Here is a 72,089-nt window from a genome sequence, read left to right as displayed (position 1 = left end):
CCTCGAAATCAGATCTTAAGTACTGAATGTACTACAGAAATCAGAAACATTCTTTATTCAAATCAAACGTTTACAGAGTTTGCAACTGAATACAACTTAAGAATGAAATCAAAACAACTCAGGATGATCTCCACGCATCCTGTCCTCAAGCTCCCAAGTAGCTTCCTCAGTGCCTCGGCGCTGCCACTGAACTAAAACCAAAGGAATGACTTTGTTCCGTAAAATCTTATCCTTATAATCCAGGATACGAATAGGTTTCTCAACATAGGTCAAATATTTGTTCACCTGAACCTCAGACCGCTGCAGAATATGAGATTCATCCGACACATACCGTCGCAACAGAGATACGTGGAACACGTCGTGAATACTGGAAAGATGCGGTGGCAAAGCTAGTCGATAAGCCAAATCGCCAATGCTCTCCAAGATCTCAAATGGACCGATAAACCTGGGAGATAACTTGCCCTTAAGGCCGAATCTGAGAATCTTGCGGAAAGGTGACACTCTCAGAAATACTTTCTCCCCGACATCGAACTGCAAAGGCCTACGCTTGGTGTTAGCATAGCTGGCCAGACGATCCTGTGCAGTCTTAATCCGTTTCTTGATCTGATCAACAATGTCTATCGTGAAAGAGTGGGTGCCCGGTTAGCCAACTTGTGGCTAAAGGCTTTTGTGACTCTATGTATAAACAATCTTTTGTTTAATATAATTTACACTTTTATAATGGCATTGACTTTATCTTTTTTCATAATGTTATATTATGATATACTATTGTTGTTTTGATAAAGACCTTGAATATACTATAGTGTATGTAAGATGTGGTAGCACATGGGGATGGCTATCATGAAACACATCTTATAGTCACTGTATATTCTAAACAGTTCCTAGTCAATTGAGCCGTCCGCTAATAAGGATAAGGACCGCTCGAGATTGAGACTAGCATTTGCGATGCCGAGTACCACGTTTCATTGGTATGGAACATAGAGATGTTCAAAGCATGCAAATGGATATTCATATGATGAATGATCGAACTACCCTATTCGGACATTCCAAGTGGTTATCACTTATCGAGTGGATAAAGTCCGCGGTTTTGGTTGTACACCATTAGTTCTTATTACTTGAAACATCATTGAGACTCTATATGCTAGTATTGTACTTTGACTCGTTTACCGACTCTATTGGGGTCATCAGGTGTCGGGATTGGGTACACTTACGACACATATAGGAGTCGATGCTTTGTTGTCAAGGATTCACCACATACTTGCGAGTGTGGATATCCTATGCGATCTGAGGAGATATTAGTGTGACGAATCTCTGGCCAGAGTACATGATGTGTTTTAGGTTACTTGGCGTTCCTAGTAACACATGCGATGTCACTAATAGATCTTCAAGATGTTATGCATAGTTATCGAATCTCGAACGACTCTCGATATATCAATGGTTGTTGATTCGATCGGGATATATGGATGAAGGGACCGTACTGTACGCTAACCAAAATCTACTGGTTCTTGCAGGCACTATCAGTAATACCTAGGGAATCATGGGGCGATGTTGCTAGGCGCTCTTACCATGATTCGATGGGTAAGTCGGAAATTGTTGTTCCGAGTCACAAGGAGTTGTGAGCCCACGGCTAGCTGTATTCCTGAACCATTGAGGGTTACACAAGTAATGGATTACTAAAACCCCGTAGAGATAGTTAAATTTAAAGAGTTAAATTTAATGAAAGAGAAGTTGGACTTCTTAACTAAAAGGGAGTAGAATTTCCTAAAATGACATAGGGATGGGCATTTTTGAAAATTACTGAATTCGGATTCAGAAAAATTATCTTGACTTTAAAAGGTGCAGAAATGGTTTCTGTGCACATTGGTGAAATCGGTTTATCAATCAGAGTCATGATGAATCTTATATTAATTTCTATAACAACGGGCTTGGCTTGTTGGGCTTAAGTTATGGATTGTGGGCCCTAAGGAGTTAGAGTCCTAATACAATTATAACTTAATCTAGTCTAGAAATTATCTATAAATACATGTGTAGTGTTCGAAAATTGACACAATTAATTCTAGCAATTTTCGAAATTCACAAAAAATAATTCAAGGGGATTTTCGAAAATCCTCTGTCCCTTTTTGGAGAAAATTCGACTTGTGATTTTTGTGAAAAATTACAAATCGAATTAACAGATCATATCTGTTTATTCTCTACGTAAAACTTCTGATTGATTTCTAGTGCAGTCAATCAGAGGGTTTCTGTTTTTCATTCGTGGACCTAATTTCGGAGTTAGATCGTGACTGTCATCGGTTTCCGGGATTTACAAGAAGAGCAGATTAAATTCTGTTGGAGTCCACGATCAAGCCTTTGCTTGACGAGGTAAAAATTTAACTGTGATTTTATTTTTACTTGAACAAATTTAATCGTAAAAGTTTTGATACCCATATATGGAATCGTTCCATATAATAAAATAAAATTTTTAAACTTCCGCTGCACCGGGTATCAATTCTTAATTGATTTGAACACAGTTTTCCAACAGTGGTATCAGAGACAGGTTGCTCAGATCAAACGATTAAATTAATCGATTGTACAAAATTTTTAAGCCTCGGTTTTTGAAACAAAACGAAAATTTTAAATTGAATATTAATGGGCAAACGCTGCCTAGGGCAGCGATTGGCAGCGACGGGCTGCCCTGCCCGGGATTGTCCCGGGCAGCCCGGAAAAATTATTTTTTAATTTTTAATTAAAATTTTAATTTTTTTTGAAATTCTAGTTTTTGATCCGATCGAAAATTGTTTTTGATTGGTTCACGAGGCATCGGATCGAATTGTTCGAGTCCGAAAATTTTAAAATTGATTTTTGGATAAATTTGAATTTTTGGAAAATTTATAAATTTTATCCGTTAAATTAAATTTTATAAAATTAATTATTTTGGTACAATTGATGATAAGATATGATTTTATGGATGGATAAGATAAAATATGATTTTATCTTTTAAATTATGATGTCTTTGCATGTTTATCCAATTATTTAATTATTGAATTAATTAATGGATAAAGGATGATCGATTGCCATGACCAATGTTTTAGGTGTATGTTAGGTGATTTACATTTGTCTTATTGTTGTTGGTGTTTATTTATGGGCTTGATTTATAGCCCAAATATGATTGTCATATGTAATAAAAGTGGGCCTGGTTTATTGCCCGTTCCTACCCCTAAAATTGTATCCCCTATTTGTCATCGAAATTTATTGTAAATTTATTAAACTTAGTGGGAGACAAAGATTTGAAGAAATGGTGGGCCCAGTAGACAATGAAGACCGAAGAAATGTAAATTGGAAGCTCAATGTAATAGGATTGCATTGCATACTTGCATATCACCTAGGATTGGACTTAGACTCGTGATTGGCAACCACGGGTCGATTAGTTAATGGGATCGATCATCCTTAAATAATATATGATATTATTGATGTATGCATGTTTAGACAAAATTGTATGAATCCCGCAAGCATACATAAATTGCATGATGAGACAAATTTTCAAAAAATTAAAAATCCCTCATTTTAAATATGATTTAAAATTGATATCAAGATTAATAAAAAGGGAATTTAAATATTGTTTAAATATTTCTACCTTCCATCAACGATCAATGTATGAGATGCTACCCGCGGATACGGTCCGGCTCATATTATTGGGGGGGCCCGTTCGTCGGAAAGCTGTACATTGGATCGACACATGTTGTAAGTTGGATGGAACTCCCATGGGATTGGCTCATATTATTGGGGATCCACATGGCGACCGTCCATCACAACTTAATATTGATGGGTTATCTTGACATGTCACAATAAACGGCGTCATATTATTGGGCCCTTATTGGACATGAGGTAAAAACATGGGGGTTACTTTGGAAGTAATTGGGCTCTACCTTTTAAAAATTATGGTTGGCTGATATTATTCGTGATCATGATTTGTCAATTGGACTCCATGTTCTCACTAAGGAAAACAGTTTCCCGTTTTCACTAGAGGGTAGTGAAATCGTTAAAATAGTGGGAGTGTAATTCATAAAATTAAAATTCGCCATATTTTATGTCTTAGTAAATTAATTAAACAATCATTGATTATTGTCTGTTTCCTTTTCAGTATACTATTACAATGACTTCTCGCAATCCACTGTTTTCAATTCTCGAACAAATCAAATTGACTGGCGCAAACTATACGGAATGGTTCCGTAAGTTGAAAATTATTCTTACTTCGGAAAAAGCTTTCTACGTGTTAGAGAAGCCGCCTCCGAAGGAAGCCCCGGCTAATACAAGTTCGGAGAGTTGGCCAAACTTGATTTATGGTGGGACTATGATATCAAGGCCAAATGCTACATGCAGGCTTCGATGTCTGATGAGCTTCAAAGGAGATTTGAGGATACCGTGAATGCTGCTGACATTCACAAGAACCTCAAGGAACTCTTTGGAGCTCAGTCAAGGTCGGAGAGGTATGCCACCTCAGAGAGCTCATGACGAGCCGCATGCGAGATGAGACTTTGGTCCGTGAGCATGGGGTGCGCATGATTGGGCTCATTGAAAAGTTGGTAACACTCGACTTGACTTTGGAGCATGAACTTAGCGCGGACTTGTTGCTTCTATCACTTCCTTCATCGTTTGACGGTTTTGTGATGAACTTCAATATGAACAAGATAGAGGCCACCCTTGAAGAGATGGTCAATATGCTTGTCACATATGAAGCCACACTAAAGAAGGATAAACCGGTACTCTTGGTTGGCTCCTCTTCTAACTCTAAGAAAGGACCAAGTGGAAAGGGTAAGAAACGTTCTGCCCTGCCCAAGAAGATTGTACCAAATAAGAAGGGAAAGGCCAAGGCTTCAATTGGGATAAAAGATGAAAACGTTTGCCATTACTGCAAGAAACCCGGTCATTGGAAACGTAACTGCAAGGAATACCTCGAACAGTTGCGAACTGCAAAGGGTATGTTTTACATTGAAATAAATGTTTCGCTTAATACTTCTTCTTGGGTATTGGATACCGGATGTGGATCTCACATTTGCAATGATTTGCAGATGATGACAAGAAGTCGTAAGCTAAGGATGGGTGAGACCCAGCTAAGGCTTGGGAATGGTTCTAGAGTCGAAGACAAAGCTATAGGAAACATTTATTTAGTTTTGCAGAACAATTTTAAGTTATTTTTGAGAGATGTTTTATATGTTCCGGATTTGGTCAAAAACATTATATCTATTTCTATGCTTGATAGAGATGGTTTTTCTTGCAATTTTGTGAATGAGATTTGCAATATTTACAAGAATGAATGTTTGATTGGAAATGGACAACTTGAAAACGATCTATATAGCTTAAAATTAAAAGACGTTCCAATTAATTATGTTGATAAACCTGTAACAACAATTAAAAGGAAAAACGATAGTCAAAACCCGGCAAACCTTTGGCATGCTAGGCTAGGTCATATTTCCTCAAGGAGGATGAACAAGCTAGTGGGAGAGAGCATGTTTGATATGTCTGATATTAACTCTCTACCTACTTGTGAGTCCTGCCTAAAGGGAAAAATGACTAAATCTCCTTTCAAAGGGAAACCTGAGCGTAGTCAAAATCTGTTGGATTTGATCCATACAGATGTTTGCGGTCCATTTAGGATTGGTATTAAATGTGGCAACACCTACTTCATTACCTTTACTGATGATCATTCTAGGTATGGGTATTTATATTTAATGAAATATAAGTCTAAAGCATTTGAAAGGTTCAAAGAATTCAAGGTTGAAGTAGAAAACAAACTAGGTAAAAGTATTAAGGCACTTCGATCGGATCGAGGTGGAGAATACTTAAGTACCGAGTTTTTGGACTATCTAAAAGAGAATGGGATTCTCTCTCAGTGGACTCCTCCTATGACACCTCAGCTTAATGGTGTTTCGGAGCGTCACAATCGAACTTTGTTGGACATGGTTCGATCCATGATGAGCTTCACTGAGCTCCCACCTTCGTTTTGGGGCTACGCGCTTGAAACGGCGGTATTGTTGTTAAACAACGTCCACACTAAAGCAGTAAATAAAATACCATACGAGTTATGGAATGGCAAAGCTCCTAAGTATTCGTACTTGAGGATTTAGGGATGTTCTGCTTACGTGAAGCAGACAGTGGGAGATAAGTGATTGATTCTCGAGTCCCTAAAATCACATACTGCATGTTTATTTGTTGGTGTGAACTTGATTGACTTATTTGTTTACACTTGCATTCATATTGAGCCTTATATTCGATTCGTTTTGAAATTAGATGATTTATGCAGCTATATTGAAGTGACTTTGGATTTCGAGTTTTTCCAAGTGCTAGAATACTTCTTATAGTTGCTCTGAAGTCTAGGAGTTGAGTTGTGGGACGTCCACCCCGAATGGGAGTGTCTGTGGTTGTTCGTAATGATTTGACTCCGGGATCCCACCCGAATACCGACTGATATTTTGATTATCTGAGTTGATAATCCCAAATTTTGAAGTCATGCATACATCCACCCTCTTTTAATTTATTGATGATCGATACTTTTCAATATGATGTGTTTAATTGATATTGTATGCCTATATCTTTTACTTAGAAATTATATTTCTAACCGGGTTATCCGGCTGTTGTTTTTGTTTGTATGTGTACTTGACAACAGGAGGATCAGGAGCCAGACCGAGTCGTCTGGGTTAGCTCGGGGTGAGAATGATAGAAGTGAGACACCGTGTGTCGTAGGGTTGTGTCTTTTGGACTTGTATTATTTTGAATAGTCGAACGAACCCTATCGTCGAACTTGTTATTGTATTTTGGGCAGGACTTAGATATTGTATGTTCTAATTATTGATATGTATGTGTTCTTGAGTTTAGAATTGATTGGAATTGCTTTTGGATGATTTTTCCAGGTTCCTGCACCCGTTCTGTCCATTTGGCCTGCGCGCGAGCAAGGTTTGATGTCGCGCGCGCGCGGTGTGCCTGGAGGGGCTCGGGAATTTTTGCCCCCCCACCCCGCGCGCGAGCATCCCGCGAGGCCTCTGGCCTCTTTGCCTGCGCGCAAGCGAGGCATTTTCAAAAAAAAAAAATTGATTCGTTTTCCTTGGATCTTTGTGTTTTATTGTAGTTAATTATTCGAGATTAGAAGATTAGAAACGGGGTTTCACATTAAGTGGTATCGGAGCGATAAGATTCTTGAAATTGAACTAGAGTGAGCGGGGTAGATCGAGTCCGCATGAATTGAATTCTCGCATGTGATTGATTTATTTAAATGATTATTTTAAATACGTGCGAGCATGCTTTATTGATTCTTGAATTAATTTATTTACATGATTTGTGGTTTAATTTATAAAGCATGAATTACGTGAGATATATCTGCCTTGTGCTATTATCTGTTCTCGTATATCATTGAGATTCATGAGTACTCAGAGCAGAGTTTTGGACATCGAGGTTATGAGATTGAGATTGAGTTTGAGATATTGTGTCCTAACCCTTTGCTATCAGATGGCACCTCGACGATCTGTACGAAGGAATCAAGCACCTTTGGTACCTCCTTCTACTGAGAATTCGCATCCAGTAGTAACTCCTCCGAATGATCAGGGTAGTACTGGAGTGGATCAGTTTGATGCAACCGCGACCCCTATGGAGACTATATTGAAGAGATTTCGATCGTTTCGACCGCCTACCTTGACGGGTACCAAGAACTCTGTTGACTGTGAAAGTTGGCTAGAGGACATTGACCAACTCTTTGATTCCCTCGACTATACCGATGACCTCAGAATCAGGTTAGTCATTCACCAGCTACAGGGTGTTGCTAAGAATTGGTGGACTACAACCAAGAGAGCTAATGAGAATCGAGGCACCGTTGTCACTTGGAGTTTATTCAAGACTGAGTTCTACAAGCGATTCTTTTCTGTGTCATACCGAAAGGAAAAGGGTGCCGAATTTGCAAATTTGAAGCAAGGGAACTTGAACATCGAGGATTATGTGAGCAAGTTTGACAATCTCTTGAGGTTCGCACCTCACATCGCAGAACACGAGGAAAACAAAGCCGATCATTTCATCAACGGCTTGAATCCCGAGATTTTCACTTTGGTCAATACCGGGAGACCCAACAACTTCGCAGATGCTATGGATCAGGCTAAGGGAGCCGAAGCTGGACTTTTGATGCAGCGAGGAAATCAGATAGCTCCTCAGCAGCAGTATAGATCTTTTCAGAATCAGCCTGTTCAGTTTCAACCTCAGCAGTCCCAGTATCAGTACCAACCTTCTCAGCAGTCGAATTAGTCTCAGAGGGTTGAGGGAGGTAACAATGGCAAAAACAGGCGAGATCAATATCAACCGAAAGGGAAGCAATTTAAGAAGTCTGGGAGCAGTTCATCGAGTTCCAGTGGCTCTAAACAGTTCAGTTCTGGACAGAATTCAGGGTTTTCAGGAGCATCGTGCAGTAAGTGTGGAGGCCTTCACCCCAGTGATCAGTGTCGAGGCGTGTTTGGTAGTTGCAATATCTGCCAGCAGCCGGGTCACTTTGCTAGAGTCTGTCCTCAGCGAGGATCCGATAGTGCTCAGAGCGGCAGTTCTTCTCGACCGCCAGCTCAGCCCGAGAGATCAGCTTCGGCAGTCCATTCTTTTCAGCCCCAGCAGCAGTCTCGTCAGGGAGGTAATCAGAATCAAAACCAACATCCTCGACAACAGGCAAGGGTGTTTGCTTTGACAGAGAATCAGGCCAATGCAGCTCCGAATGATGTGATTTCAGGTAACTGTTCGATTTTTGGTTATCTTGCGTATGTTTTGATTGATACGGGTGCTTCTCACTGTTTTATTTCTGAAAGATTTGTCGTGATGCATGATTTAATTGTTGAGCCATTATCTGATGTCGTTTCTATCACTTCACCTTTGGGTGGGGAAACTTTTTCGGTGAGATTGGTCCGTAATTGTGTGTTAGAATCTGAAGGGAATTCGATTGTGATTAACTGCATTGTACTTGGATTATCTGATTTTGACTGTATCGTCGGGATTGATGCTCTGACCAAGTATAGGGCGACAATAGATTGCTTTCAGAAAATGGTTTAATTCAGACCTAAGATGGCAGATGATTGGAAGTTTTTTGGTAAGGGTTCTCGATCCAAAATTCCTTTGATTTCTATGTTATCCATGTCTCGTTTGCTTCAGAGAGGGGCAGAGGGATTCTTGATTTTTGTAGTGGATGTTCAGAGGTCTAGCCCTGAGTTGACAGAGATACCAGTGGTTAGCGAGTTTCCTGATGTATTTCCAGACAAAATTCCTGGTTTTCCGCCTATTCGAAAGATCGAATTCAACATTGAACTTGCACCAGGTACTCAGCCTATTTCAAAAGCGCCTTACCGAATGGCTCCGTTAGAATTGAAAGATTTTAAGGAGCAGTTAGAAGATTTTATTTTCAAGGGATACATCCGACCTAGCGTATCGCCTTGGGGTGCTCCAGTGCTCTTCTTGAGGAAGAAAGACGGTTCTATGTGACTCTGCATCGACTATCGCCAGTTGAATCAAGCGACGGTCAAAAACAAGTATCCTCTACCTAGAATTGATGACCTTTTTGATCAACTGCTGGGTTCTTCAGTGTATTCGAAGATAGATCTGAGATCAGGGTATCATCAGCTGAGAGTTCGCGATGAGGATGTGCCTAAGACAGCCTTCAGAACCAGATACGGGCATTTCGAGTTTATAGTCATGCCGTTCGGTTTGACCAATGCTCCAGCAGTTTTTATGGATCTGATGAATTGTATCTTTCAGCGGTATCTAGATGAGTTCGTCATTATCTTCATTGACGATATTCTAATCTATTCGAAGAACCGTTCTGACCATGCAGAGCATCTGAGGATTGTATTACAGATTTTGCGAGCCGAACAGTTGTATGCTAAGCTATCAAAGTGCGAGTTCTGGTTGGACCGAGTTGTCTTTCTAGGCCACATAATATCGGGAGATGTAATTGCTATGGACCCCAGTAAGATCGAGACATTCATGAATTGGCCGAGATCGACATCAGTGCCAGAGATCCAAAGCTTTATGGGTTTAGCAGGGTATTATCGCCGATTTATCGAGGGTTTCTCTTCCATTGAAAAGCCGATTACCCAGTTGACCCAGAAGAATGCACCATTTGTTTGGTCCGAGGAGTGCGAGGCCAGTTTCATTGAACTGAAGAAGAGGTTGACCAGCGCACCGATCTTGTCTATTCCATCAGGTACGGGAGGTTTTTTCGTTTACTGCGATGCTTCTCACCGTGGTCTTGGATGCATTCTTATGTAGAGGAAGCATGTCATAGCTTATGCTTCGAGGCAGCTAAAGCCACACGAGACTCGTTATCCGATCCATGATCTTGAGCTTGCTGCAATCATTTTTGCTTTGAAGACCTGGCGCCATTACCTTATTGGTGAGTCGTTTGAGATATTTTCTGACCACAAGAGCCTGAAATACTTGTTTTTCCAGTCCGAGCTGAACATGAGACAGAGGAGATGGATGGATTTGCTTAAGGACTTCGACTGTGAGATCAAGTATTATCCTGGTAAGTCGAATGCAGCAGCAGACGCTCTTAGCCGGAAACTTTGTTCCTTATCTCTTACTACGATTGGTGTCTCTCAGTTGATTGAAGACTGTTGTACTTCTAGTTTGGAGTTTGAGACTGATAGGAGATCCATCAGAGTTTTGCGATTCAGGCCAAACCAGAGTTGTTTCAGTTGATTAGAGAGGCTCAGAGATCTGATCCGAGCAGTCAGAGTTCGATAGTGAGGGTCAGATCAGGTCACCAGTCAGAGTTTCAGGTCAGGTATGATGTTTTATTCGTGAATAGCCGTATTGTTATGCCCGATGTTTTTGAGTTGAGACAGCGTATTCTTTGAGAGGCGCATTGCAGTCGGTTCAGTGTTCATCCCGGGGGCCGGAAAATGTATAACGACTTGAAGACTCAGTTCTGGTGGAAGCAGTTGAAAGGAGATGTCACGAGGTTTGTGTCCCGTTTTCTGAATTGTCAACAGGTGAAAGCCGAGAGGAAGAAACCAGGTGGATTATTGCACAGTTTGCCAGTTCCGGAATAGAAGTGGGATCACATCTCTATGGATTTCGTCACGAAGCTACCGCGTTCAGTCAGAGGTTATGATGCGATTTGGGTAGTGATTGACCGGTTGATGAAATCTGCTTGTTTCATTCCATACCGAATGACATATCGTCACGATCAGATGGCCGAGTTGTATGTCAGAGAGGTTGTGAGATTGCACGGCGTGCTGAATTTGATAGTATCAGACAGAGATCCAACATTCACTTCTCACTTTTAGCACAGTTTGCAGGAGGCATTGGGTACTCGTTTGCACTTGAGCACAACGTATCACCCTCAGACCGATGGTCAGTCCGAGCGTACGATCCAGACTTTGGAAGATATGCTTCGTGCAGCAGTGCTTGATTTTGGATCAGGTTGGCAGGATTCCTTGCCTCTAGTGGAGTTTTCGTACAATAATAGCTTCCGAGCAAGTATTGGGATGACACCTTTTGAAGCTTTGTACGAGAAAAAGTGCAGATCTCCGTTGTTTTGGGATGAGATTTCAGAATCACCTGAGTTGGGTCCAGATATGATTCGCGATATGGCAGAGCATGTGAAGTTGATTCGAATCAGAATGAAGACAGCCCAAGATCGACAGACCAAGTATGCGAACATCAGACGCAGACTATTGTGTTTTGATCAGGGAGACCGAGTATTTCTGAAGATTTCTCTGTTCCAAGGTACTTTTAGATTCGGGAAAAGAGGGAAGCTGTTGACGAGATTCATTGGTCTGTATGAGATTTTGGAAAAGATAGGCGATTTTGCCTATAGGATTGCTCTTCCTCCGTCTCTTTCAGGCATCCATAATGTGTTTCACGTTTCGATGTTGTGGAAATATCATCCGGATCCGTCACATGTTCTTCATCCAGATGAGGCCGAACTCGATGAGACTCTGAGTTACTTCGAGAGACCGATTCAGATTCTTGACAGGAAAGAGAAGCAGCTCAGAAACAAGTCAATTTCGTTAGTGAAGATTCAATGGAGTCGTCACGAAGTTGAAAAAGCAACTTGGGAGACCGAATCTGATATGAGGCAACAATTTCCAGAGTTATTCGATTGATGTGAGTTTTTCTTCAGTATGATTCTTTCTTGTTTCAGTTGTGATCTGTCAGATTTCGAGGACGAAATAGAATCATAGAGGGGGAGAATTGTAATGCCATGATTTCATTCTAATTGAGTTTAATTGAGATAACCAGAGTTTTCAGAAATTGAGGGCCGTTTTGATATTTATCAGGGTCTATTTTGCAAATTTTGGAAATTTCAGGGACTAAAATGCAAATGTGGAATTTATTATATTATCTTCTTGGTTGACTTAGTCTCAACCACTCCTTCTTCCTCCCCCAACCTCTCACGTCGATAGAGAGAGAGAGACCGAGACACCATGGCTTTCATTTCAAGCTTTTCTTCCGTCTGATTCGCACGATCCGACCGTCAGATTTTCATTTCGAGTTGAGATTCACGATCACCGCAACGAGGGAGTCGTTTTGACGTAAGTTTTGCTACGATCCATGAAATTTGATTTTTTTTGGGTTTTCAGAATTTGATAATTTTCGAATATGATGTTCTTGAGCTAGCATAGACCGTGTATTCGAAGTCGGTTTGGAAAAAGATCGAAGTTTGGATTTTATATGATTTTTGAGGCATAATTTCAAAAATGGTTTTTGGAATTATGGTTTGATTTTGGTTGTTTTGTTGGTTTAGAAGATGGTTTGAGTTGTATTGTTGATGATTGTTGATTGGAGATTTTTGGTTTGACCGTTTATAACCGTTATGCCGTCGAAATCGAGTTTTGGCGGGTGTATTGTTTCGGTTAATTTCCGGGTTTGTTTGAATTAGTAGATTGATATCGAATTCGTATGTTCAACATTTTCATATTTGGGTTGAAGATTCGGGTTTGGAACGAACTTGGGAGTTTGAACCGATTCGAGAATTGAAGACGGTATAGTATTGAACTTCTTGTATTGATTCGTGTTGATTCGATTCGATATTGATTTGAGTTCGTTGTCATTTTAAGATTTGAATCCTCGACGAACTTGAAAGGTAAAAGACGACATTGAATTGAATGGGGTTGAATACTCGAGTTCGATTGATTCTCAAGTCCCTAAAATCACATACTGCATGTTTATTTGTTGGTGTGAACTTGATTGACTTATTTGTTTACACTTGCATTCATATTGAGCCGAATATTCGATTCGTTTTGAAATTAGACGATTTAGGGAGCTATATTGAAGTGACTTTGGATTTCGAGTTTTTCCAAGTGCTAGAATACTTCTTATAGTTGCTCTAAAGTCTAGGAGTTGAGTTGTGCGACGTCCACCCCGAATAGGAGTGTCGGTGGTTGTTCGTAATGACTTGACTCCGGGATCCCACCCGAATACCGACTGATATTTCGATTATCTGATTTGATAATCCCAAATTTTAAATTCATGCATACATCCACCCTCTTTTGATTTATTGATGATAGATATTTTCAATATGAGGTGTTTAATTGATATTTTATGCCTGTATCTTTTACTTAGAAATTATATTTCTAACCGGGTTATCCGGCTGTTGTTTTTGTTTGTATGTGTACATGACAACAGGAGGATCAGGAGCCGGACCGAGTCATCTGGGTTAGCTTGGGGTGAGAATGATAGAAGTGAGACACCGTGTGTCGTAGGGTTGTGTCTTTTGGACTTGTATTATTTTGAATAGTCGAACGAACCCTATCGTCAAATTTGTTATTGTATTTTGGGCAGGACTTAGAATATTGTATGTTCTAATTATTGATATGTATGTGTTCTTGAGTTTAGAATTGATTAGAATTGCTTTTGGATGATTTTTCCAGGTTCCTGCACCCGTTCTGTCCATTTGGCCTGCACGCGAGCTAGGCTTGACCTCGCGCGTGCGCGGTGTGCCTGGAGGGGCTCGGGAATTTTTGCCCGCGCGCGCGCGAGCACTTCCCTCGCGCGGGCGTGAGCATCCCGCGAGGCCTCTGGCCTCTTTGCCTGCGCGCGCGTTAGGCGATAGCGCGCGTGGGCGCGAGGCATTTTTTTTTAAAAAAAAAAAATTTGATTCGTTTTTCTCGGCTCTTTGTGTTCGATTGTAGTTAATTATTCGAGATTAGAAGATTAGAAACGGGGTCTCACATATTATAGTTGGGGAGGTGCAGTTTTGGCGTTCCTATATTGTGAGTTATGCAATGTCACACGTATAAGAAAAGCTATAATAGCTGGACCTCTATATATCTTGCAGGTATAAAATATTTTGATTATCTAATATCACATTTTAATAATTTTCTAATTTTATTTGTTATTAATGACAGATATGGGCATGGAGCAGGATTAAATTTGTCAACCCTAATCTGAATGACTTATCTCTAAACGTGCCTCAAAATGAAGTCGATGAAAATATTTCATTTGCTCCTTATGGTGCACGGTAATATTTAAAAATTATTATCATTGTATAAATTACAACTTCATTTTCTCATAATTTTAATAATATTTTTTTATTGCAGGTGGTTAAATGTGTTTAGTTACACTCATTCACCAACACACACTGTTAGAATTATAAGAGATTACTTTGATCGTATGACTGATGAAGATGTGTGTTATTGGATTATTGAAACTTTACAACAATTAAAGTAATTTATATTTATTAATTAAAATTGATTTTTATTTTCATTATGTAGTTTAACTGGATAGTTTACAACAAAAATAATGCAAATGTTAAAGAGATCATTAGTGCATATGATAATAGAATCTGGCGATGTGTTTGTACACTGATTTGTTTTGAAATTGTGGAGATGCATCATCCTGACCGGGTGTTGAGGCAGTTCAAAATGCGTCAATCTATTCCAAGGCTTTCAATTGACAACGATAAGCTACACAACATCAGTAGAATCGGTCATCGCAACACATATTTGAGATAACATCATAAAAATGCTATTATTATTTGGAATAAAAAATTGAATAATGTTGCTCGAGGCAAACGACATGGAAGATCTATCCAGTTTGATGATGATTATTATCCATGGTTTGAGCGCATTACTGTACGGATTATATCGCCTACAGTAACTGGGCTTGGTTTCAAGCCATATCAGCACAATTTAGATGTTGGCGTAAAAAAATAATATTTCACAAAATTTTAGTGTGCCATCTCCTGATTCGCATCAGTCATCATTGGGGTTTGTTCCTCCTCGGCCATCTGGTGGGTTGGAAAATGCGGGGCCATGAGGCAAATTTGAAAATGTCCGACCTTCCGGTGGGTTGTATGTTGCAGGACCATCTGGTAGGTTCTACAATACGGGGTCATCCGATGAATTTGAAAATACCGGACCATCGGTGGATTGTATACTGCAGGACCATCTAGTGGGTTGTACAATACCGGACCATCCGGTGGTTTGTACAGTGTAGGACCATCTGGTTCATATGTTGATGTCGGTTATCAAACTCTATTTTGGGAAAATATCCAAAGTTTTACAGATCTTTTTAATGCTAACTGGCAGCAACCTGGTCAACGCAATACTCTGGCTCCTGAAAGAAATGTTCTTTCACCTGTAATATTTCCTGGTTATTCAGATGAGCAACAAGAGAGGAGTGAAGAAATTGTTGATGCTCCGGTAGTGCGTAGAGGACAACGTAGATATAGGCCACCTGCTTGTGGAACCGGTGGTCATTTTTATAACTGTAATTGTCATGAACAATCATGATATACATTGTTGTTTTGTAATTTGATAGAAATATTAATTTTTCAGTTTAGAGTTAATGTATTTGTTTATTGACATTTAAAGATATGTTATCTATTAGTTCATGCAATTGATTAGTAATAAATATTATAAAAAATACATAAATGCATTCAAACCAATATCAAATACATATCTTATTCAAATGCATACATTATTTAACCAAAATTACCAAACACATATGTTATTTAGAAACATTTTTTTATTCTACACTTTTCGTCACGCCTTCGCATACCACGTTCTTCCGATGTTCCTGAAATACAAAATATATATAAAAAATAAATTTAATGTAAAATATATTTCATAAAAAAATATGAAAGCGACAAATTAGATTTCCCAAAATTTCTACCTGTTCGTTCTTCGTTGTTGTCTCTCTCTTGCTACCGGTCTGTCCATCTCGTTTCTCAGTCGCTGTATCCCTACCTGCTCTTATTCTTTCACGTCTAACCGGGTTGTGTTGCAACTCAAAGGTAGGCCGATCCCAATATCGTTCATCTGTAAGAGGTTCAAATCTTTCTTCATATATTGCGAGGTACTCCGATATATTGTACCATGGATGCACAAGTGTTGTGGGATCTAACAAGTGTCATTTAGCGGTGCAAATAGCATGAGAACACGGAATGCCAAAAATTGTCCATTTACCACATGAATAATCAGTAGTTGATATTCTCACCACTTGTATGTGTTGGCCACGACTTGGTCTTCCTCCGGTCACAACCTGAGCAGTTTGCAATCGTACATCATATTTGATAACACGATGTTCACCATATTTTATTGCCCATTCCTCATATTTTCGACATGCATAATCCGACCACAGTTGATTGTCTTGAACCATACGTTGAACTTTTTTCACACGTTCAATGAAGTACCGAACGCAACTCAGAAGGGTCAAGTGTACTATTGCAGATATAGGCAGTCTACGAGCTCCCTTTAACACACTGTTTAAGCACTCGGACATGTGGGTCGTCATCACTCCACGACGCCAACCTCCGTCATGGGCCATACTCCATTTTTCCTTCGATATTCCAGCCAAATATCTGTGTGCCAAAATGTTTTTGTTCTTGATTGCCTCCATTGTTGCATCAAATTTATAAATATGATGTTGTCTCCTTGCTTCCCAGCATAAATATTTCAAATGCATGTCTTTGAACTTGGCATTAAAATTTGAGCACACGTGCCTAAAAAAAACGATGCACACCTTGTGGAGGTTTGAAATAGGGTAGATCTTCAACCGCTTGCACAATTTCCTTATGTCTATCAAAAATTAGGCACACAACATTTTCACCACATATAACATGTCGGCCAACATTCTCCAAAAACCATTTCCAGGGATCAGCTGTTTCTTCATCCACAATTGCGAAAGCCAGTGGTAGCACTTGATTGTTTGCATCCAGAGTGACATCGATCAACATTTTATGTTTGTACTTTGTGTACAATGTGTACCGTCGACACTAATGATTTTTTGACAATGTCGAAATCCATCAGTACACGGCTTGAACACCCAAAAATAATAGTTCAACGTTTTTATTTCTTCATTGTTTTTGAGATGCTTCCAGTCGACAATTGTTTCAGGATTGTATTTGCAAAGAGCACTCATATATTTTAGTAGTAATTGCACAGAGCTCTCCCAGGTTCCATAAACAATTTCCACTGCGAGTTTCAAACTCTTTCATGCCTTCGTATACGAGATTTGATATTCATATTTATCTTTCACACTCTCTATTATATATTTAATCTCGTACGAAGGATCACATCGTACAATGCCCAATAGCGTATTTGCAACCATATCGCTATTCAAGTTGTGATGGTCTATGCCGACGTTGGTAGATATACCTGTATGAGGCCCACCATATTTGGTTATTTTTCAATAACCTGATTTCTCTTTGAAAGAAGATCGAAGATCTCAACGACATCTGACGGTAGAAGAATCATTTTTGCATTGTATTTTCCACAAAATGCGTGTGCTCGCAACAACACGATACTCACGCCTGGAAACTCTGACCAAATAATCCTTCACTGATGCAATCAGATCTTTCTTATCCTTGAAAACCATGTTTACACATAGTTCTCCTCTCTCCTCATTATAGTATCTTGTTCGCATGTCATGAGGTACGCCAATAGAATCAGGAATCTCTTTTCCAAAATATGTATTGAAAAAAGATGGCATATCAGAAGTGGTAGAAAGGAATGAAACAACTTACCTCTGTAATGTTTGACGAGGTGGTGGATGAGATGACATTCCATCATCAGTATTTGCATGAATATTCACATGTTCATCATCATTCACATCTTCCATATCGTCATCATCATCTTCCTCAGACTCCACGTATGACATTTTTGGCTTTGTATCGCTTCTCTGAACATCTTCGTTTTCACTTCTAGAATCATCAACGCATGGCGCAAAATTTGAATTTTTGTTGTACCAGCATTTTTTTCCCAACCACGTATCGTTTGTGGCCAACTTGCAAGATCAGGTTCGGATGTGCCAGCGATATATTGATCTTACGATCCATTTTCAGGATACATATACATGTTGTTCATTCCTTCAGTGATGTGTAAAATATCTGATTCTTGGTCGACATGACCAACGCGATGGTCAATTTGGTTTGCTTCGACGTACAAATGCAATATACATATATTGAGAGATTGCATCATAAACTCCAGAGCGTCATCATCGACAAGATTGACTTGAATTTCATGCCAAGATGAATTTTCCATGAAGGAATATTTCTTTGAAATTTGAGAGTAAAATTCATTGGATCAGTCATCAACATTTGATGCACAGCTTCAACCAACTCGAACAGAGTAATAGATCGTAATACTCACATCGGTCTAGTATAAGGGATACTATAGATAACCGATCCATTATCCACAACAACATGACCACCAAAATATAAAAAATATATCAATGTTTTCCATTCTCGATATGAATTTTCGGATATAAAAATGAAAAACAGATAAGAAAACGAGAAAGATTAAAGGAAGAAATATTTGTTGAATGATATTCCCGAATGAGATTTGTGCACACATATAGTCGATATAATTACGCGTGCATTAAATTATTTGCGCGTCAACACTGTGTTTTCCGCGTCAATAAAGCTAACACGTCTTTTGAATGCATGTGAATTTAGTTAATATTTCTTTTTCAGCGTCCTTCACCATCAATTTAAAAATGAAATTAAAGGGATCGGATATCCATCGCCATCGTGCGCACAATGAAAAAATTGGTGGGAGAGGGTGGAGCGACACGTAGGGGTGGGGCGGGTGAAGTGGCAAGGGACGCTACCAGTATCCGCTCCTAGTGGCAGTGTAGGCGTCTACGTTACCTGACAGCGGACGCTCGTTTATTTTTTCGAGCGTACGATGTCAGTAACAACATTTTACATTAATTTTGAAATAATTTGTGTTCCGCATTATTTTTGAAATCGAATTTTTTTTTAAATTAAAAATTAAAAAACCCAAAACAATATATATCAATACATTACCGAAATTTTGATATACTGTAAAATTTCGGTATATTAATTATATGTATAAAAAATTTCGATACGATATACGATACGAGATATATGATATTCGGTACGATACGATATTTCACCCTAGCCAAATCCCAGGTCTCCATCTTGGATAGGCGGTCAAAACAAACTTCAAATGAGGTATAATCCACGGAACACTGGACATCGCTCAAGGTGATGAAACACTACACACTTCACATACATTTTGTAACTTGTCATTGATCCATTATAAATTCGGCCAGTTAAACTCTCGAATCATTTTCTATTTAGAGGTCATTCTGGGGACAACAATATCGACTGGAAAAAAACCATTTATTATATTCATCGTCAAACATGAATTTTTATCAGAACTTGTATACATAAATCCTATTTCTTTAAGCGATTGCACCTTCTTGGTCCACCTCCAGCTAAATTACATCATTTTGGGAAGAAAAACTTTGCTCATTTGTTTTTATTATTTCTTGGTCAAAACATACATCACTACGCGTGAACTGCAGTAATCCGAATGCCACTGTTCTTGGTCTATACGGCCAACCATAAAATCTTTTGTCGCTGCTTCTAGGAAATATTCGAGGATAGCATCTGTCACATGAGACGCGTGAATAAAAATTTGTGTAAAAGCACTTGCGATAACCAAGAAAATAATTATATACCATTTCGAAGTTCTCCGGCCAAAATTATAGTAGTTTGTCTCCCACATAGTTCTACAAGTGTTTCCATCAAATCCATTACTGCTTCTTCACTGTATACTACATCCGAGCCAAGCACTGCAATTTTTGTTCTGCATTAGTATAATGTATTTCAAGAAAACCACGGGAGTATCGAAGTCAGTCGGAAACAAATCAATAGACTCGATCAAACTAGTTCAAATTATTGTATTTGACCAAAGCTCAAACATGTTCGAAAATATTTTGAATCAAAATTACTTTTTCAATATGAGCAAATTTCGAGCATTAATGTATTAACCATTTATATAATAATATAAAGCATGAGTTATCAAGCTTAAACTTTCAATGAGTAGAACTAGGGGTACCTGTTCGTGAGCTTTACGAGCATGCTCGATAAATATTTGATTCGTATTCGAGCTTATCGAACTCGAGTCGAATTCGAACATGTTCGAACTTTTTTTCGAGCCGAGCTCGAGCCGAAATTATACTGTTCGATAGTTCACGAATAGTTAGCGAACCTTAATATTTAATTAATATAATATAATTATATAATAAATATATATACATTTCGAACTTTTTTCGAACATTTCGAGCTTTTCGAACCATAATATCCGAATAGTTCACGAATAGGTTCGAATATTTTGAGCCGAACTCGAACTCGAACTTCATTTCGAGCCGAGCTCGAGCCAAAATATTTGAAATTATCGAACTTCGAATCGAGCTCGAACTCGAATATACTCTTATCGAGCCGAATTCGAGCCTTAAAATTTTACCATTATTCGGCTCGATTCGGTTCGTTTGCACCCCTAAGTGGAACTAACATAAAAGATTAAAAATAACGAACCCAAAATTTTTTTATGTATCGAGCTTTGGACTTACTGATAAATTCAACCTCAACCTCAACCTCAACCTCAACCTCAACCTCAACCATGAATGATGAATATATAAATTGTCATGGGGCCACGAACATCCTTCTTAGACTAAACCTTGAATACGAATTTATAACTGATATTTGTTTCACTTATGCCCCTGTTAAACACTACTAAATGATGTTTCTTCCAAAATAATTATCGCAGAAATCAAAGGTTCACACCCTACTCTTTACCATAATCAGGGCAAGGGTTTGTCAAATCTGGGTCCAGGTAGTCTCCCCATGTTAGTTCTTCCACCTTTGCTGTCCCTCGCACGTCACCATATAGATTGGTGTTAACATTCTTTTTTAATAACTTCAGCCGATCAGGCAGGTCGGTCAGAACCACTTGAGCACCCAGTAAAGCTGCAATGCAACTGAAAGATGTGTGTGAGAAAAATCTCTTTTCAATTCCAGATCAATAAATTACAGCCACCCCTAGAAATATATACAATTCAACACTCTACCCTACATCTCTAATAAAAATCAGAGAGTAGGAGCTCAACTTTGCGTTGTTCAAGCAATACGAAGTGCAACCGACATCGAGTTCAAGAGTGGAAAGTTCATTATCCAAAAATTAAATGAGAAAAAAAATCGGTATGGAAACGGGGAAAGTCTAAATAAGCCAGCTTACACAAACAAGATAAACAATTAATAATAACTGACAGTTACCCAACAAATCCACAGCCTGAGCCCAACTCAATGACTTTCTTATCCTGAAGAGTAATTGTCTTGATCTCCACAGAATGCTCTAAGAATTTTCCTAGAACTATGCCGCTGTCCCACATCACTGCACCAGTAACTCCAGGAGTTCCCTGTATTTCAAAAGAAAACCGATGTCATATTGTTGATCGAGAGAATATGTGACCATATGACAGTTGACAACAAGTTTTGTGTCATGGGCTCGGCCTAGAGACATAGTTAACAAGGCATGCGCACATGGGAAATTCAGAGAAGGCAACAAGAAGTTTTAGAGTCATGGATTCTTACTTTTGTTACGTTTAAATTTTAGGACTTTGGTTTATCTTGTGATTTTTTCCTCATCTTAGGTTTGGTTGGTCTTACCTTGACTGTTTATTGAGTTCTTGACAAAGAGTCTGTTGGAACACTTAATTTTGATGTTAAATCTCTCATAAGAAAAAATTGACATAAAGGCAAAACCGAAAAATATACTTTAAGACAACTGTCCATAAGCGTAACTGGATATACACAACTGAACTAGACGACTGAAATATTCTGAAGACCGTAACTGGAAGCAGTTGAAATTTGACGACTACAAACCACGAGTCCACGACTGAACGTACCTCTTTGACTGAACCATAACTGGATGTTATTCTCGACTGGTCAAGAATTATCAACTGAGAGACAACAACTGAATTATAGGATAACTGACGCACTTTAAAGCATATTCAAGAATGTCAGTCAAGGCCACCAGCAATCTCAGCATAATCAGACGGAGACAGAATTGGCAGTTAACACCTTTTTGGATAAAGTTTTCCGTACACCGTAGACGCCGCAACAGTATCTACGGACCAACTTTTGTACTATCCGTCAGAGAATGTCTACGTGGACAAACAAACAATGTAACGGATATTTTTATTAGGAACGAATCTTTTTCAAATCATTTATGACCGTTGCAGCCGATTTTGAAGATCAGTTGAGGAACTATTTCGCACTCTTTGAACTCTGAAGCATTCAGTCGTACATTCTAGCTTTCAAGTATTCAACATACATACTGATTACACTCAAGAAGCACACTCTCAAACTATTCTATCTGACAATTGAAGGATCAGTTTGTGCTTAGTATTCAATTGTAATCTTTGTTTTTGTATTAGGCCTGTTATTTGTAATAAGTTGAGATACCATGAGTTTCAGTTTTGGCAGTGTTAAGTCCAAGTCTGAATCAGGGTTTTGCAATTTTTGTAACACTAGTCTTCTAGTGAAATCCTTCCAATCTTGAAAGAAAGGGTGACGTTGGAGCAGTTGAGTCTCCGAATATCCAGAAACAATTCTTGTCTTCTCTTTTTTCTTCTTCAGTTGTCACACATATTTCTGTTTAACCAAGTTAGCTCACAAGTATTCTAATCCATCAGTTGACCTTATTATGCACATATTCTTGTTGTTCAACTGATATCTACAGCCGACAAGGATAGAGTTCAATTGCCAATCCAACTGAATTCAAATTTGAAGGAGAATTTTTAGCGAGTGTATTCACCCCCTCTACACACTCAACTGATCCCAACAGAGTCATTTTTTTATGTATAAATAGGGCTATTGGTGATGAATAAAAATAACTTGATAATTTTTCCATAACCAAGAGTTATAATATCGCAGGGTTCTCTTTAATGAGCCCCAAACACCGTTCACCATAGGCAAACAAGATCGAAGCTATCTGTAAGCTTAAAAAATCTCTTTATGGCTTAAAACAATATCCTCGAGCGTTGTTTGACAGGTTCTCAAAGGTTATCAAGTGGTTTGGTTACAAACAAGGACAGACGGGCCATACATTGTTTGTGAGACACTCTGAAGTCAGGAAAATCACCATTGTCATAGTCAACGTCGATGATATTATCATCACTGGAGATGACGACGAAGAAATGAAAAAAAAATCAAATCAATGATGGCAAAAGAATTTGAAGTCAAGGACCTCGGAGCATTGAATATTTCTTAGGAATGGTGATTGCTAGAGGTAAAAAAGGAATTTCAGTTTCTCAAAGAAAATACACCTTGGATCTCTTGGAAGAAACAGGGATAATGGGATGTAAACCAAGCAAGACTCCGATTGAACTTGGCAACAAATAAAAGATGCTTGAAGAAGGAACGGTTGATAAAGGGAATTATCAACACCTTGTTGGAAGACTCATCTACCTTTCACATACAAGGCCGGATATCGCATTTGAAGTCAGTTTGGTCGGCCAATACATGCATTCTCCATGTCAAGGACATCTTAATGCTGTGTACCGCATTCTGAAATACTTGAAGCAAACACCGGGTAAGGGGCTATTCTTTGCTAAGACTAATGATAGGAGTCTAAAAAGATTTACAGATGCAGATTGGACTGGTTCTATTGATGACCGAAAATCAACATCTAGGTATTGTAAGGTGCTGTGGGGAAACTTGGTGACATGGCGTAGCAAGAAACAGTCTGTTGTGGCTAGGAGTAGTGCAAAAGCAGAATTCAGGGCCATGTCTCATGGGATATGTGAACTTATTTGGATTAAGAGAGTATTGGGAGAGTTAAAGATAGATTTGACAATCCTATGAAACTCTAATGTGATAACAAGTCCACTATCATGATAGCTCGCAACCTAGTTCATCATGATCGTAGTAGATCGACACTTTATCAAAGAAAAATTAAAGGAAGGCATGGTTGTCATCGAATATGTTTCTACTTCTCAACAACCTGCAGATCTACTCACCAAAGGACTGACAAAACAAACTCTTAATTTCTTGCTCACAAGCTTGCCTCATTAACATCTATAGCCCAGCTTGAGGGGGAAGTGAAGAAATATTTATTTGATCAGATCAAATCTTTTTATTTTTGATAGAATCTTTTTTATATTTGGTAGGATGGTAAATATATATAGATTGATTTCTGCATAGATATAGATTGATCCTTATACAAAAAATCATGGTATTTTGATTTGTATTCTGAAAATATTAAAGAGGTTGTAATCCAAGGTTTATCGTACATAATTAATAAAAATAGTTATTCTTTTTTTTCATAATCGTAACTTGGGATTTTTCCAATTTTATTTTGGTAATTCAGTATTGTCGTTCAACTTCAAGGTGGTTGGCAGAATAACGCTTAACCTAAGGTCCTCAGTGCAATTTTTTTCTCTCCATCCCATGCTATACGAAGCTCGTCCTCCAGACATATGTTGTTACCGTCCAGCTCGTAATTATCTCTTTCTAGCTTGAGGATTCTTTCCTTCAGTGCCTCGTATGCCGAATTTCAGCTTTCAATTGTTTTTGGAGTGCAGAGATGATAGGTTGGTCATCCATGTCCTATACTAATAATATGAAATCACATTTTTGCTATTTTTGGAAAGTTTTGAATGGCCTTTATTTTCACATAGAAATCTCAAATTAAATTCCATCAACTGTTCTGTACTCCTCACAACCGTTGTTTGACACTTTATATATGATCATTGCCTTTATTGTTATTCTAAGCATTTCCATTTGATTTATTCTAGAAAATGGTTGCCCCATACTCATGCTCAAGCTGTCGTTCGCATGTGTCAACTTGTCATCAATAACCAAGCTCGTGAGATTGCAAGCCTTAAGGCTCAAATTTCTAGAAAGAAACAAGGGAAGCATGAGCTCATCGAGGAAAGGAATCTTGTCCAAATCGATGTAAAACGCCTCACTCATCATCTTGACCAAGCCGAGAGGCAGCTTGCATTAGCCCAAGACGATCAATCTCATATTGGCGCTTAGTCGCCCTTATCCGAGAGTTACTAGAGAAGATTGAGGACAAGAAAGACCTGGTGTTCTGTCTAATCACCAGCTTGAGGACCTCGCCAACAAGCAAGAACTTTACATCGCCAAACTCCATGGTGCTCGGGATAGGTTTCAGAGCAAAATAACTACTTGCACCTCGCCGTGGAGAATATGAAGGAACAAGGGAGGCGACAATGGAAGTGGTTGAAGTTGAACGACAACACGAAATCACCAAAGAAAAATTGGAGAAATCCCAAAATACGATGACAAGACTCAATCACCAAGAAGACCAGTTGAATAGAGCAGTTCACCGCCTCCAAAAGGAAGAAAGTGAACTCCAAGAAGCAGAATACCGCCAACAAAATCAGGCTTCACTCCAAGAACTGAGACACTAAGTGGACGTCCTTAATGATCAGAACACTCTTCTGAATAACTACATTGATCAACTCCAAAATGACATGATCAATTTGGCATATCTCGAGGACGACCTCAAAGAAGATCACGAGAAAAACCCTATAGAAGAGGAAGTTGTATGAGACATGGGAGATGGAGAAGTCCTAGTTCACTAGATTAGACTTCTAGTATAATAATTGATTGTAATAAAAACGTTTAAATCCATTTTCTTTAGTAATATCCACACTTTGATTGCATATTTCTTTTTTTGAAAGGTGTATTTCTTTCTTTTATGAAATCAATTAAAGTTATTTGCTTATTCCTTATTTGATTTCGTTTTGAGCCTTTAACACATCATGCCATTTTCCTTCACACGTCCTAGAAAACTTTATACTTATAGGAAATGGCCGACAGACCACCGAGAAATAACCGCAATCGCAACAACAATAATCATGATGATGAGAATCTACCATTAGCACTGAAACTAACTTCAAGCTCTGTGAGAAATAAACAAGCACAAACACTCAGTCTTCTTAAGGAGGACAAAAATTCAAGAGACCGAATCAGTCAAGTGGATCATTCAAAGGAACATTTTCCGCCATGACTTACCAACTTGCGACAATCTAGTGAATGTCGTAGGAAGTCTGGTGCTTGCTTCGAGCATGGGAAGTTAGGACATCGGATTGTTGATTGCCTTGAGAACAAGGATAAGCGGACATGGCCGAGTTCTGGTGCTACACAGAACAGACCAAAGGAGAACAAGCCCAACACTTGAGCGCTTACCCTAACCCAAAATGAGGCGGTCAATGCAAATGACGTTGCGGCAGGTATTGTTCGAATAACTAAAATGTTTGCTTATGTTTTGTTTGAGTACATTGCTACTCACTCGTCTATATCTAAAAGATTCCCTATTAAGTTAGAACTTGAATATGAAACACTTAATGAACCATTAAGAGTACCAATATCTGCTAACTAGACAATCGAAACACAAAGTACACCGGAACTGCAATGTTATTGTCAATGAACAAACCTTCGAAGTAGAACTCGTTCAAGTCGATATGGTGGAGTTCGGAACCATCCTCGGAATTGCTTGGTTAACCAAAAATAATGCCTTGGTGGATTGTCGAAGAAAGAATGTTAAGCTTTCGAGTAGCAAACAAAGAAGAAATAGTCTATCATGACAAATCCAAGGAACAAAAATCTCTCCTATTTGCATCCCCAGACTTGGAAGGTCATGAAATGCAAGGTCATGAAATGCGGTGAAGTAATTTACCTGACAATGATAATCGAGGTAAAATAGGAAACTACACCAAATCACTACAAATCATTTTGTTCATCTAAATTTCACTATTACAACTTCATAAACTAAACTTTCGATGTGCAATATTTTCTTGTCCTAGCATTTATTAAAAAACATAAATTTATTATAATAATTAAATTCATAAACAATGATGAGATGCATTTTAAAAATTTATTATTTTCCAACGTATTTAGAGTGATACTAAAGTTTGGTCTTTTTAATATAAACTATAATCTACTATTATACTTGCGAGTTTGTGAAAAATAACAAACACGATTACACAAATTTTGAGATGAAAATTGACAAATGCGTCATCTAAGGTTATAATTTGTTCGATTTGTGTAAGTAAACTAACTATTTATTTGATACCGACAATATAACTCCCAATCTGCAAGCTTTGCGTGAGATACTTGTAAAATATTTCATAAATAGTGGAAGAGAAAATACAAAAACTCCTACGAGACACATCTTCAACCCAACCCGAGCTATGAAAAATATTTTTTTTTTTATCTTTAAAAGTATTAATTTTGTGAGACAATACCCACTATTTTTAAAAAATGCATCGTATATGTTTAGGATCTATCCGTAACACAGCAAAAGTACAATACAATGCTGCGTAACTTACAACAGATACCTTCTCCTCAAATGCGATTAAAGAAAAGCATTGAATCAGTTACACAATCTTTAAGCAATGGTGACACACAGCAGCTCAACATAGAAAGAAACTAAAATAATTAAAGTTGCACGCACCAGAGAAGAAGGGGACTGGTGGATGGAGAGTGAGCGACCGCAGGCATCGACATGGAGCTGCAGAGATGACTGTTTGACGAAGGCGTTGTGCTTCGAGAAAATTGGCTGTTGAATTCCCCAAAGAAGCATTATTTCTGATTGCACATCGGAATCTGTACCACCGCCATTAATCAGTCTCACTTTCCCCTTGTATAAGCCCAGCCCAGCCACTACGTTTTCCGCCTCATTCTCCGCCGCTCTTCCGGCCATAACCAATACGGTGTTTTCATTACCCCTAATAATGGCAATTGGTATATATATTTTTCTTTTTTTCTTTTTTTTTTTAAAAAGGTATATATATATTATTGTGAATAATCATATGTTTATTAACAATAAAAAAATTTAGAGGGTGGAAGTGGAAATTGGATATTTAATATTTAAAATTTAATATTTTGTTTTTTTATCCAAAAAAAAATCTGCTCAGCTTTTTCAAAAATCAAAATAGTGTTAAAAATTATTTAAAAAATAAGATTTAATTAATTATTTTAAAAAAATAAAATAGTGTTACTCTAAAAAAATAAAATAAAATAAAATAGTGTTAAAAATTATTTAAAAAATAAGATTTAATTAATTGAAGGAAATGTGAGAAAGAAATGATTATGATAAGTAAACATTCGATATGTAACAAAATATAAAGAAAATAATATATATATATATATATATATATATAGAGTAATGATACCCTGCACACCCTTACCCTGCACACCTGTGGGCACCTGCCTACGTGGCGCGCCCACAACCACACAATTATTTTTTACAAAAACTGGCTGACCAATCATGGACCGCCACGTATGCGGTACTCATGTTACCCTGCACACCTAGGGTGCAGGGTATCATTTCTATATATATATATATATATATATATATGAGAACTTTTCAGCTGTCCATCAATATTTTCCCACCTTGTTCCTGACTTTTAATTGTTTTTTTTCGCATAACTAAAACACGATATCGAGTTTTAGTGGTCGGGGACAAGTTGGGCATCATTGGTTGGGCAGCTAAAAATTTATATATATATATATATATATAAACTTGAATGTAAATGAGAGGTATATTTAATCCAGAGTTTTAGGCTCCGTTTAGACGTGTACTTGTAAAACATTTTTATAAAAGTTTTTTTTATAAAAAATTATAAAATATTTTAAAAGTTGTTTTAAAAATAAATATGTGTTTGACAACTATTTTATCAAAATGTGTTTATAGTTAAAAATATGTTTGGATAACTATTTTAGAAAAATAATTTTAAAGTTAAAAATAATTAAGAAGGTGTTTGGACCATTATTTTATAAAAACTTTTTAATATTATTTTTTTCTCATTTTTTCATTTTTTGTAATGGAGAGATTTTTTATTTTTATGATTGATTTTATTTCTCTTTACATTTAGTGCACAATTAAATGTATAAAATTTTTAACATACAAATACTCATTTAAAATGTAGCAACAAAAAAACATAATAAGTGCATTAAACATATAAAATTAAAACGTACAAATGGCGTGCTTTATTTTTCTTTTCATTTTTTTATATTTTTATGATTGATTTTATTTCTCTTTACATTTAGTGCACAATTAAATGTATAAAATTTATAACATACAAATACTCATTTAAAATGTAGCAACAAAAAAAAACATAATAAGTGCATTAAACATATAAAATTAAAACGTACAAATGGCTTGGCTGAAACAACTTGTAATTATAGTACAAAACTTTGCAAAATCGAAGAGTGCCACCTTTAGTCCAATGCCTCTTACAAGCTTTGCAAAAATGATGTGGCTGAAACAACTACTATAATAGTAGCAACAGAACTTTGTGTTTGTTGAACCACACCAAGGACACTTCAAGAACTCCAGATGCTGTTTCCGCAGCATCGATGTCTTGACAAGTCTCCTTTCTTTTCCATTTCTTGCGCTCTGGCTTTCCATTAGAAGGTAGAAGTATCTTCTGAAGCGAGTTGTGGGAAGACAAGTCTATTGCATTATGAATCACATTTGGCGTCGATTCTGTAGCTGTATATCCAGAACTCCAAGATCGATCTGTAGCAGATATTCCAAACGGCATATTTCCAACGGAGATGCTTAAGCTGTTCCCATTCAAGTCAGGTTCTAGCAGTTGTTTCAAGCTGAAGATGCGTTGGACTTGCTTCCCCTTTCTTTTCCTTCTCCGGACTCGCATTTTTCTGGATATCAGAATCCTTTGAAGATGCGTTGGACTTGCTTTCCCCTTCTTTCTATTATTCACAGTTCTATTTTTCAGGAAATCAAAGCCCTGCGGCTGGAAGGTAATCACATGCGAATTATTTACAGTGGTGGCGTCACTTGTGTTCAATAAATTATCAGCAGCCATGGTGCCTGCTGACAATAATACTTCTTCTTTTTAACTTTCACATGTTTACTACTTCCTTTTTCTTGTTGATTATCCTTTTCAGGTTCTTTGTTACTTGCATTATCCATAACATAATCACCATTGATTCCCTGATTTTTACCAGATTCTTTCACCATTACCTTTCCCTTTCCTTTCTTCTGCACTTTGGCTATAGCACCCGTGGACAATTTACGACTCTTAAGAATCCCACGTGCCATCTCAAAATTATATAAAAATGCAAATTTTCTAAAACTACAATAAAATTCCTTCAGTGAATCAGAAGGGTAAAAACAACCACGAGCAAATGAATTGAGCTCGGACAGCAATTGAGCAGAACTTGCATCGATATTGTCAGCTTTACTCCCCTTGAACGAGTTTCTTGACCCTTTTTCTCGCGAATTCTTCCCATTAATTTACTCGGAGTGGATTGTTCAGATCTACAGGACAGGTTCTTTGGATCATCCCTTATATTTTGTAACGCAGTCGATGAAACTTCCCCATTCTGATCACCTTCTACACTTCGAGTATGATGATATCCTTACATTAGTTCACAATTCCCAAGAAATACAAGGAATCCTCTACACATTACAAATATAGTTCTCGAGTAAACAAGTAATGTCCTTCTGACAGAAGACTCATCGACTGTGAACAAGCTTCGGGATTACAATCACTAATAAATATATTCCATAACAGTCAACCAGTGCACAATCACAGTTCACGTGAATCATAGTAATCTCGAGATATTTATCAAATATGTATTATTATATTATATAAAGATAATAAATATTAAAGTAAATGATGCTAAATTCAATAAAGTGTGTTTTACAAAACCCATGCCTAAAAATTAACTTGTAAAACACGTATTCTTAACTCCAAAGTGTAGGGGAAGACAAATTTACAAAGGCTTACGTTCAGGGAATTTCAATTTAAAACGCTCCAAAGAGGTGAGATCCCTGACTTTGAACGTATTCAATATTGAACTTATGAGAGAATCTAAAAGTTAGGCTGAGAATTGGACTTACGCTTAAAATTTCCAAAACCCCCTCTAGCTGCATCCACCACAAAATAACCACATATATAGTTGATATGTTGCCTTGCGTCAAATTCTTGTTTCGGTCTATTGAGTGAACAACAATTTTTCATCAGGCAAACGATGATTCAGAACAGTGGCAGCCTGAATACTGTTTATTCTGTTCTTCCTCAGAGAATTTGGGTCTACTCCTGCTTTATGAGCTGCAATAACTCCTACGGCCTCCCAATAATTGGATACTTTCACCTGCAATTGGAAAATATTGAAAAAGAAAGCTAAACTGCTATATTCAGGGAGCAAAAAAAAAACTAGTATAATCCAATGCAATAGGGAAAAGGAAACGATCCAAAGCATGAGTTTGATACATCATTATATACACCTCAAAATCCACAAATGTATTATGTGTTACACACCCCATGCCCATAGAGCGCTAGCTAGATTGTGCACAATGTACTCCACCGATAACCATTTCGCATCAATCTCTCTTTGTGAAATAATTAGCACACGCTATCAAGATTGTGCAAGGAAACCAAGTAGATCATAGGAAAACCAAAGTCGAGAGGTGGTTTTCGCTGGTAGGTGTTTTAAGAACATACCACAGGAATCCCAAGTTTATCTGGTGTATCACTGAGTACAGTTTCGTTCTCTTCAACAGCAATTAAAAGTGGCTGCAAAAATCAATAATTGTTATAGACATTAGAACTTTGTCCATTTTGAGGCTTGACATACATTCAGCTTAAATCACAAAAATTGGTTTTGAAATAGATAGGTGGCATATACCCTGTTTGTTTTGCGATTAGCAAATGCAAGAGCACCATATCCTCCCCAAGCATCAATTGGTAGAATCACACTATCAACATCACTAGTAACTAGACAATCCTTTTCCAAAGATTCGGAGTTGCGGACTAAGTATTGAGGAGCATTACTAAGTCCAGCAAGCACACATGGCAAGAATGTGTATCCTATCTGTTATATAAAATAGACATAATTTAGAGTAAAACGTGATCCCAAGTAGAATTTGTGCAAACTAAATGAAGGAAAAGCTACATAAAACACATGATGCATGCATACTACCATGAGAGCTAATTCTCGCTTCTATTTTCCATTTTTAGAATACAGCATACAAAATCCTGTTGACGTTTGTAAATGGTGTAATTTCAGGATACCAAGACAAAGCATAGATATATTTCACCTCTTCAGCAGCTGACTTGGGACATAAAGAAGGACTCAATGGAAAAGGTAATAATGCAGGAGCATGGGCACATGGAATTCCAAAATTCTTCACCACTAAGTGGCTTATCACCGCCTCCACACCTGCCAAAAGATCAATTCCCTGTAGTTGAAAAAAATGATTAGAATGATCCGTGGAATTTAGACTGCTGCTTTAAATCTTTCATATTGTTTAAAACCAATAGACGTGAATCAGAAGACTTAACAAGGAACATTGCATAGCCTATCAAATAACGCAGCATACCAATCCTTGCCGGTAACCGCTCACATCATCAATAATGTCATCATCTGGGAAGCGTGCCACAACTGCTACTGCATTCACCCGAGATCTCTCTACTAATATCCTTACAGCCCTTAATAATGAATCAGGATGTTGTATCCTCCCAGTAGATTGTCCACTTGGGTCAACCCATTTTTCCACCTACTTACATACAGCAATTTATCAAGAACTCTTTAAACAGTACTACTTGAACTTCCTTCATGAATAGCAAGATATTCTTTTATGAGAGAGATTCATTTCGCAAAGTCCATAGCTAACAGAGAGAATGCCACATTGTCATGTCAATTACTACAATGATATAAATAACTTCAAAATGCATATGAAGGAAAAGGTTAAACATCTCGTTGGTGTGTTAGTTGTGTGACTTGTGTCCCACATCGGTTGGGTAAATATCTAGGATTTTAATATATGGACAAAGACAATCCTCCCTATTTGAGCTAGCATTTCGAGATTAGGTTAGATCCAAATGCATTTCTCAACATGGTATCAGAGCCCAGACCCGGCCGGCGTATGTGTTGGGCTGCCCATAGTTGGGCCACCCGTCCCATAGTTGAGCCACCACCACCCTTTAATGTCTCCATGCTCAAGTCATTTCATTCCTAGGCGTGACAGGGGTGTGTTTTTATGTTAGTTGTGTCACAATCGGTAGGGTAAATATCTGGGATTTTAATATATGGACAAAGACAATCCTCACCCATTGAGCTAACTTTTGGGGTTGAGTTAGGTACAAGCCCATTTCTTAACTCACCAACCGTGGCTGATGTTTTTTTTTTTTATCATTAGCTCTGTTCTCATGGTATGGCCTCGGCGCCGGAAGCCCCTCTTCCGCCGCCTCCTTCCAACATCCTGTCCGACAATTATTCTACAAATGAAAGGGGTATAAGTGTAACTCTCCCAGCACCAAGAAATTCTACACATCCATGGATGTCTTTCCTCGAGCATGAGCCCTTCTATCCCAGCTCTTCAATTCAGGGGGAGTCAAACCTATGAGAAACTCATCCCTGAGAACTCGAAACACCTGCCTTACCACAATCGATGCTCCTACTACCTCCAAACATGAACCGAACCCTACGCCCCATATTATCGAATCACCAAACCGGCCACTACAAGTCTATGCAAGGAGCAAACAACACCAGAAAAATGCCCAACACACCGAACAGATTCAGCAGAGCCCTGACTCGAACACTGAGCCGTCGTCCACGTACAATACACAAGGTATGCTTAATTTAAATCATTATGCTTTTCCAATGACTGAACATGATGATTAACTGCCCATGACATTCAGGAAAAGCGTTCAGTCATGTACACATCATCCTATATGTAAATTTGTCTCTCTTGAGAAGTTATCACCCACACATACAGTATTTGAATCCAAACTAGACCAGGTTCAAATTCCATCAACCATAAAAGTTGCTCTCCAAGATCTTAAATGGAAGGCTGCTGCCTTTGAAGAAATACGAGCCCTTGAGAAAAAATAATACTTGGATTCCTACAGAACTCCCTTGTGGAAAACAGACAGTTGTGTGTAAATGGATCTTCTCAGTAAAGCACAAAGCTGATGGTAGTATCGAACGGTTCAAAGCTTGATTGGCAGCAAAAGGAGTCATCGACAACCAAGAGACTTTTGCTTCTGTTGCTAGACTCAATATCATTCGAGTTCTTTTATCGGTTGTGCAAACCTAGATTGGCCATTATATCAAATTGATATGAAGAACGTCTTTTCATCAATGGATATCTGGAGGAAGAGATTTACATAATTATCCCACCTGGTTTTGAGACTAGGCCCACAACCAATAAAGTATGCAAGTTGAAGAAATCACTGTATTGCCTTAATAGTCGCCTCGAGCATGGTTTTATCGTTTCTCAAATGTTCTGAAAAGAAATGGATACATGCAGGGTCAATCTGATCACACATTATTCATCAAACACTCTAGAGAAGGAAATATCTTAGTCCTCATTGTTTACGTTGATGATATCGTTCTTACGGGAAATCACATTGAGGAAATGGTGTGTGTAAAAGCCTTACTTTCAAAGGAATTTGAAATGAAGGATCTTGAAGTTCTCAAATACTTTATGAGAGTGGATGTGGCGAGGTTATCTCTCGGGATTTCAATCTCTCAAAGGAAATACGTGTTAGACCTCTTAAAGGAAACCAGAATGTTGGGGAGGAAACCAGTGGAAACGCAAATGGATGCAAATGTTAAGCTTGGAGAAGATGATGACCTCCCTATGGCTAACAAAGGGAGATATCAAAGGTTAGTAGGAAAACTAATCTGTCTCTCGCACACTCGCCTTGACATTGGATTCGTTGTTAGTGGTCAGTTCATGAATACACCTACAAAAACCCACATGGATGTTGTGTACCGAGTTCTGAGATATGAAAAAAGAAATCCAGGCAAAGGGCTTTTCTTCAAAAAGTCGTCAATACGAGACATTGAAGTGTATAGTTATGCAGACTGGGCTGGATCCCAAGATAGGCGTTCTACATCAGGGTATTATACACCTTCGTGGGGGAGTTTGGCGACCTGGAGAAGTAAGAAGCAAACCATAGTGGCTCGCAGCAGCGCAGAAGTAGAATATCGAGCTCTGGCTCATGGGATATGCAAAGGTATAAGGCTGAAAAGACGCCTAACTGACTTAAAGCTTGGAGATGGACACGGCCCATGGAAGTAAAGTGTGACAATCAAGCAGCTATAAGTATAGCCAAGAATCTTGTTCACCGTGATCGCACAAAGCACGTGGAAATGGAACGACATTTTATAAGTGAGAAGATTGAGAATAAAGTCATTGATCTTGGCTACATCCCCACTCACATGCAAACTGCACATATATTGACCAAGGTACTTCACAGACCGAGCCTTGAAGATTAGAGTTCCAAGCTAGGCATGATCAACATCTACGACCCAGCTTGAGGGGGGAGTGTTGAAACTCAAATATCCAGATAGATAGGATATATCAATATTCTTATCTGAGGGGGAGTGTTGAAACTCAAATATCCAGATAGATAGAATAGATCGATATTCTTATTTGACCGGGTTTCTAGTAGGATAAGAGTCCTTGTACAAGTAAACTAAGAGTTCTGGTTCTATTGAAATAGGGATATAGAATTCTATAAATATATTTCTTGTACTCTTTATATTTAACCCTAATAAATTGGTTCTTTTCAGCCTATACTTTTCCGTCTTTAACTACATCCCGTTTGTTGCATTATCTCTAGCCGGTGAAATCAATGTTTGGCTTTTGTTTTCCTTCTTAGTGGGTGTTTGGCTGAGCTTATAAGCTCTTCAAAACAGTATAAGCTGTTTTGAAGAGCTTATAAGCTCTTAAATTTTGTTTGGTAAAAAGTTTTTCAAACAGCTCATGAGCTGTCAAAATAAGTTGTTTTTAAAAAAGTAAGAGTGACCTTACTTTTTAAAAAAAAATCTTATTTTAAGATTCTATCACTCTAAAATATCCTTGAATATTTTCATAAATCTCCATTATATCCTCCACCCATTAAATATTAAATATTATTATAAAAAATTTCCAAATCACATAAATTTTTCTAAATTAAAATATTAAAATAATTTTATTTTTTTAATATAGGTTTATTCTAAAACTATTTTCGTATATGTATAACTCGAAACATTATTTTCATAGAATTATACCTTTTTTGATAATTTTGACAATAAAAAGATCTTATAATACTAAAACATATCAATATCTTTAAGTTGTTTAAAATAAGTTTACCCAAACACTTAACAGTTTATTTTTAAAATAATTCATAATAGCTTATAAGCTCGTAAAACAACTTTTAAATTATAGGAGCTTATAAGCTCTTTTCCAAACACCAATTAACTTATATATTCCAATTACCAAGATGATTCTAGTTACTGTGTTTTGATGCTCTATTATATTTCTAAACAAACAGATCCTAGATCCCTGCAATATGTAGGTAAGTGGTGACGTATGAATCATTTACCTGTAGAGCAGTATCTGTCACTGTATATTCTATGATAGGCAAACCAAGAGAAGCTCTTGTTGCATCCACAACTTGTAAATGACGCATGCGAAGGTCATCCTCTATTCCAGCATCAAGAACAAGCCCCACCTGAATCGAGTCAAAAGTATACAGCATGGGAATCTTCAATCAGAAAAAGAAAAATACAGTCGGCTATAAAACAGAGACAACTGATGTAAGGATGGACCAAGGGGTGAAGCGTACCTTATTCTGGTGAACCGGCTGCAGTGCCCAAATGCCTTCAGCAAATCTATCTAAAGCATAACCCTCAACATATAACACATTTGGCATTGGCCAATAAAGCATTGCTGCATTTAGAACCTGTATGGATTATTAATATAGAAGATAAGTGACCTTTGTGCACTCAATTAAATAAGCACTTGGTAGAAAATTGAAAACCAGTAAAAATAAACCCTATTGATTGGTAGACCATCTGAGCTCTCTGATTATTATGATGATCACAATTTACAGCATAAGTTGATTCGGTATGACATAAGTCCCCCTTCCTTTGCAAAGGCAACAGGTTATTATTGCATCTCCAGGAATTCATTAATTCTTTGACTATCACAGTAACTCCTCGAAATAATTGTGTTGCCAATAAATTACAAGTGCTCATATAGAGGAAGATCACTATCTAATGTGATTGCAGATGCATTTTGGCTGTATTCTTTTGTTTTCTGGCTGACTTCTCATCAAACACATCTCCCACAAAGCTCTTTTTCAATCTTTTAAACATTTATTTTGTGTCTTAAATCTTAAGAAAACCCTGCTGTTATTCTTTTTATGGTGAAATTATGACTGCAGTTAAAAGCATGAGCTGAGGTTTTCATCCAAGGAAAGCTTGAGGTTCTGACATTTCATTGCTGAAAACACAGAAAAATGATTCTGCTTCTTTCAAGTACAAGGATAAGAATGCAAGTAAATATTTTGCTCTGCTATACTACTACAAGGGAAAGTAAAGCAAAAGGAATAAATCAGCTATTGATGAAAAGGACGAAAATGGCATAAAAAAACTTGGGAAATTTACAGTTTTTAAAATTTATGTATGTATTAATTTGGGGGTGAAGGAGGGGGGGGGGGGGGGGGGGGGGGGGGCGGCGCATAAGGCTTTGATAGATTAAATTCCTATGAAGCACATAACATGGAGTGGCTCAATCTCTAGGAAATTGAGATAAAATTTGGGAGGGAAGATGAATAAAAAGAGGGAATAGAGAATTGGGGGGCCGTCAACTAGGATGTGCTTCCGGGCTTTGGAAATTCTCCCAACTTTTGGTATAATCTCCAGGTTACACTAATTCCCGAAACTGAAAATAAAGCAAAGATAAAGAAAAATAATAACAGAAAAGAAAGAAGGATCATACATTGGGATGAGAAATGAGACAATCGACAACATTGGCCAGAGTGCGAGCCACGGGCATCGCATCCCCTGCATAACCACCAATCGCAGCTCCCACTCCCGTCGGTATTATCATCACACTTGTGTACGGCCTCTTATGCTGATAGATACAAAAACTTCTAAAAAAATATCAAAACACATACATGGAACTGATGCTATAGATACTACTAAACACAAACAATCGTACTAAAATTCTTCGTGTAACTGGCCTTGCTCGCGAGGTGGGGACTGAAGCATAATACAACCGACGCCACGGCACGTCTCCGCTTCGAGCTTCGGCCGACGGCGTAGTGAAATGAACGGCACGGGATAAGGTTCGCCATGCCACCAAGCAGCTGCCTAATCCCAACTTTCGTGTCTTCAATAATATTTTTTATTGGTCTTGTGTGTGTTTGCCAATGTAATAAATTAATGGTTTCGATAAATTAATAACATTATTATTTTTGCCAAAATTATATTTTCGCCAAAATTATAAGTGTAACAAGTATAATATAGTAAAGTATGATTCTATTATTTTTTTTCATGAAATTTAATTTTATTATATTTTTGATTATATGATGAATTTAATTTGATTAGTCGGTATAATGAATATCTTTTAATTATTAAGAGACGATGTATATGCATAGTGTGTGTAAAATAATAAATAAAACATATATAAATCAAGGGAAAACGCGAAGCACAAATTTTTCAACGTAAAAGAATGACTTGTTGAACCATAATATTATGTTGTTGATAAAAAAAAAAAAAAGCAATATATCAAACCACAAATGTTTAAATGTATTGATGTAGTTTTAATTAATTGAGGGTCCGGGTCAATGGAGTAGCTGGGATGAGCTATTGAACAGGCCGGGCTATGTGGGTCAAATGACAGATAATATGCTAGGCTTAACACTTTCATTATGTGATGAATTCTGCACACAATGGAAAGCAAAAAAAAGCTTGTTAGTGGGGCGCTGTAAGGTTTTTCGACAAGGTCACTCCGATGCTTAAGTCAGACTCAGATATGAAGTTGGCTTTTGAGGAAATATAGAGAGCAATATAGTGTTTTTTAAGCAAGTGAACGTACCCCTTCTGATACCTGCTGGAGGGTATTTATAGGCCTTGAAATGAGAGAGCTGCTCCGATATTTTCGGGTAGTGGCCACGGTCCTGCGTCGTGGGTGACTAGGTTGGCCATAATTCTGTGTCGTGACCAGGTCGGAATGCCCGGGTCAAGTGATAAAATGATAATCGTGGAAAGAACGTGCTCCTGGAAAATAGGTGTTGACTGGGTTCGATTTGACTTAGTCCTCTCACTATCATAGGTATTTGCCCGAACTGTTTCTCACATCTTACCTTCTTCTACCATCTAGGCCCCAGGCTTCCCTCCTGACACCAGAGCTCTTGGCTCCCTTTCCTGGTCATACTTGTTATGCCTTAAACACATACAAATCTCGTGTTATGAGATTAATGTTTTTAATGCATTAACAAGTCTCAAAATATTACGTTTTGATGATTACAAAACTAGGTTAATCGTCACTAATGTTTTCAGTGAGCAATTTGTAGAGTTATAAAATAAAATTGAACAGGAGTTCAAAATATTGAAGAACAAATTGTACAAACTTTGGAAACCACACCAGAACAAGATTTCGAAGCTACCCAGTACTCTTGGATCGGAAGATCCGATGATGGTTCAGAACCTCCGATGTATATCAAGCCAATTATTTCACTTCGGAAGATAGTTCAGAACCTACGAAATTGAGTTCGGAAGCTCTGATTGCAGATCAGAAGCTCCGATATTTTTCCAGCATTTGTTTAATCTTTGGAAAGATTTCGGAAGCTGCGAAGACCACCGGATCGGAAGCTTCGATGTCAGATCGGAAGTTCCGATCTTCGACGGCCGAAATAGGATCTTTTTCGGAGACTTTTTTTGCCCGACAGAGTATTTAATACGGCCAATCGGAAGCTCCGAAGATAGTATCGGAAGTTCCGATCTCACTTTGGCGCGGGAATTCAAATTTGAATTTGATGAAGATCGGAAGCTCCGTTTGTGGATCAGAAATTTCGATCTCACCCGTTTCAACACTATAAATAGAGGCATTCCAAGACCATTTGGAGACACAACTCACTCAAGCATTCTCTCATCCTTTCAAAGCACCATTTGAGTGATTATTCAAGCGTTCGAAGCCCATTTCAAAGTCCCTCAATATATATTTGTGTATCGAGTTGTATAAGTGCCTGAAAATCATTGTTGTGTATACTCGAATGTGAAGCCGAGTTTATCGAGTTGTTGTGGCTATCCTTGGAGCCCGTAAGTCCAAGTGTTTCGAGTTGTTGTGATGCTATCCTTGGAGCCCTCAAGGCCAAGAGACGCGGTGATTGTGTTGTTGTTGTAACGGCTATTGTCACGCCCCGCTCCCGGGGTCGGGTGACATCGCCTTTGCTTTCAAATAAAATTCAAAAAAAAATCAGGCTCTTAGTACAGAATTTAACTAAAACCAGTCTATTTCATGAATAAATTCCAAAATAAATATTCTGTACAACTCAAAATTCTCAAATAAGGAATAAACTTTGCGGAAACGTCTTACACCTTAAAAATCAGTATAATAACTATAAAATCTCATAACTATCTTCATCACCATCTCCAAGACATGACTTTTTCTTGATTTCTTCGACTTGATCTTCATTCCTATCCGGGGAGGAAAGCAAGGGGGTGAGTGTTTTGAGAAACACTCAGCAAGTGGGGGTCGTTCGAGACATGTAACAAATATATGCATAACCATAACAACATAATACATCATGAACATAATCATAACCATAGCTCATTACTTAGGCCATCTAGGCCGAAACATCATCATGAACACAAAATTTTGACACATGAACATAAGCACTGAAATTCATCCTCTTTCCATGGTTTACTATCTCCTATATGTTAATCCTCTAAGGAGTGAGACCATGTCCAATATGTTAATCCTCTATGGAGTGAGGCCATACAATGGTTACCATCCCACCGTATAAGGGTCATATCATTACCATATCCATTCGAATCATAACAGTGCTCGACAACATGCATGACACAACATGAACCAACATGACACGAACAAAAGACACATGCTCGAACGAATTTTGAAAACAAAAATACCATGACTCATCAATAAATATTTTTAAAACCATATCAAGGAATATACATACAAAAGCCCACTTACCTTGCTACACGTGCAAAAATCAAATACTTGTATTGTTGCAGTGTTTATTTTCAAAACTTCAGTCATCTTGATGAAACGTCTGTAACATATTGAACCGTTGGATCAGCATGTTTGGTCTGGACATCTCTAAGGACGTGATCTAAATTGTGAACGATGGAGATCTGGTTTCAACGTTGTTTGTATTCATTTCTTGTCCACGAACAGAAGCTGCTCAATTCTCGAGTAGAATATGTGCAGAAATCTTGTAAAAATCGTATAAAATATTCTAGCCGTTGGATCGGGATGAAATTTGGACTGCAACTCGATAACATATTTTTATTTAATCTTAACAGTGAAGATTGGATTCAAATCTATGTAGTATCAATAGTAGATCTTGGACTAGGGCTGATTTTTCAAACTATAAGAAAAATCTCTGCAGCGTTTTGCCTACTCTCACACGAAATTTGAGAGAACTTGTGGTATGATTTTTCTTAAGCTTTGCTAATCTATTTATAGGCACCAATAAGAGTTATTGACTAAGATACTGATAATCAAAGTTGAATGGAAATTCTATCTCTCAAGATTTGACTCCATCTAAATCTTGATTACTTATTTTATTTTTGTAAACTAAATATCTCACAAAATTAATAATAAATAAAAATATGAAAAGATTCTCACCAAATCTACTTATCTTGCATATATTTTATCTCCAATATGCAAACTTTCAAAATCTTATATTCATGGTATCAATTTATCTTGGTACAATCACCTTCAAGATAATTAAATAAAATCGATATTTTAATATATTGTAACCTTTAAAAATCTGGGGTTTCACAGCTATACTTGGAGCCATCAAGACCAATTCGAAGTGCTAAGTGATACCTTGGTTAATCGATCTTAACCAATCGAGCCCTAGCTTGCACAATAAAATATTTTCGAAATTTAGTCTAAGAATCTAGCACAAAAACTAAATAGCTTGCTTGGTGGATCAAAAGAGAGCATACACTTGCCTTGGTTCGAATTGATAAAAAAAACGATGGAACCTAGCTGGGAAACACGACATAGCAGCTTCTAGGCCACCTAAGACTCGAGCTTCGGCAGTGGCGATGGTTGGACGGCGGCACGACGGTCGGACGTGAGGCAGAAGAAGGAGCCGATGGTGGAGAATCTTGAAGAAAAGGTACGCGGCGGGTGTTTGAGAGGGTAAGGGGTAAGGCTTCTAATTTTGTTGTGTATTTTAAATTTATGTGTATATGTGTGTGTGTATGTAGGTGTGTGACGAATTTAAAAAGGTGCTACTCACACTTATAAAAATGCTACTTTCTTTTACAACTTTAACACTAATAAACTTTACACCTATTAAAATTCCTAAGTTTAAAAATCCCAAAATTAAATATTAAATTGAATTTTACTAGTCCGGGTTTGAAAATGTCAACTTTTGAAAAAGTTTTAAAATAAACTCAAAAATGCAATAAAAATCGATTTTTGACACCCGAAAATTCTAAAAATTAACATTTTACTATTTTCCTCAATTCTTAGAAATATTAACTCTTGGATAAAAAATTCAAGAATTTACCGCCAAATCCACCTTTACCGCATGCTGGAACCGGAGGCTACTGAACTCAAGAATCTCAAGAACAATTAACTTAATACTTAAACAATTAAACATCTGAAATAATTTAAACACTAACTTAGAAATTAAAATCAACAATTTAAATATTTTGATGTCACAACCATAATTAAAATATTTAAATAACAAACAGAGCGATTAAAATAATTTAAACAAACTAAATGAACGTTTAAAAGTCATTTAAATAAATACACAAGAGGAATAAAAACCTTTAAAACGATTTGGACAGTTAAAAATATTTAAATAAATAAGCTAGAAATTTAAAATAACCAAGTGCTAAACTTAAGTTATTTAAAATAAATAAGTTGTGCAATTAAAATCATTTAAATAAGCAAGCTTACACTTTTAAAATATTTAAAATAATTAAGTTGCACAATAAAAATCATTTTGACAAATAAACTTAAACAATTAAAAGCATTAATTAAATAGTTTGCACAATAAAAATTATTTGAATAAATAATTAATATTTAAATAAATAATTTATCATTTTATTAAGACATAATTAAAATAAATAATTTAGATTGATTAAACTTACAAATAACAGTCAAAATATTTATTTACTTTAATGCATGCGATTTAGTAGATTGGATTTTTAGGTGCTACATTAAGCATGCAAGTTTCTTAATATAAAATAACAGGAATAATTCAAACTTAAACAGAGTTTATTATGCGGAAACTAAAATCCCATAATTACAAGAAAATCGGCAGGATACAACCGATAAAACCACACCAAATGTTTATTCCCAAATATATACAGACTGTAGTAAAAAAAAACTTCCAGATTCTCCTGAACCTGCAGCTAGCCCTTCCTCAATCCACTCGCTCCGTATAGCATCAGACCTGTCCCATCGAATGGGGTGTCCAGAATATAATCAGAACGTGAGCGACTAATGCACAATACGTAACTATAAGTAAAAATACATATATGATGCATGCAAGTGTGATGACTGGGTAACTAGTCATCTATCAAGTCATGCTCAGACTAGGTGCCCTGAGTGTAGTTGATAAGTGCATTTTGTATGCATTAGTTCATGATATTTTTATGTTTATTTTATGTGCATTCATACTATTTTGTGTGTTATATTGTGTTTTATTTCATTTGTGTGAATTTCATTCTCCGGGTTCTATTTGTAGGAAAAATAAAATTTTAAAAAGTTTTGAAGAGAAGAGAGGAAAAGAGAAAAGAGAAGAAAAGAAAAGAAATAGAAAAAGAAAAAAAAAAGATTGAAGCGCGTTTGCACAAGATGATCTTGTGCAAACGAAATTGTTTGCACAACATGTTGTGCAAACGGGAGGGAACAAGCGCGTTAGCGCTAGTGTTTGTGCAAACGAAATTGTTTGCACAACAATTTGGTGCAAACAAACATGGAGAAGCGCAATCGCGCTGAGGAGATGAGGTTAGCGCTAAACGTTCGCGCAAGGAAGCTGTGCATTAGTTTCTCGGGGCAGAAAGTGTCTCGCTCGAGCGAGAGCTTGTGCTCGCTCGAGCGAGAAATACGGAAAAGAAATTTTGGAAACAGAGAGTCTCTCGCTCGAGCGAGAGGTTGTGCTCGCTCGAGCGAGCGAGACGGAAATCAAAATCCTTGGAACAGAAAACTGCTAGCTCAAGCGAGCCGCGCGATCAGAGTTTTATTTTTAGAAAATTCCTTGGCCGAGCAGGATACAATCTTTTTAATATTTGGACATATAAATACCCTTTCAACCATCAGATTAAGGGTTCCAGAGTTGGAGAATTTCAGACGCAAGGCGGCTACAGGCTACAGTCTTGGGAGAAGATTTCTTCTTCTTTTCTTTTATTTTTACTTTTCATGATTAAAAACCTTGTTTGATCATGAATTTATTTATTGAGTAGTTTTCTTTTTCGATCAAGGCCACGTGATTGGGCCAGACAATTTATGTATAAAACTCGTTTGTTTATTTGATTTTTTTAGACTTGATTTGATTTTATTGATTATCGAATTTATATTTGTCTTGTGAATTTCCTGGCAGTTATTTGCTTGCATGTTAATTGATTCCAATTCGACAGAGGAGGTTTCAATTTTGATCGCTTCAATAATCAACATAGTGTAAAACTGACTAGAAATAGAATTCGGTTTCATTATGCGGTTTAGGTGTTTACTGAATTTTTACAGTTATTCATGCATTCGAATTTGATTAGAATTACGAAAGATTGTTTCATCAATATTCGAATAGGTTTGATTGTTCTAGAAATAGTCCTTCGAACAAATTAGGAAAATTCCCGTGAATGAAAATTAAGTTTGATATTTTAGATTGACTGCATTTTACATGCATTGTCTGGTACCTACGTGAGACCTTGATCGAGCTTTTCCCAAATTTGATTTAAATACAAAATTTTCCAGCTGAGTTTAAATTAATTTAATTTCAACTGCAATTCTTATTAATAGTTTAAAATCTGAAATCGCTATTTTTGAATAGTCTAGATTAAGTAGAAATAAATATATTTTGGTATTCATATATATACAGTCCCCGTGAGTTCGACATCTGGACCTTTGTCCACTATATTATAATTTGACCTGGTGCGCTTGCCAGTTGATTTTTAATCATACCGATTTAGCCGGTCAAGTTTTTGGCGCCGTTTCCGGGGACTGTTTTGATATCAGAATTTTTGTTTCTCTTGAGATTAGAATTTATTTTAATTTTTTTTTATTAAATTCTAAATTCCTCTTTTTTCTTTGTAACTTTCAGGTGCTAGGATAGATGGCGGACAACCGTACTGTTTGGGATAATATTAGGCCGCCAGTTGAAGGTTATGGATCTAGCATCGTTTGCCCCGCTGTTGAGGCAAACAATTTTGAGCTGAAGCCCTCTACTATTCAGCTGATCCAACTGCAAGCAAGATTTGGGGGCACACCTGTGGAAGATCCCTACGCTCATCTGGAGCATTTTCTATCGATATGCGACACGTTCAAGGTTAATGGGGTAACATCTGATGCAGTGCGACTGCGGTTATTCACATTCTCTCTTCAAGGCGAAGCTGTTGAGTTGCTAGATGATTTGCCTGCGGGTTCCATCACTACATGGAACCAAATTGTTCAGACTTTTCTGATCAAGTATTTTCCTTCTACGAAGATGGAAAAGTTATTTTCAGATATTATCTCATTCAAGCAAAAGGAGGGTGAATATTTACATGCGGCATGGACCAGATTCAAGAAGATGTTGAGGATGTGTCCTCAGCATAACTTATCTCAAAGCCAGCAGACTCAGACGTTCTACAATGGAGCCGATCAGTCGGTTCGATCTATGCTGGATGCTGCGGCTAATGGATGTTTATTCAGGAAGATGCCAGCTGAAGCCTGGGAGATCATTGGCAACATGGCAGAGAGTAACATTGGGTGGCCGGATGTAAAGAGAGAGAAGAAGGCTGGAGTTTTAGAGGTCGATTCTTTAATGGCCCTGAATGCGAAGATTGACGCGCTGACACACCAAGTGGCACTCATGAAAATAGCACCGGTCAATCAAGCACAAGGGAATATGCAACAAGACCAGCAGTTGTTTGAAGTTGAGGCTGTGAATTTTATGGGCAATCAAGGAAGGCAGACATACAACTCAAACAACAACTACAGTCAGAACTGGCAGGCCAAGCAAGAGGAGAAAAAGCCGAGTTTTGAGGAGATCATGATGAAGTACGTGGCGGGTATTGAGGCTCGCTTGCAGAATCAGGAGAGCATGCTGCAGAAGCTAGAAATTCAGATGAGTCAGATCGCAACCCAATTATCAACCCGGCCTGCTGGAGCTTTAACAAGTAACACTGAACCAAATCCCAGAGGCGTGAACGCTATCATGGTCGTGACTCAAGCACAGTCTGAGGAGCAGCAGATGGGAGAAAAGAATAGGATGGAGGGGCCGAAAATTGGAGAGTTCAAGGAGGATGCGCAGACTGAAAAATCCTCCAAGGCAGGTAAGAAAGGTAAGACTTCAAAATTTGAAGTTAATGATAATGTTGATATTTCTGCCTTACCTTTCCCCCATAGAGCTAAGCAATTGTTATTTGATTCTCAATGTAAAAATTTTCTTGAAATCTTCAAGAAACTGCATATTAACATACCTTTTGCAGATGCTTTAGCTCAGATGCCGAATTATGCAAGATTTCTGAAGGACTTGCTGAAAAACAAGAAGAAATTGGATGATATTACGCAAGTCACGATGAAGGAGGAGTTCTCGGCGGTGTTGAACAAGAAGCTTCCACCAAAGTGCAAGATCCAGGGAGTTTTTCTATACCCTGTCAAATTGGAAGTCTGTCTTTTAATAATGTTTTGTGTGATCTAGGGTCGAGCATAAATTTAATGCCATATTCTTTTGCTCAAAAATTAGGTGTAGAGAATATTGAACCTGCTGCTATATCTCTCAAATTTGCTGATGGTTCTATTAAATATCCGAAAGGAGTAGTAGAGAATGTCCTAGTCAAGATAGACAAGTTGATTTATCCTGTAGATTTTGTTATTCTTGACATGGATGAGGATGGTGAGGTGCCTATGATTTTAGGGCGTCTTTTTCTTGCTGCTAGTAGAGCGTTAATTGATGTTGAGAGAGGAGAGTTAGTTTTGAGACTGAACGATGAGCAAGTTATATTTAAAATGTTAAAGTCGGCTACTGAGAGCCCAATTTTAAAATCTTGCTCTGCGATTAATTTGGTTGATATGATTCATGATTATGATGATGAATGTTTGCAGGTACAGCTCTCTATAGGAATTAGTCCCGTGCACAATTTCTTTAACGGTGTAGCATGCAAGTGCAGGAATGACCTGAGTTTTTCACAGACGGTGGATAAACCACCTTGAATTTCGCCACTTAAGAGAGGAGTATAGTCGGGCTATAGACTAAAAATTTAGCGCTGACTGGGAGGTAACCCAGTGTTTTTGATTTTTCTTTTTATTTTTTTTTTGTTTTGTTTTTTTTATTATTTTTGTTTCTCTCCCATGCTAGTTTTCCGTGCGTGCTGATTTATTTTCGTTTTCATGGTGTTTTTGTTTGTTTGCATTCTGTTCATTGTTCTGAAGCATTGAGGGTAATGCTTTGGATAAGTATGGGGGGTAGACTAGTTCATTGCATTGGTTATTATCTTTTGTGTTCATTCTGTTTGCATTCATTTGGTTTAGTTTTTGTGTTTGGTTCGTAATCATGCATATCATTTTGTTGTCGTTTGTGTTGTCTTGCATGAGTAGGATGAGTCATGGTAGCCTATGATGATGAAGTTTTTTTGAAGAAAAAATTGGATTTTTGAAAAAATTTGCTCTTGACTGGACATGAGAAACTGTAGGTTGAACCGTGAATATTTATAAGCACTTGTGTTAGACCAGTGGATTGTAGCGAAAGATTTGAGGAAGTTTCTGTCTGTTTGACCATTGCACGGCAATAGGTGGTTTGTGGATCTTGATTGTGTTCTATGAATTTTGACGAGGCTCTAGTTTACACTTATGATCTTGGGCGCACCTAGAAAAAAAAATTTATATACAATTTCATTCGGGCCTTGAAAGGATTAAAATCCTATAAACGATTAAATTTAAGGCTAAGTATGCGGATTAAATGGGATTGATGCTCCATCCGGGCTATAGACGAGGGGATTAGAAAGAAAAAATAGAATGATTTTTCGTATCCTAGCCAGTTATAGCTAAGTCAGCGGGTAATTATTGGGGCTAAAGCAATACCGGATGAAAAATACGGAGGTGTGTAATTCATTATCTCAAGGGAGGTGAGATTTTGTCTAGAGGCCGTTGGAAGGAATGGGCACTTGAAGAGTGAAACTTGCACTGATTTGTCATAGGTCGCTAATCATATTTGAGACGAATTCGGTCTAAGTTGTATGAAACTGGAATGACATTTCACACACGCACGTTCACGTTAAACCGAAAGTGTATTATGAAAAGTTGAGAGCATGTCTGTGTTTTTGGTTTTGTGATTGAACTTCTCGGAGGCTGTGCACATTTATGAATCATCCTTACTTATGTTTTTGTGTGCATTTTGTTTTGCATGTCTTGCTCGAGGGCGAGCAAGAGTTAAGTATGGGGGTGTTGATAAGTGCATTTTGTATGCATTAGTTCGTGATATTTTTATGTTTATTTTGTGTGCATTCATACTATTTTGTGTGTTATTTTGTGTTTTATTGCATTTGTGTGAATTTCATTCTCCGGGTTCTATTTGTAGAAAAAATGAAATTTAAAAGAGTTTTGAAGAGAAGAGAGGAAAAGAGAAAAGAGAAGAAAAGAAAAGAAATAGAAAAAAAAAAAGAAGATTGAAGCGCGTTTGCACAACATCTTGTGCAATGCGCAACATCTTGTGCAAACTTTCATTTGCACAAGATGTTGTGCAAACGGGAAGGAACAAGCGCGTTAGCGCTAGTGTTTGTGCAAACAAAATTGTTTGCACAACAAGCAATCGCGCTGAGGAGATGAGGTTAGCGCTAAACGTTCGTGCAAGGAAGCTGTGCATTAGTTTCTCGGGGCAGAAATTGTCGAGCTCTAGCGAGAGCTTGTGCTCTCTCGAGCGAGAAATACGGAAAAGAAATTTCGGAAACAGAGAGTCTCTCGCTCGAGCGAGAGGTTGTGCTCGCTCGAGCGAGCGAGACGGAAATCAAAATCCTCGGAACAGAAAACTGCTCGCTCGAGCGAGCCGCGCGATCAGAGTTTTATTTTTAGAAAATTCCTTGGCCGAGCAGGATACAATCTTTTTAATATTTGGACATATAAATACCCTTTCAACCATCAGATTAAGGGTTCCAGAGTTGGAGAATTTCAGACGCAAGGCGGCTACAGGCTACAGGCTTGGGAGAAGATTTCTTCTTCTTTTCTTTTATTTTATTTTTACTTTTCATGATTAAAAACCTTGTTTGATCATGAATTTATTTATTGAGTAGTTTTATTTTTCGATCAAGGCCACGTGATTGGGCCAGACAATTTATGTATAAAACTCGTTTGTTTATTTGATTTTTTTAGACTTGATTTCATTTTATTGATTATCGAATTTATATTTGTCTTGTGAATTTCTTGGTCAGTTATTTTATTGCATGTTAATTGATTCCAATTCGACAGAGGAGATTTCGATTTTGATCGCTTCAATAATCAACATAGTGAAAAACTGACTAAAAATAGAATTCGGTTTCATTATGCGGTTTAGGTGTTTACTGAATTTTCACAGTTATTCATGCATTCGAATTTGATTAGAATTACGAAAGATTGGTTCATCAATATTCGAATAAGTTTGATTGTTCTAGAAATAGTCATTCGAACAAATTAGGAAAATTCCCGTGAATGAAAATTAAGTCTGATATTTTAGATTGACTGCTTGTTACATGCATTGTCTGGTACCTACGTGAGACCTTGATCGAGCTTTTCCCAAATTTGATTTAAATCCAAAATTTTCCAGCTGAGTTTCAATTAATTTAATTTCAACTGCAATTCTTATTAATAGTTTAAAATCTGAAATCGCTATTTTTGAATAGTCTAGATTAAGTAGAAATAAATATATTTTGGTATTCATATATATACAGTCCCCGTGAGTTCGACATCTGGACCTTTGTCCACTATATTATAATTTGACCTGGTGCGCTTGCCAGTTGATTTTTAATCATACCGATTTAGCCGGTCAAGTTTGTAGGAAAAATGAAATTCACACAAATGCAATAAAACACAAAATAACACACAAAATAATATGAATGCACACAAAATAAACATAAAAATATCACGAACTAATGCATACAAAATGCAGTTATCAACACCCCCATACTTAAACCTTGCTCGCCCTCGAGCAAGACATGCAAAAACAATATGCAAACAAAAACATAAGTGAGGATGAATCATGAATGTGCACAGCCTCCGAGAAGTTCAATCACAAAACAAAATCACCTACATGCTCTCAACTTTTCATAATACACCTTCGGTTTAATGTGAACGTGTGTGTGTGAAATGTCATTCCAGTTTCATACAACTTAGACCGAATTCGTTTCAAAACTGCTTAGCAACCTATGACAATTTAGTGCAAGTTTCACTCTTCAAGTGCCCATTCCTTCCAACGACCTCTAGACTAAACTTACCTCCCTTGAGATAATGAATTACACACCTCCGGATTTTGCACCCGGTATTTCTTTAACCCCAATAATTACCCGCTGACTTAGCTATAACTGGCTAGGATACGAAAAATCATTCTATTTTTTCTTTCTAATCCCCTCGTCTATAGCCCGGATGGAGCATCAATCCCATTTAATCCGCATACTTAGCCTTAAATTTAATCTTTTATAGGATTTTAATCCTTTCAAGGCCCGGATGGAATTGTATAAATTTTTTTTTTCTCTAGGTGCGCCCAAGATCATAAGTGTAAACTAGAGCCTCATCAAAATTCATAGAACACAATCAAGATCCACAAACCACCTATTGCTGTGCAATGATCAAACAGACAGAAACTTCATCAAATCTTTCGCTAAAATTCACTGGTCAAACATTAGTTCTTAAAAATATTCACGGTTCAACCTACAGTTTTTCATGTCCAGTCAAGAGCAAAATTTTTCAAAAAAACATTTTTTTTTCAAATAAACTTCATCATCATTGGCTATTATGACTCATCCAACTCATGCAAGACAACACAAACGAACAAAACAAACAAAATAAAAACAAACACGAAACATGACAGATGCAACACAAAAACATAGATGATGCAATACTAGTCTACCTAAAAACTTGACCGGCTAAATCGGTATGATTAAAAATCAACTGGCAAGCGCACCAGGTCAAATTATAGATAGTGAATAAAATTCGAGTGTCAAACCACAGGGACTGTAAAAATGAATACCAAAATATATTTATTCCTACTTAATCTAGACCAATGAATAAAAGTGATTCAGATTTTAAAATAAAAATAAAAATTGCAATTAAAATTTCAATAACTAAAACGCAGCAGAAAACTTTGGATTAATTCAAATATGAGAAAAGTTCGATCAAGGACTCACGTAGGTACCAGACAATTCATGTAACAAGCAGTCGATCTAAGACATCAGACCTAATCTTAATTCACGAAAATTTTCCTAATTTGTTCGAAGGACTATTTCTAGAACAATCAAACCTATTCAAATATTGATGAACTAATCTTTCGTAATTCTAACCAAATTTGAATGCATGAATACCTGTAAAAATTTAGTTTACACCCAAACCGCATAATGAAACCGAATTCTATTTCTAGTCAGTTTTACACTATATTGAATATCAAAGTGATCAAAATCGAAACCTCCTCTATCGACTTGGAATTGATTAACATGCAAGCAAATAACTGGCCAAGAAATTTGCAAGACAAATATAAATTCGATAATCAATAAAATCAAATCAAATCTAAAGATATCAAATAAACAAACGAGTTTTATACATAAATTGTCTGGCCCAATCACGTGGCCTTGATCGTAAAAGAAAACTACTCAATAAATAAATTCATGATCAAACAATGTTTTTAATCATGAAAAGTAAAAATAAAATAAAAGAAAAGAAGAAGAAATCTTCTCCCAAGCCTGTAGCCTGTAGCCGCCTTGCGTCTGAAATTTTCCAACTCTGGAACCCTTTCTCACGTCTAATCTCCTTTATTTATATGTCCTAAAAAGCCCATAGAATAAAGCCCGAAAAATAAGAAATTTTAAATTCCAAAATTTCTGATTTTTTTTTGCTCCCGACATCTCGCTCGGAGCGAGCACAACCTCTCGCTCAAGCGAGAGACTCTCTGTTCCGAGGATTTTAATTCACGTATTTCTCACTCGAGCAAGTACAAGCTCTCGCTTGAGTGAGCATGTTTCTGCCCAAGAAAAACTCACGCACAGACTTCCTTGCACGGTTCCCATCTTCTCTTGCGCGTTAGCGCTGCTCCTTGCGCTAATCTCTTCTCCTCCATGCGCGTTTGCACTTCATTCCTCCTTGTTTGCACTACATCTAGTGCAAACAATTTTGTTTGCACAAACTCTAGCGCTAACACGCTTAAGTCCCTCCCGTTTGCACAACATGTTGTGCAAACGCGCTTCAATCTTATTTTTTTCCTTTTTCTTTTCTTCTCTTTTCTCTTTTCCTCTCTTCTATTCTCCTCTCTTCAAAACTCTTTTAAATTTTATTTTTCCTACAAATAGAACCCGGAGAATGAAATTCACACAAATGCAATAAAACACAAAATAACACACAAAATAATATGAATGCACACAAAATAAACATAAAAATATCACGAACTAATGCATACAAAATGCACTTATCAACACCACATACTTAAACCTTGATCGCCCTCGAGCAAGACATGCAAAAACAATATGCAAACAAAAACATAAGTGAGGACGAATTATGAATGTGCACAGTCTCCGAGAAGTTCAATCATAAAACAAAATCACCTACATGCTCTCAACTTTTCATAATACACCTTCGGTTTAACGTGAACGTATGTGAAATGTCATTCCAATTTCATACAACTTAGACCGACTTCGTTTCAAAACTGCTTAGCAACCTATGACAATTTAGTGCAAGTTTCACTCTTCAAGTGCCCATTCCTTCCAACGACCTCTAGACTACCCCCCCCATACTTATCCAAACCATTGCCCTTAATGCTCAATAACAATGAACAGAATGAAAAACAAACAAAAACACAAGGAAAACAAAAATAACACTCCCCTAGTTTTCGATTCATCCTCTTCCTTCTTGACAGTATCCGTTGGGACGGTATCAGCAGTCTAGATAAATCGGCGGGCACGGCAAACTGGCATGGGAAAGAAACAAAAATCAAATAAAAACAAAACAAAAACAAAATAAAAAGCAAAAACAAAAACACTGGGTTGCCTCCCAGTCAGCGCTAAATTAATAGTCTATAGCCCGACTATACTCCTCTCTTGAGTGGCGAAATTCAAGGTGGTTTATCCACCGTCTATGAAAAACTCAGGTCAGTCCTGCACTTGCATGCTACAACATTAAAGACATTGTGCATTGGACCAATTCCTGCAGACAACTGCACCTGCTGACATGCATCACCAACAACATCAATCAAATCAATCAAACGAATAGAAGAACAAGATTTTAAAATTGGGCTCTCAGTAGACGACGTAAGCATGGTAAAAACTACTTGTTCATCATTCAGCCTCCGTACCAACTCTCCTCTCTCAACATCAAGTAACGCCCTACAAGCAGCAAGAAAATGAAGTCCTAAAATCAGGGGAACCTCTGAATCCTCCTCCAAGTCAAGAATAACAAAGTCTACAGGATAAATTAAATTATCTATCTTTACTAGGATATTCTTCACTATCGATCTTGGATATTTAATAGAACCATCAGCAAATTTGAGAGAGATAGCAGCAGGTTCAATATTTTCTATGGCTAATTTTCGAGCAATAGAATATGACATTAAATTTATACTCGATCCTAGATCACATAAAACATTATCAAAAGACAGACTTCCAATTTTACAGGGTATAGAAAAACTCCCTGGATCTTGAGATTTTGTTGGAATCTTCTTTGCAACACCGCCGAGCACTCCTCATTCATTGTAACGTGCGTAAGATCATTCAATTTCTTCTTATTTTTCAGCAAGTCTTTCAAAAACTTTGCATATCTCGGCATCTGAGCTAATGCATCTGCAAAAGGAATGTTAATATGCAGTTTCTTGAAAATTTCAAGAAACTTTTTAAATTGAGATTCAAACAACAACTGCTTAGCTCTATGGGGGAAAGGTAAAGTAGATATATCGACATTCTCATTAACTTCAAATTTCGAAGTCTTACCTTTTTTACCTGCCGTGGAAGAATTTCCAGCTTCTGCAGCACGCACCTCCTCCTTCTTCTCTGAAATTTTTGGCCCCTCCATAGTTTTCTCTTCTTCCGGTTGCTTCTCAGACTGTTCAGATTTTGATCTCGTCACTACCATAATTGCATTCATGCCTTTGGGATTTGGTTCAGTGTTGCTCGGCAAAACTCCAACAGGACGTGTGGACAATTGGGTTGCAATCTGGCCCATCTGAATTTCCAGCTTCTGCAGCATGCTCTCCTGATTCTGCAAGCGAGCCTCAGTACTCGCCACGTACATCATCATGATCTCCTCAAAACTCGGCTTTTTCTCCTCTTGCTTGGCCTGCCAGTTCTGACTGTAGTTGTTGTTTGAGTTGTATGTCTGTCTTCCTTGATTGCCCATAAAATTCACAACCTCAATCTGCGACACATTCAAAGTTTTTGGCGCCGTTTCCGGGGAATGTTTAGATATTTTGTTTCTCTTGAGATTAGACTTTATTTTAATTTTTTTTATTAAATTCTGAATTCCTCTCTTTTCTTTGTAACTTTCAGGTGCTAGGATAGATGGCGGACAACCGTAATGTTTGGGATATTATTAGGCCGCCAGTTGAAGGTTATGGATCTAGCATCGTTCGCCCCACTGTTGAGGCGAACAATTTTGAGCTGAAGCCCTCTACTATTCAGCTGATCCAACTGCAAGCAAGATTTGGGGGCACATTTGTGGAAGATCCCTACGCTCATCTAGAGCGTTTTCTATCGATCTGCGACACGTTCAAGGTTAATGGGGTAACATCTGATGCAGTGCGACTGCGGTTATTCCCATTCTCTCTTCAAGGCGAAGCTGTTGAGTGGCTAGATGATTTGCCTGCGGGTTCCATCACTACATGGAACCAACTTGTTCAGACTTTTCTGATCAAGTATTTTCCTTCTACGAAGATGGCAAAGTTATTTTCAGATATTATCTCATTCAAGCAAAAGGAGGGTGAATCTTTACATGCGGCATGGACCAGATTCAAAAAGATGTTGAGGATGTGTCCTCAGCATAACTTATCTCAAAGCTAGCAGGCTCAGACATTCTACAATGGAGCCGATCAGTCGGTTCGATCTATGCTGGATGCTGCGGCTAATGGATGTTTATTCAGGAAGACGCCAGCTGAAGCCTGGGAGATCATTGGCAACATGGCAGAGAGTAACATTGGGTGGCCGTATGTAAAGAGAGAGAAGAATACTGGAGTTTTAGAGGCCGATACTTTAATGGCCCTGAATGCTAAGATTGATGCGCTGACACACCAAGTGGCACTCATGAAAACAGCGCCGGTAAATCAAGCACAAGGAAATATGCAACAAGTCCAGCAGTTGTTTGAAGTTGAGGCTGTGAATTTTATGGGCAATCAAGGAAGGCAGACATACAACTCAAACAACAACTACAGTCAGAACTTGCAGGCCAAGAAAGAGGAGAAAAAGCCGAGTTTTGAGGAGATCATGATGAAGTACGTGGCGAGTACTGAGGCTCGCTTGCAGAATCAGGAGAGCATGCTTCAGAAGCTAGAAATTCAGATGGGCCAGATTGCAACCCAATTTTCCACACGCCCTGTTGGAGTTTTGCTGAGCAACACTGAACCAAATCCCAAAGGCGTGAATGCAATTATGGTAGTGACGAGATCACAATCTAAACAGTCTGAGAAGCAACCGGAAGAAGAGAAAACTATGGAGGGGCCAAAAATTTCAGAGAAGAAGGAGGAGGTGCGTGCTGCAGAAGCTGGAAATTCTTCCACGGCAGGTAAGAAAGGTAAGACTTCGAAATTTGAATTTAATGAGAATGTTGATATATCTAATTTACCTTTCCCCCATAGAGCTAAGCAATTGTTGTTTGAATCTCAATTTAAAAAGTTTCTTGAAATTTTCAAGAAACTGCATATTAACATTCCTTTTGCAGATGCATTAGCTCAGATGCCGAGATTTGCAAAGTTTTTGAAAGACTTGCTGAAAAATAAGAAGAAATTGAATGATCTTATGCAGGTTACAATGAATGAGGAGTGCTCGGCGGTGTTGCAAAAGAAGATTCCAACAAAATCTCAAGATCCAGGGAGTTTTTCTATACCCTGTAAAATTGGAAGTCTGTCTTTTGATAATGTTTTATGTGATCTAGGATCGAGTATAAATTTAATGCCATATTCTATTGCTCGAAAATTAGCCATAGAAAATATTGAACCTGCTGCTATCTCTCTCAAATTTGCTGACGGTTCTATTAAATATCCAAGAGGGATAGGGAAGAATATCCTAGTAAAGATAGATAATTTAATTTATCCTGTAGACTTTGTTATTCTTGACATGGAGGAGGATTCAGAGGTTCCCTTGATTTTATGACGTCCTTTTCTTGCTACTAGTAGGGTGTTAATTGATGTTGAGAGAGGAGAGTTGGTACTGAGGCTGAATGATGAACAAGTAGTTTTTACCATGCTTAAGTCGTCTATTGAGATCCCAATTTTAAAATCTTGTTTTGCTATTCGTTTGATTGATGTGATTGATGTTTTTGGTGATGCATGTCAGCAGGTGCAGTTGTCTGCAGGAATTGGTCCAATGCACAATGTCTTTAATGTTGTAGCATGCAAGTGCAGGACTGACCTGAGTTTTTCACAGATGGTGGATAAACCACCTTGAATTTTGCCAGTCAAGAGAGGAGTATAGTCGGACTATAGACTATAAATTTAGCGCTGACTGGGAGGCAACCCAGTGTTTTTGTTTTTGCTTTTTATTTTGTTTTTGTTTTGTTTTTATTTGATTTTTGTTTCTTTTCCATGCCAGTTTGCCGTGCCCGCCGATTTATCTAGACTGCTGATACCGTCCCAACGGATACTGTCAAGAAGGAAGAGGATGAATCGAAAACCAGGGGAGTGTTATTTTTGTTTTCATTGTGTTTTTGTTTGTTTTTCATTCTATTCATTGTTCTTGAGCATTGAGGGCAATGCTTTGGATAAGTATTGGGGGGGGGGGGGGGTAGACTAGTATTGCATCATATATGTTTTTGTGTTGCATCTGTCATGTTTCGTGTTTGTTTTCATTTTGTTTGTTTTTGTTCATTTGTGTTGTCTTGCATGAGTTGGATTAGTCATAATAGCCAATGATGATGAAGTTTATTTGAAAAAAAATGTTTTTTTGAATAATTTTGCTCTTGACTGGACATGAAAAACTATAGGTTGAACCGTGAATATTTTTAACCACTAATGTTAGACCAGTGAATTGCAGCGAAAGATTTGATGAAGTTTCTGTTTGTTTGACCATTGCACGACAATAGGTGGTTTGTGGATCTTGATTGTGTTCTATGAATTTTGATGAGACTCTAGTTTACACTTATGATCTTGGGCGCACCTAGAGAATTTTTTTTTTTATACAATTCCATCCGGGCCTTGAAAGGATTAAAATCCTATAAAAGATTAAATTTAAGGCTAAGTATGCGGATTAAATGGGATTGATGCTCTATCCGGGCTATAGACGAGGGGATTAGAAAGAAAAAATAGAATGATTTTTCGTATCCTAGCCAGTTATAGCTAAGTCAGCGGGTAATTATTGGGGCTAAAGCAATACCGGGTGCAAAATCCGGAGGTGTGTAATTCATTATCTCAAGGGAGGTGAGTTTAGTCTAGAGGTCGTTGGAAGGAATGGACACTTGAAGAGTGAAACTTGCACTAAATTGTCATAGGTTGCTAAGCAGTTTTGAAACGAATTCGGTCTAAGTTGTATGAAACTGGAATGACATTTCACACACACACGTTCATGTTAAACCGAAGGTGTATTATGAAAAGTTGAGAGCATGTAGGTGATATTGTTTTGTGATTGAACTTCTCGGAGGCTGTGCACATTCATGATTCGTCCTCACTTATATTTTTGTTTTCATATTGTTTTTGCATGTCTTGCTCAAGGGCGAGCAAGGTTTAAGTATGGGGGTATTGATAAGTGCATTTTGTATGCATTAGTTCGTGATATTTTTATGTTTATTTTGTGTGCATTCATATTATTTTGTGTGTTATTTTGTGTTTTATTGCATTTGTGTGAATTTCATTCTCCGGGTTCTATTTGTAGGAAAAATAAAATTTAAAAGAGTTTTGAAGAGAGGAGAAGAGAAGAGAGGAAAAGAGAAAAGAGAAGAAAAGAAAAAGAAAAAAGAAGAAGATTGAAGCGCGTTTGCACAACATCTTGTGCAAACGAAATTGTTTGCACAACATGTTGTGCAAACGGGAGGGACTTAAGCACATTAGCGCTAGAGTTTGTGCAAACAAGGAGGAATGAAGCGCAAACGCGCATGGAGGAGAAGTGATTAGCGCAAGGAGCAGCGCTAACGCGCAAGAGAAGATGGGAACCGCGCAAGGAAGTTTGTGCGTGAGTTTTTCTTGGGCAGAAACATGCTCGCTCGAGCGAGAGCTTGTGCTCGCTCGAGCGATAAATACGTGAATTAAAATCCTCAGAACAGAGAGTCTCTCGCTCGAGCGAGAGGTTATGCTCGCTCGAGCGAGATGTCGGGTGCAGAAAAAAATCAAAAATTCCAGAATTTAAGAAAATTCTTATTTTTCGGGCTTTATTCTATGTGCTTTTTAAGACATATAAATAATGGAGATTAGACGTGAGAAAGGGTTCCAGAGTTGGAGAATTTCAGACGCAAGGCGGCTACAGGCTACAGGCTTGGGAGAAGATTTCTTCTTCTTTTATTTTATTTTATTTTTACTTTCCATGATTAAAAACCTTGTTTGATCATGAATTTATTTATTGAGTAGTTTTCTTTTTCGATCAAGGCCAATTGATTGGGCCAGACAATTTATGTATAAAACTCGTTTGTTTATTTGATATTTTTAGACTTGATTTGATTTTATTGATTATCGAATTTATATTTGTCTTGCAAATTTCTTGGCCAGTTATTTGCTTGCATGTTAATCAATTCCAAGTCGACAGAGGAGGTTTTGATTTTGATCACTTTGATATTCAACATAGTGTAAAACTGACTAGAAATAGAATTCGGTTTCATTATGCGATTTGGGTGTAAACTGAATTTTCACAGTTATTTATGCATTCAAATTTGGTTAGAATTACGAAAGATTAGTTCATCAATATTTGAATAGGTTTGATTGTTCTAGAAATAGTCCTTCGAACAAATTAGGAAAATTTTAGTGAATTAAGATTAGGTTTGATGTCTTAGATCGATTGCTTGTTACATGAATTGTCTGGTACCTACGTGAGTCCTTGATCGAACTTTTCCCATATTTGAATTAATCCAAAGTTTTCTACTGCGTTTTAGTTATTTAAATTTTTATTGCAATTTTTATTTTTATTTTAAAATCTGAATCACTTTTATTCATTGGTCTAGATTAAGTAGGAATAAATATATTTTGGTATTCATTTTTATAAAGTTCTTGTAGGTTCGACATCTGGACCTTTGTCCACTATATTATAATTTGACTTGGTGCGCTTGCCAGTTGATTTTTAATCATACCGATTTAGGCTGTTGATAAGTGCATTTTGTATGCATTAGTTCGTGATATTTTTATGTTTATTTTGTGTGCATTCATATTATTTTGTGTGTTATTTTGTGTTTTATTGCATTTGTGTGAATTTCATTCTCCGGGTTCTATTTGTAGGAAAAATGAAATTTAAAAGAGTTTTGAAGAGAGGAGAAGAGAAGAGAGGAAAAGAAAAAAAGAGAAGAAAAGAAAAAGAAAAAAAAAAGATTGAAGCGCGTTTGCACAACATCTTGTGCAAACGAAATTGTTTGCACAACATCTTGTGCAAACGGGAGGGACTTAGGCGCGTTAGCGCTAGAGTTTGTGCAAACGAAATTGTTTGCACTAGACTAGTTCATTGCATTGGTTATTATCTTTTGTTTTCATTCTGTTTGCATTCATTTGGTTTAGTTTTTGTGTTTGGTTCGTAATTATGCATATCATTTTTTTGTTGTTTGTGTTGTCTTGCATGAGTAGGATGAGTCATGGTAGCCTATGATGATGAAGTTTTTTTTGAAGAAAAAATTGGATTTTTGAAAAAATTTGCTCTTGACTGGACATGAGAAACTGTAGGTTGAACCGTGAATATTTATAAGCACTTGTGTTAGACCAGTGGATTGTAGCAAAAGATTTGAGGAAATTTCTGTCTGTTTGACCATTGCACGACAATAGGTGGTTTGTGGATCTTGATTGTGTTCTATGAATTTTGATGAGACTCTAGTTTACACTTATGATCTTAGGCGCACCTAGAAAAAAAAAAATTTATATACAATTCCATCCGGGCCTTGAAAGGATTAAAATCCTATAAAAGATTAAATTTAAGGCTAAGTATGCGGATTAAATGGGATTGATGCTTCATCCGAGCTATAGACAAGGGGATTAGAAAGAAAAAATAGAATGAATTTTCGTATCCTAGCCAGTTATAGCTAAGTCAGCAGGTAATTATTGGGGCTAAAGCAATACCGGATGCAAAATCCGGAGGTGTGTAATTCATTATCTCAAGGGAGGTGGGATTTTGTCTAGAGGTCATTGGGAGGAATGAGCACTTGAAGAGTGAAACTTGCACTGATTTGTCATAGGTCGCTAAGCAGATTTGAGACGAATTCGGTCTAAGTTGTATGAAACTGAAATGACATTTCACACATGCATGTTCACGTTAAATCGAAAATGTATTATGAAAAGTTGAGAGCATGTATGTGTTTTTGGTTTTGTGATTGAACTTCTCGAAGGCTGTGCACATTTATGAATCATCCTTACTTATATTTTTGTGTGCATTTTGTTTTGCATGTCTTGCTCGAGGGCGAGCAAGAGTTAAGTATGGGGGTGTTGATAAGTGCATTTTGTATGCATTAGTTCGTGATATTTTTATGTTTATTTTGTGTGCATTCATACTATTTTGTGTGTTATTTTGTGTTTTATTGCATTTGTGTGAATTTCATTCTCCGAGTTCTATTTGTAGGAAAAATGAAATTTAAAAGAGTTTTGAAGAGAAGAGAGGAAAAGAGAAAAGAGAAGAAAAGAAAAAAAATAGAAAAAGAAAAAAGAAGAAGATTGAAGCGCTTTTGCACAGTAGTACCAATTGAGAATCAAATCACGGGATACATCCAGACTCGTCTAGATCACCGTAGTATCAGTCTCCGCTCACACAGTAACTCCCAGTGTCAGACAATATAAACATGTATAGAGCTGAGCGGCTCTACTATCAGGGCTATCTCAAAGAAAACAAGCTCAACGTGTATGTGCACATGACATATGAATATAAAAGCAGTGAAACATATATCATGCCACATAATAATGCCACGTAAAATGCAACATATAAGCATGTATACTCGTTGAATATCTCAGTTAGTACTTACGTACCTCTAATAGTAGATCAAGTATATAAGAGTCTAGGTTCCAAGCCTACAGTCAAATATATATCGTATCACTAATCATGCTCTACAAGCTTACACTAAGCTAACATATGCTCCTATAAATTAAATAGGATTCTCGGACCATATCTTCGTCCGTCGTTAGCCCGCTGATGTGGAAACCCTAGTTTCTACTCTCAACTGGATGCTATTAGTCCAGTGCCTCACTTATACCGTCGGGCCCTCAATATACTACTGATCAAAGAAGGGAATTACTTGAATTGTACTTCAAATCGTCGTTTGAAGACCCCTATTTATAGGACAACAATCGGGGAATTCAAATGATCCGATTAGGGGTTCGGATCATCCGAACTCATGTCTTCCACGTTTCTGAGTGGCTGAGTTTGGAAGGTCCGAACTCGGGTTTGGATCGTTCGAACTATGCATGTATTCCACGTATAAGAGCATTTTGACACCTGGTTCCCGGCTGAGTACGGATGGTCCGAACTGGGCATCTAAGTTCGGACGATCCGAACTGGTTCGGTCCTTCCGAACTCATTTGGGTGCTTCCGAACTGTCCGAGACCCTTCCTACCATTTTCCACTTATTTTCACCAAATAATGATTCCTTAATCATGTTTTGCCACTTTAAAAATTATATGTCATATCATAACATGTAAAGTGGAACTTGGGTTACTACATTTAAATGTAGTGATCCGTCTGTAATTCTGAAGTCCAACATTAATATTTTCATCTTATTTAATCCTTTGATCATGTAATTAATAACCCCTTACTCATGTTTTAACCCTTAATTAACTTAAACAGGGTACGTGTAACTACACTAGAGCCTTACACATCCAAAGCATTAGATAACCAATGAGGCCTCTTATTTTCCAGGCTTGAAGGAATACCAGGTTCTCATGCTTCTGGACTTTAAGATGTGCCAGAGCTTCAAGCTTCCTGGGCTTTATAAGATGTGCCGGGGATTTGATAAGTGCATTTTGTATGCATTATTTCGTGATATTTTTATGTCTATTTTGTGTGCATTCATATTGTTTTTATGTGTTTTAGTGCATGTGTGTATATTTCACTCTCCGGGTTAATTTTGTAGGAAAATTGATTTTTAAAAAATGAATTACGGAGCAGCCTTGGTAAAAAATTCAATTTTAATTGTAGAGAGATAGAAATCCGATCTTTACCATTCAAAATAAAGTTCAAGATGTTTTAAATCCGCTGTTTAAATTTCAGCTCAATCCGATGGCTAAAACTTCGGATATGAATTTTTAAAAAACATTGCGCAGAGCAAAAAAATCCACTCGCTCGAGCAAGCGAGACGTGCAACAATTCCTCCGAGACTGAAAGTTGCTCGCTGAGCGAGAGAGCGAGCGAAGCGAGCCTAGAAATCCTCCAAAATAGAGTCATGCTCGCTCGAGCAAGCAGAGCGTGCCGACTTTTTAAAAATAGAAACTCTTGCTCGGATTGGATGCTATCTTTTGAAGACCCTTGGGCATATAAATACAAACTCATCCATCAGATTAAGGGTTAGACAACACGTTTGAAGGCAGGAGGTGGCCAACTTCATCTTCTATTCTACCTTTCTTATCTTCTTTTTATTTTTGATTTTCAATTGATGTTTTGGATTAAAAACTTTGGTATTTGAATTATGTTAAACTTTGAGTAGTTTTTCTCTTTCGATCAAGGACACGTGATTGTGCCAGACAATTTATGTAGAAAACTTGTTTGAGAATTTTTAGACTTGATTTTATTTTATTAATTGTCGAATTTATATTTGTCGTGTGAATTACCTCACCAGTTATTTGCTTGAATGTTAATCGATTCCAAGTCGACAAAGGAGGTTTTGATTTTGATCACTTTGATAATCAACATATTGTAAAACTGACTAGAAATAGAATTCGGTTTTATTATGCGGTTTGGGTGTAAACTAAATTTTCACCGTTCGTCATGCATTCAAATTTGATTAGAATTACGAAAGATTAATCCGTCAATATTTGAATAGGTTTGATTGTTCTATAAATAGTCCTTTGAACAAATTAGGAGAATTCCCGTGAATTAAGATTAAGTCTGAGTCTTGAATCAACTACTTGTTACATAATTTGTCTGGTACCTACATGAGTCCTTGATCGAGCTTTTTTCCTATCGAATTTAATCCAAAAATCTCTGCTGTGTTTTGAGTTGAATTTTATTTGCAATTTAATTTCTTAGATTAAAATCTGAAATCACTCTTTTTGATTAGTCTAGATTAAGAAGAAATAATTATATTCTGGTAGTCATATTTATACAGTCCCTATGGGTTCGACATCTGATTTATATTCACTATCTGATTAGTCTCAGATGCCGAATTATGCCAGATTTTTGAAGGATTTACTAAGGAATAAAAAGAAGTTGAATGATGTGACGCAAGTTACACTGAATGAGGGATGCTCGATGGTGATGCAGAATAAGCTTCCAACCAAATCTCACGATCCAGGGAGTTTCTCCATATCTTGTCATATTGGAAGTTTATCATTGAAAATGTTTTGTGTGACTTAGGATCGAGCATAAATTTGATGTCTCATGAACTTGCTAAAAAATTGGGTATATGCAACATTGAACCAGCAAATATTTTTCTTAAATTTACTGAAGGATCTATTAAATGTCCAAGGGGGATAGTTGAGAATGTCCGAGTCAAGATAGATAAGTTTATTTATCCTGTTGATTTTGTTATTCTTGACATGGATGAGGATTTTGAGGTGCCTCTGATTTTAGGGCATCCATTTTTAGCCATGAGTAGAGCGTTAGTGCATGTTGAAAAGAGCGAGTTAGTGTTGAGGTTGAATGATGAGCAAGTTGTATTCTATATGTTTAAGTCGGCTAGTGATAGCTCAAATTTAAAATCTTGCTCTGCTGTCAATTTTATTGACGTGATTAATTATGTTTGGGAATGTCAGCAGGTTCAGCTCTCCTCAGGAATTGGTCCCTTGCAAAATATCTATAGAGGTGAAGAAGGCAGTTGCAAGATTGATATGTATTTTTCCAAGATGGTGGATAAACCACCTTGAATGTCGCCACTCAAGAGAGAAATATAGTCGGGCTATAGACTATAAATTTAGCGCTGACTGGGAGGCAACCCAATGTTCTTTACCTGGATTTTTAGTTTCTTTTTGCGTAGTTTTATTTTTATTTCTATTTGATTTTTGTTCTTTCCCATGCTAGTTTGCCGTGAATGCCGATTCACCCAGTCTGCTACTATTACTTCAAAAGATGTCGCTGTTAGAGTGTGAAGAGGAAGAGAACGATAGAGATGCCAACTAATTAACCAGGGGAGTTTCAGTTTTCAGTTTCATTCTGTTTTTGTTGTTCGTCTTGCATTTGTTCTTTGTTTGTGTTTCTAGAGCATTGAGGGCAATACTTTGGATAAGTATGGGGGGGTGTTATTTAGTTTTGTTTCATTAATCATTGTGTTTTGCATTGATATGATCTAGTTTATTGCATATAGTTCGTATTCATGCATATCAATCATTGTGTTTTGTGTGTGTGTTGTGTGAATAAGTAGAATGATAAATGTTGGCCTATGATGATAGAGTTGTGATTTTTTTTTTTTTTTTTTTTGTTGAAAATGTTGCTTTGATTGAACATGAGAAGCTGTTGGTTGAATAGTGAATCATTTTTAAGCACACATGTTAGACTGGTGTAGTGTAGCGAAGTAATTGATGAAGTTCGTGTCTATTTGACCATTGCACGACAATAGGTGTTTGTTGATCATGATAGTGTCTTTGGATTCCTGATGATTTTATGACATTGTATGTATGATCTTGGGCGCACCTAAAAAATTTTTGACAAATTTTTTTGAATAATAAAAAGTTAACTCCATCCGGGTTACGAGTAGGGGATTGAAATCCTAATTCTTTGTTCTTGACTAAGTATGCGGATTTCATTGGGTTAAATTTTTAAATTTTTTGTTAATAATAATAAAAATTACATCCGGGCTTGGAAAATGATTGAAATTCTAATCATTCTTCCATAGCTAAGTTTGCGGGCTTAATGAGATTGTAGCTCCATCCGGGCTATAGACAAGGGGATTGAAATTCGAATTATATCTTAGTTATAGCTAAGTTTGCGGGTAATTATTGGGGCGTAAAAAAACCGGGTGTAAAATCCGGAGGTGTGTAAAATATCTCAAGGGAGTTATGCTTGTTAGAGATTGTTGAGATGAAGGGGCACTTCGTGGGGACCTCGGGTTGCTAATCTCGTCTTAAGGGAAATTAACGATTCATCACAATTAGTCATAAAATTAAAGAATAAACTAAAACAAGAGAAAAGTTTTTTTTTTAAATTCAGCACTTCGCTTGATCGGTAAAATCCTATCGATCGAGCGGGCAAAAATTTGCTATTCTCGGGTTCCAACCAAAACAGGCCTCGCTCGATCGGTCAAATCCTACCGATCGAGCGGGCATTCTCTGTTCGAAAAATCAGCAAACCACCTCTTGTTCTGTTGCTGTCCAAACTAGATCATTCAATCCAAATCAGTTCAATATCAACTCAAATCCTGGTTTATCAATTCTAACTCATGCATATATACATGTATGAAGTTTCAAGTATCAAATCATGCATTTCTTACATCAAACTAATAGCTCAAACAATACAAAACTATAAGCTATTCAACTTATCATCAACAACTTCAAATCTCAAGTTTCATGCTAAGTTTGATGTTATCTATCGACCATGCTTCAGCTTAAAACCCGAGTCCACACTTGCTAAGTCTTGCTCCCGAGCTGTAATTGTCGTCACAGACCAGCTCCTGCCCCATATGTTGCAATGCACACATACAAAACAAAGAAACATCCGGATAAACTCCGGTGAGAAAACATTCTCAGTATAAGAAACATATAAAGCGTTAAATAAATCATAAAGACTCTATTAAAATCAACTCAAAAAATAGAGTAATTAACGCTTCTATCGATCGATTGGAAATTGATTCATATATCTTCGTTGCCATCAAGATTCGTAACCGATCTTGATATGGATATCCATCCATCGAAATCATTCCGGATTCGAAAATAAGGTCACCCTCCGACCTCGGCATAGAATCAATTCAATATCATCTCGTATCATAATCATATCGAATCAAATCAAAGATCCACTACCTGGGATGGATCGACAACATCAAAAACAAATCAAAACATAAACAAGTATGTGGTTTTTATGAGACAACTCAAGAAGCGTTATTCTCGAGTTTCAAATCCCTGACTCGCGATGTCGTCATTATACTTCGTATTTCTTCGGTTTTGAACGCTTCAAATCTGAAACATAGCATCAAAACATTCATATCAAACTTAATTCTATTCAATCATTTCAGAATCGAGCCAAAATCATCAATATATCTTCAATCAAAATCATTTCAAACCTCACTTCTTCTTCTTCGGGTCAAATTTGGCGTCTTGAGTCTGTAGCCTTCAAAACCAGTCTGAAAATTAGAAATAAAATTGCTATATCATCAATAACATCTAAAAAAACATCTCATCTCAGTCATAGGCTATCAAAACGGCTTCAAACCATTAATCGACGGCGTAGCGATTAAAAATTGGTAACCGACGAAATATCGAATTCGAATCTAACTTATTTAACTTCATGAACGTGTGATATATCAACACTATAATCTCATAAACCAGCATATCCAACACAATCAGCTGCTATAACTCTCGATATACATGCTGGAAATCATAACAAATTTATACCATAATCAATCTTCGATCTGGTTTCGAATATATAAGCGATAACATGTAAAGAACATGATCAACCATAAGAATCTGATCTCTGGCCACATACTGATTTCGAAACCTATGAGAAACATCAAAATACTTACATCAAATCAAAGTCCTCATCGCAAGGATTCCAGAACACTTTTCGGAATTGAAATCGGAACATCGGATCAAAAGTTACGGCAATTTAAAAATCGGAAATCAAATAAAAACGATGAAGGTTTCGGCCTCTGCTTCATGATTTCTGAATGGAATATGATAATTACACGTATACTTGTTGATAAATCTGATTACAATCGGATATGTGTTGCATATTTGCAATTTAGTCCCTGAAACTTCATAAATTGCAATTCAGTCCTCGGCCTTCTTTTAATTCAATTTCAATCCTAAATAATTTAAGAATATTAAAATTTAAATCAAAACTCTAAATATTCCCAAATTAAATATACTCGGATTAAAAATAAATAAATTCGGATTAAATTACATAATCCCTGCCTTTTGCACTTTAGCCCTTGCAACTTCGATATTCTCAAATCAACCCCTGATCCGGTTTCATTTTCAAATTAAATCATAATAATTTTAAAAACTTGGAATTTAATCTTAAATTCCATAAATATTCAAATCGAATATTTATTCTTTTAATTTAAGAATTCCCGGAATTTAAATCTCAAAATCCGTAAATTCTCAAATTAAATATTTTCGGCTCGGAAATTAAATCTATAATTTCCATAACTTCTCAAATCAATATTTGCCCAAAATATGGAATTTAATTCTCACATCCCATAATTAATAATTTAATATTTTCGGGTCTTACAATTCCTCCCCTCTAAAGAATGATTTCGTCCTCGAAATCGTATTCAATCGAATTATTCAATCTGATAGACTAAATGATTATCTGAAGTAATTCTCACTTCAATCATCCAACTCTGATCTTTGTATCTCATCTCTTCATTTCTTATCAGACTATTTCTTCGAATCTGCTTCTATTTTCTTGTACTTTAATTAACTGAAAAGAATTCTTTCTGAGTTGTTTCTTTCCTCAATCAAGGATCTGTCAAATATTCGATTTAACTCAAAATCTCGTCAATTTCTCTGATTACAGTACATAGAAAACAATCGAACTGATATTTCCTTATCTTAGATATGTGGAATGAATCGGATCCATCATATCAAACTGAAAAGAATAAATCGTTCAATCAAATCATCAATTCTATCTGACATCTCAGTCAGTGAAATTCAGCTTCAGTGACGACTTGTTTCTTTCTCTATATCATTCTATGCTGTATCTACACTGTCATTCTGTTCATCGCTTCACGATCAGTATCCAACATTATATTCTGAATCTGTAATTCATATACCGCTCTTTCTCTATTTTGAATCGAAAGATGTTTCACGAATAACTTTTTTGCTGACCAATCAGTTCCAGCTTTTAAAAGTTATATCTATCATTCAATTGCTAACTCTATTTCTTCTTCTCTGTTCTCATTTCGTACAGATTCATATTCGCATTCTCTGTGTTTCTCAAATCAGGTCTGATCTGATGTCAGATATTTCTGAAATATCATTTCAACACAAAGAAATCTAATTTCTTTCTCATCGTATTATCACTGCATTATCTCAATATCAACTCGATACCTGTTACAGTAATCATCATAATCAAGTGGCAATACATCAATTCAATTAATACTGAATCAGGTATTAAAGTTCTCAGAATATTCTCAAAATCTGAAAAATCAACTCAGATAATCCATCGATCAGAGAATGGTATAATGTAATCACGTAGAACCAAACACTCAGAACATCAATCAATCAATGCCACAATATATCAAAGAAATCTAAAGTCTCTATCTTGACTATATATTTCAATCATTCTTGTAATCTCATCATATCATTAACTCTTAACAGCTATCTATTCATATCTGTATCACCTCTCATTTCTGAAGCATCTGATTAGTCTGTTTGGACTATTCATTAATTAGAGAATAATATGCTGTATTTATAAATTTCAAAGTACTCAGAGCTTTTGATAATCTGTATCATGTCCGATATAGTTCTTTCTTGAAATCCGATTCATCTGCCCTGCCTATCCTTCAATTCAAGGATAATATGTTTTACTTTCACATCAAAGAGTACTCAGAGTTTCAGATACTCTGAATCATAATTCAATAGTAACCTACTATCTCAATATGAAACAATAATCCTTGGCTTACTATGTAATCTCACAACAATTCTGGTCACAAATCAGTGATATGATCATGATTATAGATCATCTTATTCAGTAATTTCAATCAATCTGATCATAAGTCATATCATATTCTTCAGTAATTCAAATCAATTCAACCATCACTACCACAGTTTACATCATGCATACTGCTTCATATTGGTAGTTTAGTAACGTAATCTATCAAATCATGACTTTACTCCAATTCTGGAGTCTCTAAACCGTCACTGAACCCATCTAGTCAATGCTTTTCAACTTCAATTGAAACTCTCTATATACGTTTAGCTTCTAAAACGTACAAATTCTGTTACATCTGTTTGCTTTATCCGAGGATAAAACAATTATTGGATAAATATTGAATTCATCGTTGTGCATTTCTTTCAGAATCTGATATCTCTTTTTGGCAATATCAAGAACAATCATATAATCAATCACAATATAATTCATCCATTCTAATCTGCGATATCTCAATCTGACATTCTTTACGAAATTCTAATCACTTTGATTTACTTTCTGTGTTTCTTTCATCTTCTGAACAAATCTGGTTCATTTCTAATCGAAAATCATTCTGATTGGTTATGCATTCGTCTGAATATATTCAAACCAGAATACACAGAAATCTGAAATTAATCGATCAAATGCCTATTTCATTTCTCATTTCTATTTCTAAATTACTGACAAATCATACAATCACTCCAAAATCTGGATAGTAATCAAATATTTTTATCAGTTACGAGCCAAAAATCTTAAAATATGCTGAAATATCCATCAATGGATCAATAATTCTCAAAATCAAAAGAATAAATCAAGATTGAGAAAATCTCTCAATCAAGGTCATCCAAAATCAAATTTTCTGGATAACAAACTCTGCAAAGTGAAAACAACTCACTTGAATTTCATAACTCAGAATGAGTAAATCAACTCAGGCTCTATGAACAAAACAAGGAGAGCCACTCAATATCAAACATTTCAAGAATTATATCTCCAATTGATGTAATCGATTCAGCATAATCAAAGAAAAGATTCAACTATAACTGATTTTCATCTCATCATCTATTTACCTCAAAAGCAGTATTCAATTCATAAATTCATCAATTCGTTATTGAATTCCAGTTCACAACTTAAACTAAGGTTGAACTCTTACTGGAACATATCTGCAATCTCTACTCATTGACATATCTACCAATGCTGGTTTAGATCGTGAACATATCTAGTGCATAGAATATACTTATGTCGGAAAATATTTGTAATCAACACAATATACACTGATCCGAAATCAAAGAATCTTAATTCTAGATTCCATACTATATCATCATATTCATATGCACATTATGTTCTTGTTGATCTAATTCAATCGTTTCTTATCATCAATCTTCTGCTATTCATCAATTTTATTTCAGTCCTCCTTTGATCAGACTATTCATACATTCTCAATAACTCGTGTTCTGATCAAGAACTAGTTCTACTTTAGTGTCACGTAATACATGCTTCCACTCAACTCAGATATTCAGGTAAACATGTACTTGGTAAAGCTCAAAGCATTCCGATTATTTAAATCACAAAATCAAGTAATTTAATAATCTGAAAACATCACTAATCAGTAATTGGTTATAGCATCATCATCTATCATGCAACGTAACCAAATATCTCAAGTATGAACAAAATCATGTTCAGTTTCATTTCATCGAAGCAGTAGTTTCATTTTTCAGTTCAATTCACAATTCTCTTTTCTAAGACAGAGGTATAAATATCATAAGCTTTCAGTTATCATATATCTCTTGCACCAATAGCATACCCAGGTTAAAACAAAATAAATCTGTTACCTACAATCTCATTTCCGGGTGCACTTTCATTCTGATCCTCTGTATATTTCTGGAACTGTTCTTTATTCAAATTTTCTCAGAATCTGATTTGATTCAAACATATTCTAGCACATCTGCTTGAAATGTCTTTGCATTGATTTCTAAGATATCCTCCTCCAAAATAAGTGCAATAAGCTCTAACATACTCTGCATTTAGACCCAGACCAATCTGTCTCAGTTCGCTAGAGTTAGAGAGCTACTTTCATATCGTTCACTTCATATCTGTTCTGGAAGGAAATTGTAGTTGAAGTGGTGATTATCTCACAACACCGTGGCATATCTACAATTACATTCCTTCT

At 36.9% G+C, this 72,089-nt stretch overlaps 2 protein-coding genes across 3 annotated transcripts; both read right to left on the bottom strand.

Moving 5' to 3' along the window:
• Positions 1 to 19,376: 19,376 nt before the first annotated feature.
• LOC140875596 (uncharacterized) lies at positions 19,377 to 27,993 on the bottom strand. Its single transcript, XM_073279321.1, has 5 exons — positions 27,744 to 27,993; positions 21,530 to 21,672; positions 21,053 to 21,234; positions 19,933 to 20,046; positions 19,377 to 19,861 (listed from the first exon to the last, which is right to left on the bottom strand). Exons 1-5 carry the CDS (start codon positions 27,990 to 27,992, stop codon positions 19,734 to 19,736), a joined length of 816 nt encoding a protein of 271 aa, XP_073135422.1. The 5' UTR covers position 27,993; the 3' UTR covers positions 19,377 to 19,733.
• A 2,881-nt stretch (positions 27,994 to 30,874) lies between these two features.
• On the bottom strand, positions 30,875 to 38,446 carry LOC140883882 (uncharacterized). Of its 2 annotated transcripts, none has more exons than XM_073290500.1 (9): positions 38,287 to 38,446; positions 38,043 to 38,177; positions 36,886 to 37,002; positions 36,643 to 36,771; positions 32,646 to 32,822; positions 32,364 to 32,504; positions 31,952 to 32,137; positions 31,768 to 31,839; positions 30,875 to 31,417 (listed from the first exon to the last, which is right to left on the bottom strand). In XM_073290500.1, exons 1-9 carry the CDS (start codon positions 38,398 to 38,400, stop codon positions 31,259 to 31,261), a joined length of 1,230 nt encoding a protein of 409 aa, XP_073146601.1. In that variant the 5' UTR covers positions 38,401 to 38,446; the 3' UTR covers positions 30,875 to 31,258. The 2 variants fall into 2 exon arrangements, with proteins under 2 accessions (XP_073146601.1, XP_073146608.1); XM_073290507.1 differs by having other exon boundaries at positions 30,883 to 31,417; positions 38,043 to 38,196; positions 38,265 to 38,377.
• Positions 38,447 to 72,089: the final 33,643 nt, after the last annotated feature.

Source organism: Henckelia pumila, chromosome 1 (genome assembly GCF_033568475.1).
Source record: "Henckelia pumila isolate YLH828 chromosome 1, ASM3356847v2, whole genome shotgun sequence".
Lineage (NCBI taxonomy): Eukaryota > Viridiplantae > Streptophyta > Magnoliopsida > Lamiales > Gesneriaceae > Henckelia > Henckelia pumila.
The sequence above is the reverse complement of the archived record's forward strand: the minus strand, read 5'-3'. Positions and strand labels throughout refer to the sequence as shown.

Bases quoted from the DNA above. Each gene is read 5' to 3' on its own strand.
- LOC140883882 (XM_073290500.1), bottom strand. From the start codon at position 38,400: ATGGCGAACCTTATCCCGTGCCGTTCATTTCACTACGCCGTCGGCCGA. The intron at 37,003-38,042 runs GTATGATCCTTC...TAATCCATACAG, and splicing joins GTCTCATTTCTCATCCCAAT to GTTCTAAATGCAGCAATGCT. The intron at 31,418-31,767 runs GTATGTTCTTAA...TTCCAATTGCAG, and splicing joins ATAAACTTGGGATTCCTGTG to GTGAAAGTATCCAATTATTG.
- LOC140875596 (XM_073279321.1), bottom strand. From the start codon at position 27,992: ATGGCCGGAAGAGCGGCGGAGAATGAGGCGGAAAACGTAGTGGCTGGG. The intron at 21,673-27,743 runs GTGCGTGCAACT...TTTGAAATACAG, and splicing joins ACCAGTCCCCTTCTTCTCTG to GGAACTCCTGGAGTTACTGG. The intron at 20,047-21,052 runs GTAAAGAGTAGG...CAAAAATTGCAG, and splicing joins AAACCCTTGCCCTGATTATG to TGCTTGGCTCGGATGTAGTA.